General features: G+C 42.2%; 1 protein-coding gene across 2 annotated transcripts; it reads left to right on the top strand.

Annotated features, from left to right (window-relative positions):
* Positions 1-14,008: 14,008 nt before the first annotated feature.
* On the top strand, positions 14,009-51,111 carry LOC117467852 (uncharacterized protein C14orf132). 2 transcript variants are annotated; one of them, XM_034111739.2, is made up of 2 exons: positions 14,009-14,297; positions 48,826-51,110. In XM_034111739.2, the coding sequence occupies exons 1-2, from the start codon at positions 14,271-14,273 to the stop codon at positions 49,060-49,062; spliced, it is 264 nt and encodes an 87-aa protein (XP_033967630.1). In that variant the 5' UTR covers positions 14,009-14,270; the 3' UTR covers positions 49,063-51,110. The 2 variants fall into 2 exon arrangements, with proteins under 2 accessions (XP_033967630.1, XP_071063325.1); XM_071207224.1 differs by lacking the exon at positions 14,009-14,297 and adding an exon at positions 46,335-46,416 and having other exon boundaries at positions 48,826-51,111.
* Positions 51,112-72,089: the final 20,978 nt, after the last annotated feature.

The raw sequence follows: 72,089 nt of genomic DNA, 5'->3' as shown, positions 1-72,089 counted from the left end.
GATCATGTAGAAACAGAAAAATGTGTTCTGAGAAGCGGAAAAAGAAGCTGTGAAGTTAAATGAAATCCCCATCACTCGAGGGTTGAACTGCATATGCCTGCTCAGCGAAAAAGAAAACGGCAGAAGTCTTAACTGCTGATCCAGGAAATCTGCTTCGCCCCCTCAATGTCAGAGGTCATAGTGAGTTGTCAAAAGCACATCAAGCTAAGGTGGTTAACATAAACCGGGACTGTATCAGTATGTCTCCCCCTTACCCCAAGGACATCAGCTAAGTTGTTGCCAAATCACATTTTCTTTATTACATGTCACTTGTTAGACACTTTTATCCAAAGCGACTTAATACTGTGGGCAATCCCCACAGGAGCAATTTTGGGGTGAAGTGTCTTGCCCAGGGACACAACCACATGCTGACTGCTGTGGGGTTTGAACCTGTGACCCCCTGATCCGAACACCAACTCACAACCCACTGCACCACACGTTTATCCTTTAAAAGTTTAATAATATTACGTTTATTACTTTCTGAAGGGATAAACTTTGTGTTTATATTTGGGAATCACAATTTCAGAAGGGAAAAAATAGTCTGAAATATGTCTGTGTTACTTGACCCAAAGAAATTGCAAGTACAAGCTGTCTGACCGGCACTTTGAAATTACTTTCTATAGCCAAAGAATATATTTTAGTATTCACAGCGAAAGCCGGGTCACCACTAAATGAATCACTCGTCATACTGTAAGTAGAGCTTGTTAATTGGCTTTTTGAAGAGGCTCTCCAATGAATAATAGCAGCATCCTTTATTCTGCAGGCCTAGTTAATTCAAGAATGTGTTATTCGTTTTAGATCACAGGTTTTCAAGCCCGGGGCCAGGGACTGGAGCAGAACAACTCAAGTGCACAATCTTGAGATTCAATTTCCCATTACAAAACACACCTGTTGAGTTCCTGGTTGACTTGAGAGATGAAATAAAAAAAATTCTGCATTTTACAATACATTTGTTGAAGTCAGAAATATATTTTGGGTGATAAGCCCTCCTGCATTCAATGTCAGTTCATCCTATAAAAATACAGAAAGCTGATATCAAAATACCATAATGCACAAAAAGCATTGTATTATAAACAGGAGGAAGAGGTCTATTGTCCATACATACGTTCTGTGTTCTCATTCATAACACTCCGTTCGATGTCTCACTATGGGATGCGCCTCATCGCGGAGCAAACAGAAGCATCAATCTCATTACGCCAATCCTGATTGGCTGGTGATCTTGACGTCAGCGTCAGGGGAAATCACCCCCTATAAGTAGCTTGCGCCACAACGCATGCGTCATTCAAACACCTCTTCTCGTTTCAGAGCACATCTCTACAGTAGCCGGGCAAGCTTCACTGTCCACAGACTGAACCCAAAATACAATTTCGGCCGACGGGCGCTAGCCGGCTACTCCTTCTGCTTCGCAGGAAGACGGTAGTACTAACGCCGTTAGTACTTAAAATCGACCTCGCCCTTCTCTACGAGAAAGTAAGGTAGGTCCAATTTTTTCAAGCTAGCAGCACACCTGTTGCTAGCTCGCTCCCTCTCTACCGACACCACGGTAGCGAGGAAGTTTTTATTTTCTCTTCCTCACGGGGGGAAAAGGATTTAAAAGAGGAGCATACTGCCACACCAGTCAGTATTCTCTGGGATTAAAAGACCCACACCGTCCTTTTTTCTCCGGATTAAGGACAAGGTGGTAATACCTTTTTTCCCGTCCCACCTGTCGAGAGCGGGCCCTCTCCACGCCACGAGGCGACAAAGATGGACGCCCCTCTCCCTCACACCAGAGGAGTCAGGGACTCGGTGGCTCGACTCTGCGGCTGCGGGTTGAAGATCTCGGGCACAGATACACATCAGGTCTGTTCGTCCTGCCTAAGGCTGGAACACGCCCGAGGCGCTATCGACAACTCCGGCTCATGCGGACATTGTGTCCGCTTCACAGTCAAGAGCCTCCGCCGACGGCTAGCGAGACAAGCTAGCCTGTCGGAACAGGACCCCCCCCATGTCCATGGACCCGCCGGCCGGCAGTCAAGACACGGGGGCGTCCGCCACAGAGAGCGAACCCCTCTCCGTGTCGGTCTGGGGCTCACTATCAGCGAGGGCCTCAGAACCGGAATCCCGCGCCCTGGCAGGCCGGGACCCGGTGACGACAAGACACGCGGGAACGGATTCCCGCGCTTTACCAAGCTGGGGCTCCCGGTTAGACCTCACCATGGTCTCACCAGCGGAGGATGTCCTCGAGTTGGATTATGAGGAGGACGATGAGGAGGACGCCCTGGCGTTCCTCCTGTCCGAGTCAGATGAACAAGAAGAGGACACCTTCATGTCATCGGCCCAGGCTGCAAAGCCTGGAGCGAGGGCCACTCTCCCGGGCGACAGCACACCAGCTTCGCCCGGTCTGAGCATGGACCTGCAGGCCGTGTGCAAACGCACTGCGGTCAGACTCAATGTTCCGTGGCCTGAAATGGCCAAGGAGACCTCCAGGTCCCGCTACGAGGGGAAGCATCTTCCCCAAACAGCGGGCAAAGGGAGGCAACTCCTCCAGGTTTTTCCAGAAATGTTGGATGAAGTGTCGGTCTCGTGGAGAGACCGGCCCTTCAGCAACAAGGTCCAAATCCAGGGTGCCTCCTCCCTGGACTGCGATGGAATGGAGAGGCTCGGCCTGCTCCGCATACCGCCCATGGAACCGCTGGTGGCGGCCCACCTTCGGTAGAAGGTGGGCCCCTCACCGAGCAGGAACCCCACGCTGCCAGCAAAGGCTGACCGCTTTCAGTCCACAATGACTGAAAAGTCCTATAAAGCTGCAGCGCTGTCCGCCAGGGCCCTGAACGTGTCCTCGCTGCTAACCGCCTACCAAGCGGAGCTCTGCGAGGACCTGTCGGGTAGCCCGGGAGCAGCCACTCTGGACGAGATGGCAGCGGTCACGAACATTTGCCTCCGTGTCCAGCGCTGCGCCGTCCAGGCCACGGGCAAAGTAATGGGGATCATGGTGGTGCAGGAAAGAGCGAGATGGCTCAACCTCACCAACCTCCCTGACCGAGAAAGGGAAGATGTGCTGGATATGCCCATCGTTCCCGAGGGAATTTTCGGCTCCGCTCTCGCCTCCATGCAAAGGAGGTGTGAGACGAAGAAGAAGGAGGACGAGACACTCCACCTCTGCCTCCCTCGAAGGGTCCAGCCGCTGCCCTCGCAACAGCAGTCCTTCACCCAAGCGAACTCTGCCCGGTTTAAAGCACCGATCAAGCAGAGGTCGCAGCCCACCCCGAGTCCCCAGCCCAGGCTGGAGACAAGGGCAAGTTGGCCGAGAAAATCTCCGGTTCCGGCTGCAGCTCAGGCTCAGCCAACCCAGAATTCCGGCAAGCAGTCGAGGAAGAAGAAGCGAGCGGCGTGACAGCCCCTCCTTCTCCCCTCCGTGAATGTGTTCCCGCCGCCTCGAGAGATGCCTAAACACCATCCTCAAGTCCGCACAAACACATGTCACATGTTGATTGATTCCTCTGTCATAAAACATTTGCCGCTGACGCATCCAGGCCGAGGGCGCAGCTCAAAAAAATGAAAAGAAAATCAATAAAACCAATAAACAGCCCATCGATTCTTCCCCTTTTGAGAGCTGCTACGGCATCTCTCAAAAGGCGGATTATTGACGGGTCTGTGAAGGCACCACCGCTGGGGCTTTAAGGGCACCACCGCCACGCGCATGCGCAGTGCCGGGTGTGGTTGTGAAGGCACCACCGTCACGCGCATGCGCTGTGCCGGCTGGAGCTGTAAAGGCACCACCGTCACGCGCATGCGCAGTGCCGGCTGGAGCTGTAAGGGCACCACCGTCACGCGCATGCGCAGTGCCGGCTGGAGCAGTAAGCGTGACATCTCAGCTGGCTCGGAGCATACAGCAGGAGATACTCACGACATCTGCCTGGGCTTCTCAAAACAGTTACACTTTATCTGTTTTCACAAGCCCAGAGATGCGGCTTTCACACCAGCGCTTTTCAGTTTCTAGCTCCGAGCGGGAGCTTTTCTGGTTCAGCTCCGGTTTCCCTTTTCAGCTCCCGCTCTGTTCACACCGCCCACTGGCGCCCCAGAGCTGCCCCTGCTGCGTCATGACGTCACCGTTTATGTGCCTGCTTCATAAAATCCAAACCGCGCGGAAATCCCTCACATCGACAACAACAATGGCCGATTGTATTGAAGCGCTTTTCGCTTTGGTTATCCTCTTACGAAACCAAATGGAAGGCATTGGACGACTTTACAAACATCACATGCGAAATGCAAGACTTCTTTGTGGTCTTCAGCATCTACTTCAACGACGAATCCGTAGGAAAAAGAAGGTAAATATACGTCCTATTCGATGGCGTTAGAGCTAGCTGTTGTTAGCCTCTGCATGCGCCAAGCTCAAAATACCCAGCTTTGCAGCATTAATTACTATGGTATAACATTAAAACGGATTCTCAATGTTATTTCCACAGATCATGTTGAAATGGCGGAGGTCGCGTGTTATTTGGACACAACCCCTTTACACCCCTTTCCAGAGAACGGTAGACAAGAAGGAGCTGATGTTCGATCTGCATTGATGGAGTATTTCAACATGGGGGACCACTAATATTACTGCAGTTAAACCTGATCTATTTTGTATCATGCCTCTTACAATAAAATCACTGGATCAGACTTGAATTGTGTTTTATTTTGTATACAAATCACAGAATGTAGATAAACAGGTATGAACAATATTCTTATAAAAATAGTGCATACCCAAAAGGTTTAGACCAGGGGTCTCCAACCTTTCTTCACCTGAGAGCTACATTTATTCACATAGCACTCATCGGTTGAATTAAGCTACTTTTGTAAACTTGTGAAATTGCAATACCCAAAGCTTATCAAAATAAAATGTGAGTGTGTGCTGTCACCTGAGCTGCTGTGCTGTGTGTGCAGAGACAGCTGTGCTAAACATTCATCAGATACCGCTCCTCACTGTGGCATCCTTCCATTTCTGAAGAGCTGAGAATAGCTTCCACCATGCCATATTCCTCATAGAGTCCATCCATGTCAATGTCTTTCAGGCTGCAGGCTTGGACTGCATCACTGTATTCTCCATAGGACACAGCAGTTGTGAGGCCAAGCTTTGACACTTTACTATGAAAGCTGTTCTCAGAGAAGTCATACCTTTCACTCACGTATTTCTTGGCTCTTTCATAGAAAACAAGAAAATCAGCCTCACATTTCTTTGCCAGATCAGGGGTTAGCTGCTTGAGTTTGTTGTTCATAGCAAAGCCAACAAATGTGTCCTTTAACCTTCTCTCAAGTTTCCCTTTCAGTTCAGTCATTACCTTAAACACAGAGGTTATGCTGAATGATTTGGCCTCAAGTGCTTCAATGCAGTCTGAAAACACTTTCAGAATGTGACTGAGGAAGAGAAAATACATCTCAGATACTTCGTTACTCCTAACCATAACAGGCCAAAGCATTTCCACAACATCTTGGAGCATTCCTCCTCACCTAGACTCTGAAAGTAGCTGGTCAGGGCCCTCAGGGGTCTCCAACACTTCAGAATTCTGTCAATAGATGGCAGCAGAGACAACCATCTCGTGACAACGTGCCGCAGCAGATTGCATTCCTCCACTTCCACAAACTCGCAGAATTCCTTCAACTGCGCCGTTCTGCTAGCTGAGATGCTAAAATGGCTATACACCTTAAGCACAACATTTTCAATGTCAATATCCAAGTTGCTTGCTGCATATCTTGTTGCATTGTGCAGAATATGGGCTAAACAGTTTGCAGCGAGCATGTCTTTTTGAGCCAGTTTCCGTTTCTGATAAACACTGTTGTGTTTTCCATAGTTAACGCTGGCGTTGTCTGCTGCATATGCTGACATTTTTTTCACATCTAGTCCAGACATCTCCAGTTTAGATAGCAGCTGATTTGTTATAGCTTCTGACTTTTCGTTGCTATCACTGTAAACATCCAACAGTGCATGTTTCACGCCCTCCTCAAAGTGAAAATATCTCAGTACAATGGGGAAACACTTGATCGTACCTTTGTTTGATGCATCACTTGCCACTGAATAATGCAGTTCTTTTTCTTTTAATCCACATGCGTCTGGACATTTTCGCACAAAGCTTTGGCCTTTGTTTTTCCACAGGTCATCCCTTTTGCTATTGATGAGTCGTTGTAGATTGTGCGATCAACTTTTATTCCACAGTCTACACTCCTGTATAATTAACTGGTGATGCTTGACGGCATGATACACTTTACAAAGTTCTGCAGCAGAGATTTTGTCATCTTGAGGGGATGAAGCTTCGCGGAAAAACGATAAAAGTGAAGAGGCACCTCCGCTTTGATCGTTGCTTTTGTGCTTATCTGTGTTAGCATGTCTGTCGACGGCACCTGTTCCTTTGCTGCTTATGTCCACATCGCAACGACACAACGTGCAAAAAGCATGGAAGTCGTCCTTTCGGCTTTTTGTGAGGAATCCATGCTCTTTCGACCATTCAGGATTAAATGAAGTCTTTCGTTTCGGCATTTCTGCGGTTTAACCCTACCGCTAACTAGGTGGAGTTGGCTCATGAGCTAGTCGGCTAGCGCTAACGTCACTCTGTGCCACAGTGCCCTGCCGTGAACGTGACGTCAAGAAGCACATGGCTAATTGTTTACGTTTATGAACCAATGAAATACAAGATATTTATTTGACATCGCATTCAGCCAATAATTTGTAAGACCACAAGTCTTACGGGGGTATATACTTACACATAACTTATTATTTGTATTTCTTTGTATAATTGTCTATTTTTTTTATACCCTAAAAGTATAAAATAGGGATGAGCTCAAAAGGAGGACAAATGAGCGTCCGGCTCAAGGCTGCGCTGGCAGACGGACACAGACATTAGGCTTGTTTGAGACACATTGCGGGTCGCCTCGAAAGTAGACGAGAGTAGCCGATCGCAGCCGGGGGAGGTGTCAAAAAGCTCGCCTGAAGTCGGACAGCTCCGAGTCGGCTTCTTCTTCTTCATCTTCTTCTTCGCATTCTTCTTCTTCTTCTCTCGGTTTTTTGGCGGATTGCAAACAACTTTAAGGTGCATACCGCCAACTCCGGAGTCGGCTTGACTCGGTTTGCATTTATAAAGAATGCACACATGTGTTTAATCGTTAATGTCAGATATGTACTAAGTAAATACATTTGTTCCTGCTCAAGATTAGATTCAACTTTATTGTTATTGCACAGATTACAGGTACTGAGACAACGAAATGCAGTTTAGCTTCTAACCAGGTGCAACAAGCAGTAAAGTTAAAAGTAATGTACACAATCTACAGAATAAAATATAGAATGAATTGAATGATGAATAAACAGTGAGGGGTATGAATACACTAGATATCAGCAGTATGAACAGTGTGTATGAATATGCTAAGATATATAAAGTATGAAAACGGTAAGCAGTATAGTATAAAATATATAGATATTAATTTCGTAATGATAAACATTGTGGAACAATGATGAAAAATGGGAATGGATGTGGCGACGTAAAACTGACACAAAACAACAACACACTTTTGCCAGCCAATTGGAGAGTTTCATCAGCAGCACGTGGTAAACACCACCAATAAGCGCTCAGCTGGAGATACCAGCGAGCCGTTTCCCATCAAGCATTTCGCTTCCGCAGCTCGTGGAGAGCAAGTGCGCCAACTCGCCTCGCCTCGCTCTCAAGGCTGCGGGCGTCTTTGTCCCGCGAGATTTCAAAGTCTCATGTGGGCGAGCCTCCAGAGCAAGTCGGACAAAATGACTAACCATCATGCAACGCACGAGCAAGACGTTGATCGCAACTGCGCAGGTCTGCGCAGGTCTTACTTGTCTCAAACAAGCCTATTGAAAACCGGACTGTCCGCCCTAAAACCGGACGTATGGCCACCCTAGACACAGTACACTCCAAACGAGATATGTCTGTAAACACAATATAAACACAATGAACAAAAGTAGCCCTTCAACAAATCATACATCGTTAGTGAGAAGAAAGAACATACATTGGAGGCGTTCGCTGTCTATGCCATGGGGATACCTTTGTTTATTATTGTTAGCATTAGCATGCTAGCGCATGGGTGCCCACCCGGTAGCTGTAGTAGGTACACTTTAGCTATTATTGCCAGGTCTGTCGATAGCTACATGGTTTAGTTTATGTTGTAAAACAAAAAGGCACAAATAACACAAATCAGTAATGCATAACTCACCAGCATTAAATGACTTGTCCTCCAACCCAATTGACGAGAGAGAAAGCGAATTCACCGTGGATCCCAAACCACTCGTCGGTCTGTCTCCGAGGACCGAGTCTAGCAAGTCAAAATGTGGACTTGTTTTTGGACGACCGCTGCCACTCCGTCCGAGCTCTTTCTTTTGGTCCCGATAATCCTTCTTTATTTTTTTCAATTTGTTGCAAATCTGTATAATGCTACGGTCATAACCAGCGGTTGCCATCTCTCGCTGCAATTGTTGCAGAATAGCTTTGGACCGCGTGCTCCCATCCAGCTTCCTCTGTACCTCTTCGGAAGACCAGATTGCCACGAGGCAGCTGGTCTCTTCAGTGGACCACTGCTGCTTATTCAGTTTGAGGTTTTCCATCGCTGTGTACTAACTGGATAAAACGCAGGCATTTTGTTGTTGTTCAGGAAGTTGATCCCGCCCATGGCCCTGCCCCCGCCTCGACGTAAGCGACGCCGCCTCTTAGCTCCAAAGCTCTTGCCTCTGGACCGACAATTTTTTGGAGCTGGAAGTGAACCCGATTCCGGAGCTAAGAGCCGGCACCGCTGCGGTGTGAACAGGAAAAACCGGCGCTTTTCAGGCTCCGAGCCGGAGCTGGAAAAGCGCTGGTGTGAAAGGGGCAAAAGAGTCAACCCATATTCTGGAGAGAGAGGTTCTCTCTCTCCTAGAAAGAAGGGTTTTATCTATAATGCCCGCCGAGCAGAGTCAGATTACGCAGACAAATGTCCTCGTAAAGCACCCGCTCAACATGGGTCTCATAATAAAACTGAACCCCGCGCGCCACGGCGTGCGGAGAGTATTGGTTATTATGTAATGCGTAGTGGCACTACACCCGACTTTTCTAGTGCGGGACGCGCCTACGGGTGCTGTCCTTTCACGGAAGGTGGTCACCACGGACGCATGTCAGACAGGCTGATAGGGTATTTACGAAGGTCGCCCGGTGAGAGGCCTCTAGAGCAGAGACCTCCAGCGGGCGCACGTAAATTACCCAGAGCTTTCAGCTGTGTTCCCCACCCTAAAACGCTTCCTGCCTTCTCTCAGAGGACACCATGTCCTCGTGAGGACAGACAACACGATATCGTGTATGAACCGCCAGGGGAGGTTGCGTTGTCTCCAGTCACACACACTGGCACACAAACTGATCCCTTGGAGCGGCAGACGTCTCCTCTCTCTGAGAGCGACACAGGTACCGGGAGTGGTGCACCTCTGGACAGAACTACTGTCCAGAGGTGCACCACTCTATGCAGACTGGACTCCACATCCAAGGATCGTGAGTCCGCTGTGGGTGCGTTACGGCGGAGCCGCGTTAAATCTGTTCGCATAAAGAAAAAATGCTCAATGACAGCTGTTCTCTTTAATGCACGATTTAAACGCACTGTTAGGCGGGGACGCACTCGTACACGATTGACCTCCGGGTCCTCTGTCCGCATTCCCACCCCTGGCTCTGTTACCCCCAACTCTGGCCAGAGTGAAGGAGCAACGCCACACACTCACAGCCCCTACACACGGCGGCGTGCGTTGCCGCTTCAACGCTTCTGCCCATTCACTTTGAATGGGGTGACGTCACGATTCGCCGAACTGCATTGTGGGAGCAAAGCGTAGCTTCTCTCGAGGTGCTCGCTGCAAAAGTAGAGCAATGTTCTACTTTTGCCGCCTCGACGGAGGCGTCAGCCAATCAAATCCCTCGTATGTAAATCTGACAGTACAAGCACTAGCCAATCAAACCGGGTGTATGTTGGGAGAGCCAGACCGCAGTTATTTCCCATATGTCAAGAAAAGGAAGAGAAAATTATCGTGGCGGTAGGGAATCACCCGGTACTCTATGACCAGTCCCTCTTTACATACAGGGATACAAACCGGAGGAGCCAGGCATGGGGGGAGGTGGCAAAGACAGTGGGGGAAACTGGTAGGTTTTCGCTTGTTTGGGGAGTTTATATCCAGTGTACTTCGTTTGAATGGACAGCTAGCAAGCATAGACAGTATATTTAGCCAGCATGGATGTAGCATGAATGCTTTGCTTTGTATGTCCGGGGCGGGACATTCATGTGGTTGGTTGTTGGTCGGGTTGCTCGCGTTGACTCCCCAAGCTCAAGACACGCCCACCGCCAAGAGGCAATGCACGCCGCCGTGTGTAGGGGCCGGTACTCTGATGTTTCCGCCCTAGCCCGCAACGTACGGGCTGGCGGAGATATATCAGCTGTTGTGCGGGCAGCCATGGCAGCCCCCACCACGCAGGGACAGATTGTCTCAGGCGGGGGGGGCGATCCTTCACCCACGCCCAGAGCACGGGGCACTATGGGCCTGACCCGTGAGTGGTACAATCTGAATACAGTGGGACTCCCTCAGAAGGTGATAAACACTATTCAGAGTGCGAGAGCTTCCTCCACCAGGTCTCTTTACGACTGTAAGTGGAGGGTGTTTGAGGAGTGGTGCCTTCAAGAAGGACACATCTCTTTTCAATGTCCTGTCGGGGTGATTTTATCATTTCTACAGGACTTGATCGATAAACACAGAGCTTTCTCCACGATCAAGGTGTACCTGGCTGCTATTGCTGCATGTCACGTAGGCTTTGAGGGTAAGACGGCTAGCCAACATCCTTTGGTTTGCCGTTTTATGAAGGGAGCTCGCAGGCTCCTCCCTGTCTCCAGGTCGCTGGTGCCCTTATGGGACCTGGCAGTGGTTTTAAATGGGCTCAGAATGACCCCATTTGAACCCCTGGAAGGAGCTGACATGAAACATCTGTCACTCAAGACAGTGCTGTTACTGGCCCTGGCATCCGCCAAGCGGGTCAGCGATATCCATGCACCAGAGATGGAGTACTCGAGTCCTGGACTCGGACTCGAGTCGGACTTGAGTGCCGATTTTCGGGACTCGTGACTTGACTCGGACTCGCGCACTGATTGACGCGACTCGGACTTGGACTCGTGAATTCTCGCACAGGATGACTTGGACTCGGACTCGTGAATTCCCCCCCCCCACGATGACTCGGACTCGACTCGTACATTGACGCTCCGACTTGGACTCGGACTCGAGCACATTTTCTCTGGAGTCTGATGTCCTCTATCCTGTATGGCGAGTTCACGTACTGGGCCCCGCTATTCCAGTCTAGAGATGTCTACAGACACACCCCGCATCGTGCTGGATGCTTTCACACATTCTGCTTCCACATCGGAAAAGAGCAAAATGCTCGTTATGTGGAAACAATATAGAAGAGAAGGCTCCGTAACACATTACTCTAAGGATCGAGTTCAGACATATAGGCTGTCTTGAACACTATCATCAGAGTAACGTGATCTAATCAATAAATAAAGATTCAGCCGATAACACGAAAGCACATGGCTACTTAACATGCATAATGACATCATTTTGCATGCTAATTAGCCATGTGCTTTCTGGGGCTAAATCTTTATCAGTAAACTGATTTAACCCGTAAAAGTTCCTTCAACATAAGAGTCCCGATCTTATTACTATCAAAATAAAAGTGCAAAACGAAAAAACTTTACCATAGGAAAATATTGGCATACAAATATAATCACTTCTCTAAAAAGGTAACTCATTTTAAATATAGTTTATTTATATATAATAATAATATGAATATTAGAAATAAGCTTTATATTTGTATAGCACCTATTACAAGAATTGTAGCCAAACTGGCTTCACAGCAGTTCAATAGACAGGATAACAGCAATGTAGAGGAGCAGCTACATTTCAAAACATATATCCACGAAGATTAATACATGAAGACTTGTGACTCGGACTTGACTTGGACTCTTCTTAAGTGACTCGGACTTGACTTGGACTCGAACACAGGTAATGATGACTCGGACTCGGACTCGACTTGGACACTCCTTGGGTGACTCGGACTTGGACTCGGACTCGACTACGACTCTCCCTTGGTGACTCGGACTTGGACTCGGACTCGAAGAGTGGTGACTCGAGGGTGACTTGGACTCGTGAATTGGTGACTTGACTACAACACTGCCATGCACTGTCTGTACATCCCTCATGCACTCAGTTCGCCCCAGGGCAAACGAGAGTGTTGTTGAAGCCCAACCCTGCCTTTACACTAAAGGTGGTTGGTTCGTGTACCCCAATTGACATTGAGGCATTTCCTCCGCCGCTGGTTTCCTCCGGGGAGCAGCAGCAGGATCTGTTGTGTCCAGTCCGGGCTTTACACACATATATGCACAGATCAAAGGAGCTTCGTCTTAATGACCAACTCTTCGTGTCCTGGGCTAACCCTCACAAGAGCAAGCCTGTTACTAAGCAACGGCTCTCACACTGGATTGTGGAGGCAATTGCTTTGGCCTATACGAGTCAGAATTTGCAAGCACCTTCGGGTCTGTGGGCTCACTCGACTCGGGGCCTGGCTACATCCTGGGCTTTGTTCAAGGGTGTTTCCATCCAAGACATCTGTGCAGCGGCGAGCTGGTCCTCGCCGCTCACTTTTGTCCGCTTTTACAGGCTAGACGTCTCTGCTCCTAGCGTGGCCCGAGCAGTGCTGGGCACCTTGTTGAGTCGGGACTCTACCTTTTTTTTTTTTTTTTCGAGATATGCTCGTCTGGCAATACGGGAGCTACAATATCCCATAGTGAGACATCGAACGGAGTGTTATGAATGAGAACTATAGGTTACTTACGTAACCGCAGGGCTCAGAGTAACTTGAAGTGAGATGTCTCACCAGACGGCCCTCCTTGCTATGGTGAAGCGAGAAGAGGTGCTTATTTTGAATGACGCATGCGTTGTGGCGCAAGCTACTTATAGGGGGTGATTTCCCCTGACGCTGACGTCAAGATCACCAGCCAATCAGGATTGGCGTAATGAGATTGATGCTTCTGTTTGCTCCGCGATGAGGCGCATCCCATAGTGAGACATCTCACTTCATGTTACTCTGATACCTGGGGTTACGTAAGTAACCTATAGTTTTATTATTGGCAAGCAAAAAAACAACAAAACAAACTTTGGCTCCTTTGAGCTTTCCAGGTACATGCTGGCCCTATACTGTATCTGCCTTTCTACCAACAGAATAGTAAACCAGATGTGCCTATATTGTTGTTCGATTCTTACAAAATAATACGAAGCCGCAGATAAATAAATAAATCTTTAAAATAAATAATAAATGGCAGGGGCTTTGCTCAAACATTTCTAACCATCTTGATGATCTTATGATGGAAGCCGGTAACGACATAGACCCATACTCAATAAGGATGATGTGAACCAACATTAAATCGTTCTAATGAGTTATAAATACTGGTGTTACTTTCTATCCTTTATATATATTCTTAACTATATATGTTGTGTCATACAAACAGGTATATGTTTTCCTAAATACATACATATAAATAAATGTTCTGAGATTTGAATAGAAACAAGAGATTTCAAAAAAGGCCTAAGTCGAAAGAAAACAATAGTTGGCCAAATGGACATGTGTGTTTGAAGGCACATACACGTTTCAATTAGTGGATATTTCAATGACAATATTGTAGACACATTTCTTTGCATAAAAGACTGAATGGAAATCTAATACTAGACAAATTAAGAAAGAGAGAGAGAGAGAGAGAGAGAGAGAGAGAGAGAGTGTGTGTGTGTGTGTGTGTGTGTGTGTGTGTGTGTGTGTGTGTGTGTGTGTGTGTGTGAGAAAGAGAAAGACAAAGACTTGCACCTCCTTCGTTACATGTGCCAGTCTAGCTCCCCCTCTGCCTCCCCCCTCCCTTCCTCCTGCCTCACGCTCATGCCGTCTCGCGCGCGTCTACATCTCTTCATTTCTCCGTCTGCTCAGCTTCTTTCTGATACATCCTCCTCATTTCCCCCCGGTTCTTCTTTCTCGTTTTTTTTCTTTCTTATCTGCATCTTCGACATGCCCACGTGAAGTCCGCCAACTTGCAGAACACTGTGGATGCCGAGTTAAAAATAAAAAAGAAGGCAAATGCTCTATCGGGGAATAATAGAAACAACTACGCACGTTTGCATCTTTCGTTGAGTGCCTTGGCTTGAACGCAGCAACAGGATGGATCTGTCCTTCATTGCTGCGCAGGTGAGATATATGTTCTCTCATTTGCACAAAGAGGTTAATCAGGTTCTAACTTTTGTACATTTATCTATTGATTTCATGGGCGTGGCCGGTCAACAAGTCCATGCACTTTATCAATTTTACATGTTCTGTAGTCTGAACACCATTTATCAAGCCGTTTAGCATAAATTGGTTCCCTTAACTGGAAAATCAATATCCGTAATATAGCTAATGGGACTTTATGGCACTTAGTACTCCCCTTCTATATGGTCATTCTTGTAGAGGTATTTTAGTAATTAGTTTATATTGTTATCCTTTATATTTTAATTACATTTTATTGTTTTGTTTTTGCAGTGAAATTACAACAGTTTGATTTGACCAAGACCCTGTGGTCTATTGTGTTGAGGAATATGGCTGTTTTAATTGATTTTGGATGAATGGAGAACATGTGTTATTGTGCATCTTTTTGGGCATGTCGTTTGTTTCCATAGGAGCTGATTGGCTATTACTATTATTATCCTCTCCTCTCTCAGTGTCTGCCTGCGTATGGTTTGTACTGTGCCATTTTCTGTGCAACTGCTATTAAAAGACTTTACAGCATCATATTTGCTGCCAATGGCTGTTGTGCAGGACCGAAATGCCCCCAAATCTTTATAAATCATAAACCCCTGAATTAAATGTCATTGGAGCATGGAGCCATCCGAGAATAAATTGTTCTTCAACATGAGAGGTAGAGTGATAACATTGGAGAAAATGAAATCTTACATCCAAAAATAGTCAGCATTATTCATAATAATTATGCAAACTTTTGGTGAATGAAGTTATCAAAATCAGGGTTATAATTCACATTACTCTGGTGATCCATTGTCTTTAAGGACTCAATGTGCTCTTGTGATTTTAGAAGCTGTATACAGATAAGATAGACATGCACATGAACCATACTTAGAGCAGCTGACAGCATGGGAAAGGCAGGTCAGCCTATTTATGTTACTCATAATCACAACTGGGAATGGTTGAATACCACAGTGTTTGAACACACTCAGCTGGAGCCTGGGACTCTGCTGCCAAAGTAATATGTTTCTTCTGCCCTGGCGATGCATGAGGATGCACAGCTATGCAGAAAGCGCTCTCAGTAATGGTGCATGGCAGAAAATGAGCTGGCCTTAAAAGTCATTACAGAAAGCAATTTTAAAGAATGTGGAAACCATATTGCACAACACATTTGGTGAGAGCATTTTATTAACTTTTATTAAAAAAAGAGCAAATGTATTCTCAAAATGGATAAGCAAGAGGGAAACAAAATTATCAGCAGTTTAACATTACTGCAACATGTGTGAAGAATGTATGCTTAATGATGGCTGCAACTAAAAATCATAATAATCCCTGCAAATACAAGTACCAAAAACAAGCAGTATTAGCAGAAGGTTCAAATTGTCTCTTTATTGCTCCAGACATATACAGTGGGGCAAAAAAGTATTTAGTCAGCCACCAATTGTGCAAGTTCTCCCACTTAAAAAGATGAGAGAGGCCTGTAATTTTCATCCTAGGTACACTTCAACTATAAGAGACAGAATGGGGGGAAAGAATACAGGAAATCACATTGTAGGATTTTTAATGAATTAATTGGTAAATTCCTCGGTAAAATAAGCATTTGGTCACCTACAAACAAACAAGATTTCTGGCTCTCACAGACCTGTAACTTCTTCTTTAAGAGCCTCCTCTGTTCTCCACTCGTTAACTGTATTAATGGTACCTCTTTGAACTCGTTATCAGTATAAAAGACACCTGTCCACAACCTCAAACAGTCACACTCCAAACTCCAAAGAGCTGTCAAAGGACACCAGAAACAAAATTGTAGACCTGCACCAGGCTGGGAAGACTGAATCTGCAAAAGGTAAGCAGCTTGGTGTGAAGAAATCAACTGTGGGAGCAATTATTAGAAAATGGAAGGCATACAAGACCACTGATAATCTCCCTCGATCTGGGGCAAGATCTCACCCCGTGGGGTCAAAATGATCACAAGAACGGTGAGCAAAAATCCCAGAACCACACGGGGGGACCTAGTCAATGACCTGCAGAGAGCTGGGACCAAAGTAACAAAGGCTACCATCAGTAACACACTACGCCGCCAGGGACTCAAATCCTGCAGTGCCAGACGTGTCCCCCTGCTTAAGCCAGTACATGTCCAGGCCCGTCTGAAGTTTCCTAGAGAGCATTTAGATGATCCAGAAGAGGATTGGGAGAATGTCATATGGTCAGATGAAACCAAAATAGAACTTTTTGGTAAAAACTCAACTAGACGTGTTTGGAGGAGAAAGAATGCTGAGTTGCATCCAAAGAACACCATACCTACTGTGAAACATGGGGGTGGAAACATCATGCTTTGGGGCTGTCTTTCTGCAAAGGGACCAGGACGACTGATCCGTGTAAAGGAAAGAATGAATGGGGCCATGTATCGTGAGATTTTGAGTGACAACCTCCTTCCATCAGCAAGGGCATTGAAGATGAAACGTGGCTGGGTCTTTCAACATGACAATGATCCCAAACACACCGCCCGGGCAACGAAGGAGTGGCTTCGTAAGAAGCATTTCAAGGTCCTGGAGTGGCCTAGCCAGTCTCCAGATCTCAACCCCATGGAAAATCTTTGGAGGGATTTCAAAGTCCGTGTTGCCCAGCGACAGCCCCAAAACATCACTGCTCTGGAGAAGATCTGCATGGAGGAATGGGCCAAAATACCAGCAACAGTGTGTGAAAACCTTGTGAAGACTTACAGAAAACGTTTGACCTCTGTCATTGCCAACAAAGGGTATATAACAAAGTATTGAGATGAACTTTTGTTATTGACCAAATACTTATTTTCCACCATAATTTGCAAATAAATTGTGATGATTGTGATGATTTTTCTCATTTTTCTCATTTTGTCTCTCATAGTTGAAGTGTACCTAGGATGAAAATTACAGGCCTCTCTCATATTTTTAAGTGGGAGAACTTGCACAATTGGTGGCTGACTAAATACTTTTTTGCCCCACTGTATCTGTTTTATCGTTCCTCAAATTAATGAGGCAATACCATTTTCTACAATGTTTTAAAACTGAATGAGGTATGGATTATCACTCAATTTATTACGCCGTCCTGTGGCGGCCTCTTCTTCTGCAACGGTATAATTGTCTTCAAGTTTTGGTGCCACCTGCTGCTTGTCTTGCAAATTTCGTTTTGCCATTTATTTGTAAACATTTGCCTACATTTGCTTTACATTTGTATGTATAATGTCAGTTAAAATGTATATGCTATGGGCCAGTTGTGTTAAGAGTTAAAATGCGAAGAGTCATGGTAGAAGGTGACAACTATTTAGTGCCAGGAGTCATGGCCTTGCTTAAATAAGGCTCTGCTTCCAGTTCCCCATGACCCCATCTCATCAAACTTGTTTCCTACAGCTCATCCAGTTAACCTTTTCTCGGAGCATTCATACACCTCGACCTCCAGACTGCAGACCCATCAGAAGGCTAATGGCTAATTTTACTGAGGTGAAAATCCTCCCATTGCCTTGATTCATTCACTAATGGTGACTGTGAATTAAGTCAGGAAATTGTCCCTGGAGTTTTGAAGATTGACTTCACAATGGATGGTTCTTTTGACCATCCATCTCAGCATAGCTCTGCCGCCTGCAAATCACTGAACCTTTGCCATCACTTTGACTCTTGAAGATGACTGATGCTGCCATAACTTTTCTCTCATAAAAACAGGGAAAGTTTTAAAGGGGTCTAACTTAGAGGACCTGGCTGGGTGTTTTCTCCCTGTAGCAGACGATCAAGAATAAGTAATTCAGAAGATCTACTAGTCAGTGTATTTAAAGAGAACCCATTAAGTTCATTAGTGGTATAGATCTTTCATAATCTAATTTCCCGAGAAAACTAAGTCTGGCATGCAACAAAAACACATTCTCCAAGACAAGAGCATGCATCATATGTTTACCACAGAATACCACTTCAGACTGGCAACATAATTGGCAATTTGTTCACTGTTCTTTTGTTTAAATGATATTGTACGATATCACAGAAACATGCTAAATAGGTCTCTGCAGAACAATGGGTGCGCTTTGTGTTTGGTGAATCATTTGCATTTGGCAGCAATGCCTCACTGGTTCGAAATGAAAAAGTGCGTACTTCATTAGGCTGAAAGTGGTGGCATCCTCAAGCATAGCAAAACATGGATTAATAGGTGACAATCACAGTTAAGCTTTGAATACTAAGGTGGAGTGCAATTTATTTTTTATCTTTTCAAATAGACTGAATTGTTTCAGATAACTTCCCTCAGCTCCTTATTAAGATCTATTTTGAAGGTGCCTTACTTTTTGCTACATGTATTTTTCAAGACCAACTGCACCTTTGCACTTTGTGATTATTGCGATGGCAGATGTTAAGGCATAACAAATAAGCCGGTGTGTTCCCTGGTCACTAACTGATGTTGAGGTCAAGTTTAAAGTATAGTAGACGGGCTTCCTGGGCATTTTCCATTCTCAGCCTTGCTCCAGCTGACATATCTGCCACACAGGACGGCAAAACCCTTAAGGCTGTGTCTATTCAGTGCACAGTGACCCACTGGCCTTGGCCTTTTACTCATTTATGCATGTGCACATGGATAGCATACACACAGAAACCCTTTTAAAAAAGTACTATTGTGGCATTTTTTTATCCCCATGTGTAAAAAAAGGAAAATCTACATGTATTTCCTTTCCATTACTGTCTAAAGAGTTAGGTATTGACCATCTTGAGTTCCCTGTGGGCAAGGACTTGTCAGATGGCAAGGTCAAGCGGTGAACATATTCTAAATGTGGCTTGCTCTTAACTGATATTCATTTATTTGGACCGATCTGTCTTTTAGGTAAAAGAAAAATATATTTATCCAAACTAGGCGTGTGCCAACCACAATCTACTAATACCATGACGATGGATACCTTATACAACCCCACTTCAAACAATCCAAGCTATGCCTTACAATGAGACGCTTAAGGTCTGTTTCCATTCTCTTCATTTTAGATATTTTGTCTTTTCATGACAGGCCATCAGCCGTTCTCATTATTCAATTACTTATTCAGTGAAGCTGTGGCTCTGAGTCATTCTACCTGACAGGGTCGTATATATCTGCCCGTGTTAGAGAGGATAGATGTGAATGAAAGGATGGGGATGGAAGGAGCAGTTTAGAGGCTCTACACAAACAGAGACATGTGTTAACCCAAAGCAACAAGAGCAGACAGGACTGGAAAATAGACCTTGTTATAATAATAGACCAAAAGATCTAGAAAGTCAACACAAACAGATTAGATTATTATACGATGAAAATGATGGTAGATATGGTAAATTGTTTAAATACATTGACCTGATGCCGCATTTATTTGCAGTTTTGAGAATTATTTGCCAAGTTACTTAGATTATAATAACCATTGAAGCAAATTAACTGTCATAATTATCATGGCTGGAGACATACAGTAGTGAGGAGATTTGTTTGCGCACCTCTACCACTGATATGAAGCCAGAAATGGTAATGAAAGATGAATAGTTCACAGATGAGATTATTTTCCTATTAAACACACTTTGCAAAATAGCAGCCGCCACAAGGGCTATATCGAGACCATCTTTGTTCTAAATTGCATAAAAAATTCAATTACATAATCATATTATCTCCCCGTGGATTCTTCATGCACAGACTGTCCCTTTTAAAGAATACATATCCTGGTCTCTATAGTAGAGGCTTATTTGAAGTGTGTCATAATGGTACACAAGCCTTTTCATTTATTGGACTTCCTTTCCCCTCCGGTGTTTTGTCTGCCTTTTCCTCAATTGGTTTTTATATAAAAGCTATATTCTTGAGATAGGGAAAAAACTCCCAAAGACCTTTCCCAGACCTCTTCCACTTTTATGGTGGTTGTAAATAGGTTGAGAACACAACATTAACCTTAAATCAATTAGATGGAGCTGTATGGTCTAAGATAACCAATGAATGATTTAAATAGATGAAAAGCCGCTCTTTGTTAGATCTGGTTTCTTTATTTAGCGGTTGTCCCGGGTAGAACTGTCTAAGGGGTTTTAATGTACTTGCACATTTCATCCCTTCATGTCTATGCCTCCATTGTAGATATAAATACAACTTAAATTGATAGAATAACGTTAAACACCAAAGTGAGTGAGATTTGTTGTGTTTCGTTGTGAACAATATATGAAAGTGTTTGATGTGAAAGCCAGCAGAAGGGTTAAAGACATTACTACGCTGCAACCGACCAGGATGCCATGTTAAAAAGTAGGTCCTTTAAATGAGGAAAATGTACCGGAAGCCACAAAGTGATGAAGATGTAACCCTGCTTTTCACAGCAGGGCCACTTTGTGGTTTACTTTCACTTGATGGATGTACTGCATGAGAGGGAACATAAAATACACTGGGGCCAGAAACATTAAGAACAAACACATTGAGCAGCATTTTGTTGGGGATTTGCTTTGGATGACTGATTTTTACGTCATACTCCCCACAATCAAACAAAACCTCATTAAAAAATAATGGTGTAGGTTTTTGTAACTGTTGCTTTTTGGGGAGAGTTGCTTCAGCTGCAGGTGGTCGGGTTAAACTATACTGTAGCAACATCGGTCTCTTGCTGTTGAAGTGAGAAATCTTAATGCTCTCACTGGGAGCTATTTATGGGCTCAGAACAGTCTCATAATACACACATGCGCACAGAAGGATTCACACTTGTATTTCATGATCCGCAAAAGGATCCACACTTGTATTTCCGGATCCACACTTGTGTTTTTCAATGCACACACACATGTATTCCGTTTCATATACATGTAAATAAAATCCAAATACAGAAACAAGTTTTACATGTGTATTTTTGATCCTCACATATTTGTTTTCCGTTTAAATCCCCTGAACCTGCAAACACAAACAGCTTTCTGTGCACGGATCGCTGTGCATTCGTGTGTGGGTTTTTTGAGACTGCCCTGACGGTCAGCCGATTCGTATTGTAATTATTTCTATCTATAGCCAATCAGATGTCTCCTCAATTCTAAGCCAATCACATGAGCGCGCCCCCACGAGGGTAGATTTATTGCGTTCATGACGTAGCGATTCATGTACGCATTTTGCGCAGTCCGGAGCTGACAGCTCCATGGAGCCTGCCTGCAGGCGCTAATGTCAGGACACCCTCCACTCTCAGTACAGCGCCACTTTCCGAACAGGAAATGCACGCAAATACAAGCCTTTATATTATTAAGGTACAGCGCCACTTTCCAAACCATTGATGAATGCTTGTGTACACAAAAACGGAAGGCAAAACCGTTTTAAATGTGTGTTTCCTGTATGGCGAATACAGCTGCTTTATTTATGTCTGCATGAAGTTGTTGTGAATGTGGAGGGAGCAGCTACAGGCTAGCTTAGCCTAATCGATCAGTGCACTACGAAGCCAGTGCTAGACAGTGACCTGTTAACGGGGGGAGCCCCGCCGGTCATTATCGGCCGATATTCATTCTTAATAGTTTGTTCGGTGCTCTCTATAAAGGCCGATCAGGAGAGCTGGATCTGATCGATATGGACATAAACGCGAGTGAAGTATAACCGGACGCGAGAGAGAGATCAGATCAGCTGCTGAGTCTGATGGAGACAAGCTGCTCTGCATGATCACCTGATGCTCCGCCCTCTGTTTAGCGAGCTGACCGGACTGCGCAAAATGCGTATATGAAGTAATCTTACCCTCGTGGGGGCTAGCTCATGTGATTGGCTTAGAATGAAGGAGACATCTGATTGGCTATAGATAGACAAAATTACAAGTACGAATCGGCTGACCGTCAGGGGAGTCTCAAAAAACCCACACACGAATGCAAAGCGATCGGTGCACAGAAAGCTGTTTGTGTTTGCAGGTTCAGGGGATTTAAAGCGGAAAACTAATAAGCGAGGATCAAAAATACATTATGTAAAACTTTTTTCTGTATTTGGATTTTATTTACATGTATATGAAACGGAATACATTTGTGTGTGCATTGAAAAACACAGGTATGGATCCGGAAATACAAGTTTGAATCCTTCTGTGTGCATGTGTGTATTATGAGACTGTTCTGAGCCAAAAGCTATTGACTTAGCACCAGGAAGCTGCAGGTCTCTATTTTTGGCTCTGATAAGGTTGAAGCAGGCGCCAAACAGCATGTAAACAGATTTGCTTAACCCTTTCCCCTTAGCAGCAATTGTCCAATCATTACTTAGCAACCGTTACTAGGCACAGCAGGCCTGTCAAGGTTTGGTATTCACAAAAAGTTGAAATTCTTATAAATAATTTGCGTTATTGTAGGGCTGCTCAATTTATTGTATTTTAATAGCGATTACGATTATGGCTTGCAACGATTACGAAAACAACGTAATCGAAATAAAACGATTTTTAAAAAAAAATTATTATTACTTTTTTTTGTTTTGGTTTTTCAGTTGAATTCTACTTAAAGTTCAGGGTAATCCACTGTTAAAAACATACTGTTCACATTTTTTTTCTCCAATAAATGGATGTTTTCAAAGTCAATGAATAATCGGATTTAATAATCGCAATTACAATTATTGACCCAAATAATCGAGATTATGATTTTTGCCATAATCGAGCAGCCCTACGTTATTGTTTTTTAAACTGTTTCATTACAGACCAAAACCAAAATAAAAGAGGAAAAGTGTGATCCAAGATTGTTTGACCAATCCTTACATGGGACATTGCATACTATTATTCTGTGGGGTTCAGCTAAAATAGCTATAAATGATTCATTTGTTGTGAATTTAGCCTGATGTATTTATGGTAGCTTCTTTGAAATAGGAAGCCAAATTACCATCCTTTTCAAAATGAGCTTTTGAGGAGTCAATCTGCAACCAATATCATTGTAAACAGCCATGAAGGAAAAGGAAACTTGACAGAATCAACCATAACTAAGGGCTTACAGAGGCGTTAGTTACTGGTTAAATAATTCGGTTCTCTCTGATTGATGAATATAATGCGACTCAGCTGCCACAATACTGCACGTAATTTCCCAGTGTCTCCATGTTATCTCAGTTTACGATATGTTTGCACTGTAGATGCAAACATATCCCAGCTGTTTTTAACCTGAAATGAATGATTGCATATTGAAAAAAGTCCTGGGGAGAATGAAAGGGAGATTTAATGGACTGTGACAGCCAAGTATGAAGTAATAACATATTTCCCTGATAGACCTAACCCCCCTAACTGCATGATGCTTCCTATATAACTGTGCCTCTGATATTCAGCTGGTATGAACTATGGAATCAGCTTTATCCCCTGTATTGTAATGTTGGCTGAAACTTATGATTATTGACTCAATTTAAGAATAATACAAGAAAAAAAGCTCTATGCACATAAACTTGAAATTCAGCTCATGATCAGTTCTTTTAATTAAAGGGAACTCTGGATGTATTTATGGAAGTTAAACAATGCATGGTTTGGTTTTTGTGAAGGCTCGCAAAATGGTGAGTGACAGATAACAAACCATCAAGGAGGAAGCTGAGATGTATTATGATTGTCGTTAAATAGATCACCACAGATGCTGAAATTCATCATTACTTTGAGTTTTATTCATTAGTATCATGCAGAACAGAACATTTAGTAATTTTGTGTTTGGAGTCTACTCTCCAGCACAGCTTTTTTCTAGTTTGCCAAGAGTTGTAAATTATAATGTTCTGTTCCCTGGGTTTAATTTCAGTAAATCTCCCCTGTATACACAAAGAGAAAAACGTGTTTTCTTGGAGCTTTTTTTCATTTTTTAGACAACAGAATTTCTGGTGCAGCTTTTCAGCAATTTAAGTCAGTTCTCACCCCAAGCTTTAATACTCTAGTGACTTCAAACAATGCTTCTATATTAACACCAACAGCAAAACCTGCTTTTGATTTGATCTGTTTCGCTGGGCCTTACTCTTTGAGTCTGACCTTGGGCTTTGTTCAAAGGATGCTGCCCTGAAACTAATGACATACAGTAGTATTCAGACGTGCCTCTCTCTCCGCCCTTCCCGCTCACTCACTCATGTTCAATCTGCAAAGAAGCTGAGGTTATATCGCACATAATATACCTGCAGAAACACTGTTGCCCTAAGAGAAAGTTAAAGTTTCACTGACAGTCTCAGTATGTAGCCACGGCTCAGGCACAGTCTGTAAAGAACCCACAGTATCCACACACCATCTCATTATCCTGGATTATATAACACCCGTCCTATTATAATAACTCAATTACCATATTTCAGTCTTATAGCTAATTTGTGTCATATGCATCTGATCATTATACCACAAATGGAATAGTTTCAATTTCCCTGCTGATGAACTTCCCAAAAGGTAAATTACACCCGTCATCTGGGCATTACTTCAATGTGTTGTTGCTGATATTTTACATCAGATTTATTACAGCTATTTTTGTCGTACAATGCTAGCCTCGTTTTATATTAAGCAAATCCGACCTTCTCATTTCGGGTGCATGCAACTTTAATGCTCCGATGATGAATCAGGCACTGTACAGTCAGTTGTATTACGTATGGATATAATTTGGAATGCCCGCTGGTATGCATGGAGAAGTACACTAACTTGGATTTTTCTTAAAATGTTGAATTCTTCATGGTTCTTACAAGGAGTTTTTAATCAATTCAACGCTAGAGCTCCAAGCTTTTTTTCCCAGATGCTTTTATGTGTTTGAGCTAAATACCATAATGTAGTAAACACAGTATCAGTCCTAACAATGCATCACTCTCAGTAGTGTGTGGCTCTTTGGTCTGTTGTGTTTCACTGTTTTACCCTTGAGCTATTTGCAACATATTACCTTATGAGGTTTCTCTGTGATCTCAGGCATTTTTCTCCAGTGAAAATGGCTCATTGAGTATTGAGCTTCACCTTGTAGTGCAACACAACACTGCATTATGTACGTGACACATCCATTTTGGCTTATAGCTACTCTGTTGTCTTTACACAACACCTACAGGTCAATGAAATGTAGGATCACTATTTACTCACCCATGTGTAAACAATAAAACATTCAAACAATTGTAACATTTAGAAGACATTATTTTTGTTTAGTGCTGCAATTGCTGATCAGAGAGTGTGAACACGGTGTAATTGATTAATTTCACACCTGAGACTCTTTTATGGGATGCTACCAGCTTACACACAAACACACGCCTGCTGTTCAGACAAGGCTCTGTGTCCTGACACCCGCCTCGATGCTCAATGTGATATATTTCCATCAGAGTAGGAATACAAAAATCCATTTATTTGTAGCTGTTATTTATGGACAGTAGGTACGTAACAATAAATGCAGCGCTTTAAAGTGCAAGTGGTGTGTGTGTGTGTGTGTGTGTGTGTGTGTGTGTGTGTGTGTGTGTGTGTGTGTGTGTGTGTGTGTGTGTGTGTGTGTGAGAGTAAGTGTGTTTTAATGCATGTAATAAGATGAATAAGTATAAGGAATAATTCACATGATTTGGCTGATGCATACATGTGTTTTGTCACATTATCCATGAACTAACAAACATTCCTGACACTGTAAGTGCTCACACTAACATAAATACAAGGACACACACATACTGTAAACATCATATTAATTCAAGACTGAGGGCATGCAGAGTAAGGCAGCACCGTTGAACTGTTACAGTATCTGAAATCACTGTAACTAGGCCAAAATGGCACTCGCGTGACAAATGTATAACACCCCCAGCAACCCCCTCCTCCCACAGGGGAAATACATACAGCGACCATTCATAAATGCGTATGCCAACCTGCAGCGGTATATGCTGCGCTGTAGCAGCTACACCAGTACATGCGGTAAAATGCTAACTTCATATTACAGCATTTGTGTTGTTACGCTGAAGGCAATTTACACACTGAAGAAAGATTAGATTCAACCATGGCTTTATTATGACATTGGGCCTAATGCAAGAACATTTTCCACTTCTTTAACTCAACCCTTCTTACTTTTTTTTAGGTTTGTGTGAGATGTAGATGTAATCTAGAAATAGATTGTGGGTCCCTTATAACATGTTGTACACAGTGGAAATAAACATTCTGGTTACCTCAACATCAGGGATCTTATACATTAAACTCCTTCTGAATCAAACCGTCACGGTAGCCTTACCTTACTGATCCCTCTTAAACTAGAAGAAAACACGTTATTTTACCAGCAGAGAGAAAATGGATTATTAAATTATTAATGTGACTAATAAAAAGCAGTTTAATTATTAAGTATTATTCTGTTGATCGATGTCATTTGGTGAAAAGCACATAAGGACTTGTTTAAGACTCGTTTTGTCAAAGTTTAGGACTTGGACTTGACTTGAATTTGCCCATCCTGACTTGAGACTTGACTCGGACTTTCAAAACAAGGACTTGGTCCCACCTCTGACTGATACTCTCTTGTAGGTGTACTTAAATGTCTGCTCTGTTGATCTGAATTTCATCACTTAAACCATGTAAAATACACTAAACAGAATAGGCTAAAAAGGAAATGATGTCGACCTACAATTTGTATGTTTACTTCAATGCAAACTGTATGTGTGAGTCAGAGGAAGAGAAATTCCTCCCATCTGGCTTTCGTTCCTGAGTAACTTCTGCTACCTCTCAGTCTCATGTCCCGGTGGAGTTCTCTTACAGTACAGAAAGACACAGCACTACAATGTAAGTCGCTGTAGATAAGAGCATCTGTCACATGCTGTAAATGTAAATGCTAATTGCATGGTATGTGGGGGTCATGAAGATCACTTTTGCTGTATGCAGAATCAGAGAGGATATAAAAGGATACAAAAAGGCCATGGAAAACAAAAGCTAAAATGATTGAATGATTAACAATAATTGTAGAACTCTAATTGTAAAAATTAAATGCAAGTCATTCGATAACAATCAGTGGATTAAACTTTCCTTTTTAAAAACATTCTTTATCCTCAAATGTTGCCTGGAATTTGAATGATGATGCCGTTTAAAGTGGACCTATCATGCTATATTTTAAACATATATTGTAGGGCCATACCTATATAAAACATGTCTGTGAAGTTTTTTTTTCAAAATACCAAACAGATCATGCATTTTAGCCATGCCTCATTTCGCTCTATTTGCTCTTTTCCAGCCCTGTTTTTGCAAGGGCTGATTCTGCTTTTGTGGCAAACCACAGCGCCACTTACAGGCCTGGCATATGTACTACAGCATCTCCAGCGCTTTCGAGCGTTCTCTCATTCCCCTGATAGGTGGAGAGTTGCCCATATAGGCGGAGCACCCTTTTTCTGACGTCAGAAAAATTCAAATAATAATCAACTCCGTTGCAGCCCCGTTTTTAGAGATTTGGGTATGGAGGAAAAGAGAGAGGGTTGTGTTTTCTGACACTTGGTGAGTTCCCTGACACACCGGGACACATATTCATGTATAAACAACGTACAAAAGTGCATTTTGCATGATAGGTCCGGTCCCCTTTAATAGAAAACATGAAGATGGTTGAGCTAAAATGAGAGCTTTTCATCTCCCATTGGGGTGTTTCTGCTTGCTCTGTATATTAAGTCTCACAGTCTTGGTTCACCCTCAGCAGAGTCTTACATGAGTGGAGATTCAATTAAGGGCTACCATCTTTCCGCCTGAAATGTCTCTGTACTGCACAATGAGCAGGCATGGATGGAGCCGTAGGGGCGTCTGACGCCAGCAACAGATACAGAGGGTGGTGATCTTTTTTCACCTACTCAGACAGTTTTCTGATTGCTGCTGAGATACACAACATATACCTCAGGTTGGATAATGACTTTGACTGTGCTTTTATCAGAACAAATCTTCTGCAGTAAAAATATTTAATTTACTATTTTATTTGAGCCATTCTTTAATCAAACACATTGTTTTTACATTTTTGACAATCTACAGTAAGACTTGTTTTCATCAATTCTCTCCTCATTGTTCCAAATGCAAATCAACGGAGCAACTGTTTCTACTTTTAACCAGATAAATATTTACATTTTAATAGCATTTGAACATTTGAATGGTTTTCAGTTTTGTTTTATACCTTTCTTTAAAACATATATATATATATAAGTTAGGTTTTTTTTACATGGCTTAGTCATACAGTAGACCTTTTTTCTTAAAGAGGAGATATTATGCATTTTCAGGTTCATATTTGTATTTTGTGCCTCCACTGTGACATGTTTACATGGTTTAATGTTCAAAAAGTGCTCTTACTGCCTGTGCTGCAACACCCCATTTACCATTCACATTCACAACAATCTATATAATACACTACAGGAAATGGAAAACCCCAAAAAGCATAATAGGGCCCCTTTAAGAATGGGAAATGATACAAAATGTGTATACTCTATTCCGTGTGATCAAACAACCTAAAAACAAATTAACATAAAAGAGTGTGAGCCAGGAGACAAGCAGAGGCAGACTGATGGTAACAAGCTTTTATAGCAGGCATGGGCAAACTATGGCCCGCGGGCCATATACGGCCCGTTGGGGTTTTGAATCCGGCCCGCCGAATATTGGTACAAAATTGTCCAAATTATAGTAAAGACCGCATTAATTTTGCCTTTTTCCTGCAATACCCAGCATTTTAGTTGATTCCACTAGATGGCGCACTCTAGACACAATTTACCTTTGCTGGAGTCTGGGTTGCGGTCGGATAATCCAAAAATCAGCTCCTAACGTCTAACCCAGGGGTGCCCAACCTTTTTTGAACCGAGAGCTACTTTTAAAGTTGCCAGTCTGCAGAGATATACCAGTCCAAATAGAGAGGCGTAGCCATTACTGACAGCCTACTACCAGGTAAATACACACTTCTACTTGTATAAAACTGACCTTTGTACGATTAATACTTCATAAAATACTGCAGATTCTTTATTTTACCTCTTTCTAATCTACACACATACAAGTATTTAACTGAAGTTACACAACAGTGTTGTTGATACAGAGTTGGAGTTTATTCACACGTCACATACTACAATGGGTAATGTTTTCAAGAAACATTGAACAGTGCTGCCACATATGACACAGGAAAAAAAGAAAAGACTCTGAACCCTTTCTTTGCCATTATATAAAAACAGTGTTGCTACAAAAGTATACATTCGGCTTACTAATAAGACAACTCAGATCTGAAGCAACACAGGAATCTGCTGCCAAAGTGCAATAAAAAAGACAACATTAATAGAATCAAACTCTTTTTTGTTGCATTTTAGTAGAGTATAAAGATAAATGCCATTTAAAATAGGATGCAAGCAACACTAGTTTCTTAACCTGAATTGATAATAGACTATAATCAATTTAAACACAACATATCTTAATGTTGGCATTCTTATACCATTTTGTACAATAATTATAATGAATGAGTTCAAACAAACTAAAACTTACAGTTGATTAATAACGGTATCTAACTTGAGTTTTTATTATATCAACAACCTGTTGAAATGCTACTGTTATTTTTACTGTCCCCCAAAAGCGTGTCGGCAGCCTCCAGGAATGCTTCTTTCACAACTTCCCCATCTTTGAAAGACTTTATGTGTTTCGCAAGAACGTGACTGACACGATAAGATGCTATGGTAGCAGCCTTGCTCTTGTTGTTGGGCCTGGTGAAAATGGACTGCTGTGCATTTAGCTGTCCTTTCAGGCCCCTCCCCTTTTGGGAGCGTAGGGCAGAATTAGGAGGGAATTCCGTCTCGTAGCGTTTGTGCACTGTTTTGAAATGCCGCTCCTAAATTACCCTTCTTCGCTAAAGCCACTCTCGCATTGCAGATGAGACAGATTGGAATAGATACGAAAATAATCATCCTCCCACTCGGAGTGAAAATTATATAGTTAGGGCTTTTTTGCTTCTGCCATAATTGCGGTCTTGTGTGTGTGCGGACTGTCACTCCTGTTAACACGGACAACAACGTCAGCGAAATAGTGCCCACTGCCCACCAGCCACGCCCCGACACATGGGGTCACGCCGGCCAATCACAAAGCTTTGATGCGTTCAAGTGCATTATTCTGGCACAGAAACATTATGTTACAGGACATTAACGATAAAACAGAATGTTGTTGTTCTATTTTTAGACACATCTCGCGATCGACTGGGAATCTCCTCGCGATCGACCGGTCGATCACGAGGAGATTCCCAGTCGATCGCGAGCAGAAGTTTGACTCAGGTGTGAGCAGAAGTTTCACTTTCCTTTTGTATTTCAATTCCAACTTTGGTCCTGAAGAATATGTTTCTCTGTTGTCCACGTTCATAAAGCAAAGCAGCAGCATCAGAGCACGGTGCAGTCAGAGTCTCTAGATGAGTTCACAGTAGTCCCTCGTTCTTATTAAACATCCATGTTGTAGTCCGCTGTATAGACAACTGTGGTTTCCATGGTTTCCCCACAGCAGCAGACGCACACAATGACGTCTGCTGGCGCATCATAAACACGTCGGATAGTGAAAGTGCAGTCGGATTCTCTAAAGTACCACAGTCTCTTCTCCTAAATCCTTTTGAATTCTCCTATCCACTATTCCTTAACCCTGTGACGTTTCACTCAGAGGTCAAGGAATAGACGATAGGGTTAGAACTTAGGAGCTGATTTTTAAACTATCCGACTGCAGCCCTGGTCTAACCCTATCGTCTATTCCTTGACCTCTGAGTGAAACGTCACAGGGTTAAGGAATAGTGGATAGGAGAATTCAAAAGGATTTAGGAGAAGAGACTGTGGTACTTTAGAGAATCCGACTGCACTTTCACTATCCGACGTGTTTATGATGCGCCAGCGGACGTCATGAATGTGCGTCTGCTGCTGTGGGGAAACTATGGAAACTACAGTTTTCTATACAGCGGACTACATGGATGTATAATAAGAACGACGGACTACTGTAAACTCATCTAGAGACTCTGCACCGTGCTCTGATGCTATTGTTTTATACTTTATGAACGTGGACAACAGAGAAACATATTCTTCATGACCAAAGTTGGAATTTAAATAAAAAAGGAAAGTGAAACTTATGCTCGTCACCCTCTCCCTCCGGTCCACATTAATACAAATGATCCCAATACGTATGATTGTATGAACTATGAAAATATCTTAAAATCAATACAGATGTATTTATTATAAACGTAAGTCCTTAACATCTATCAGTGTGTATATCACCATTCAAACATCTTTTAAAAGTTGAACAAACCCCACACAGCTCAGTAAAGACTGTGAAATGCTGACTTTATTTGATCATTTCAGTCAAAACTAACGTTCATATTTCTCTTTGATTATAATACTGATGAACGTTCAAAACAAAGCACTTTGGCAACTTACCACATACGTTTTAAAATGCTTAATAAGCACCGTAACTTTCATGATATCATTTATCGGTAATAATCGGTTGTTTTCGTGACCGGCCGACTGTTGTGTGACGGCAAATGCTGCGGCCGCAAGGCATTGTGGGGCAGCATTTTCTCCTCTCCTTTCATCAAGGGAGGTCCAGTCGTTCCTACTCTAAAGGAGGTTATAAAGAGAGTTTGAAACCTCTTTTCCTATCATCTTTAGAGAATTCGAACGGCACTTGATCATGGCTGCCACTGAGGGACTTCCGGGTAATTTCACTCCGTTAGGAAGGTTCCTAAGCTAAATGGACTATTCGACTTCAGCCCCGGTCTATTCTCTCAGCTGGCCCCACTCGGCAACCCGGCAAGATCGGCGAATACAAGTTGTAACAAGCAGTAGCGCTGAGCAAAGTGACTAGAACGCGACCACACACTTGTAAAAACACTTATATAAAGTCAGGCAACACTAACCAGGCTTAGTGTAATTCTGTTTATTTTACCTTACTTTAATAACCATCCGTTCACTGTTATTGACCATTGTGAAGAGGCAGACGTTTTCAATCAATGTTTATTTATATAGCCCATTATCACAAATGTTACATTTGTCTCAGTGGACTTCACAGTTTGTACAGAATATCAGTATGACTATTCAACACCCTCGGTCCTTAGACCCTCACATCGTACAAGGAAAAACTTCCGGAGAAAACCCACAGTTTAAAGGGAAAAATGGGAGAAACCTCAGGGAGAGCAACAGAGTGTCACGATTCTATCACGATTCTCATGTTATGTCACGTTTGTAGTTTTGTCTGTGTTGGTGTTTTTCTTGTCCTTGGATTTTATTGTGTAAAGTGTTCACCCCCGTTTCCTGCCTGCTTTCTGTCTGTTTCCCTCCCTGATTACCCGATTGTGTTCACCTGTCGTCCTTGTGTTTCTCCTCCCCTGCCCAGCTGTGTCTTGTTCTGTGATTACCCTTCTGTGTATTTAGTCTAGTCTTCCCCTGTGTTCCATGTCGGTTCATTGTTTCCCCTCCATGTTATTCCACGGTCTGTGTTCCTTGTGCTGCTTTGGATATTTTGGCTTCTGCCTTGTTTTTGCCACAGCTTTATTATTTAATAAAGCTCGCTTTTCGTTATTCTGCATTTGAGTCCTACCTGCTTCACCCATTCGTAACAGAATGAACCGACCACATTTGGACTCAGCAGATTTTAATGTTTTGGCCCCACAGGCGGAATGTCTTGGGTACTCTCTGGAGTACATTTTTTACACCTGGAAGAACGCCTCATCTAGACGGGGTAAAGAGGCTGCTTTGAAGGAGGCACGCCGGGAGGTTGCTCGCAAGCCCTGGCTCAGGAGCTTGTTGCCTGAGTGGCTACAAACCTTTACAAGTAGCCCTGAAGAAATGTCACAAGCTTATAACCCTTTCCTGGGATCCGACTACTGTCCTGTTGAAGGTCCACAGAGTCTCCAAAAAGCCTCTAGGAGACGCAGGGCCAGGATTCCAGCCCGTGCTCCAACAGCCATGATCCCGGCTTCAGTTCCGGTTTCCACAGCCATGGATCCATGCACCAGTACCGGCCCGCAGAGCTATGTTTCCTTGCTCGATTACCTGGCCCACACAGCCATGGTCCAGGCCTCTGTTCCGGTTCCAGCGGCTCCAGTTCCAACCTCAGACCTTTTCTCAGGAACCCGTCTGGCGTTTGGAGGTCCACGGAGCCTCCAAAAGGTCTCTGGAAGATGCAAGGCCAGGATTCCAGCCAGGATTCCAGCCCGTACTCCAGCGGCTCCGGCTCCAGTGCCGGTCCCAGCAGCCATGGTTCCGGCCCCAGTTCTGGCCCCAGCGGCCATGGTTCCGGCCCTGGTTCCGGCCTCAGCAACCATGGTTACAGCCCCAGTTCTGGCCCCAGCAGCCATGGTTCCGGCCCCAGTCCTGGTCCCAGCTGCCATAGTCCCTCCTCTAGTCCCTCCTCAGGTCACTTTCCTAGTCCCTTCTCTAGTCCATTCTCCAGTCCCACCTCTAGTCACTTCTCTAGTCCCTACTCAAGTCCCTTCCCAAGTCCCTTCCCAAGTCCCTTCCCGAGTCCCTTCCCAAGTCCCTTCTCTAGTCCCATCTCCAGTTCCCTCTCGAGTCCCCTCTCCAGTCCCCTCTCGAGTCACCTCTCGAGTTCCATCTCTAGTCCCTACTCAAGTCCCGCCTCTAGTCAATTCCCTAGTCCCATCTCTAGTCCCTCCTCTAGTCACTTCTCCAGTCCCCTCTCGAGGTCCCTCCTCTAGTCCCCTCTCTAGTCCCTCCTCTAGTCCCCTCTCTAGTCCCTCCTCGAGTCCCCTCTCTAGTTCCCCTCTCAAGTCCCCTCTCGAGTTCCCTCCTCTAGTTCCTCCTCTAGTCCCTCCTCTTGTTCCTCCTCTAGTCTCTCCTCTAGTCCCCTCTGGAGTTCCGTCTCTAGTTCCCCTCTCGAGTCACGTCTCAAGTCCCTACCCAATGTCCTGGTCTGTTGGAGGTTCTGCCGGGGGTCCTACCAATCGTATGTCTGTCCCGTTGGAGGTCCCGCCGTCTACTCTCCTGCCAGGGGTCCTGCCAGCTTCTTGTCCTGTCTCGTTGGATGTCCCGCCGTCTACTCTCCTGCCGGGGGTCCTGCCAATCCTATGTCCTGTGCCGTTGGAGGCCCCGCCGACTACTCTCCTGCCGGGGGTCCTGCCAAACCTTTGTCCCGTCCCGTTGGAGGTCCCGCCGTCTGCTCTCCTGCCGGGGGTCCAGCCAGCTCCTTGTCCCATCTCGTTGGAGGTCCCACCGACTGCTCTCCTGCCGGGGGTCCTGCCAACCCTTTGTCCTGTGCCGTTGGAGTCCCCGCCGACTGCTCTTCTGCCGGGGGTCCTGCCAACCCTATGTCCTGTTCCTCTGGGGGTCCCGCCGACCACTCTTCTGCCGGGGGTCCTGCCAACCCCTTGTCCTGTTCCGTTGGAGGCCCCACCATCACCTGTCTCACCGGGGGTCCTGCCAACTACTGGTCCTCTTCCGTGGGGGATCCTGCCGAAGCCTGTCCCACTGGCTCCGGTTCCTGTTCGGCCGACACCGGGTCCTGCCCGGCCTCCGGAGCTGTCTGGTCTTCGCCCTCGAGCCCGGCCCCCTGAGAGCCGCGGTCTTCTCCCTCGAGCCCGGCCCCCTGAGTGCCGCGGTCTTCGTCCTCGGGCCCGGCCCCCTGACTCTTCCTGCCGCTGCTTTTGCCCTCATGCACGGCCCCCTGAGTTTGGCCGCTGTGGCCTTCGCCCCTTTTTGAACTTTGCCTTGCCCCCAGGCCGTCCACCGGAGACCCCCTCCTTGGTCTCTGCCTTGCCCCCGGGCCTTCCGCCCGAGACCCCGTCCTTGGTCTCTGCCTTGCCCCTGGGCCTTCCGCCCGAGACCCCCTCCTTGGTCTCTGCCTTTCCCCCGGGCCGTCCGCCCGAGACCAGTCCTCCAGACCCCCTCCACCCACCCTTTCTTGGCCCTAGTTATGTGTCCTCCCTCCGGTCCCCCTCCACCCACCCTGCTGGACTTCTTTTTTTTTTTTTTTTTTTGGGACGTCTGGGATCCGTCCCTTGAGGGGGGGGGTTCTGTCACAATTCTATCACGATTCTCATGTTATGTCACGTTTGTAGTTTTGTCTGTGTTGGTGTTTTTCTTGTCCTTGGGTTTTATTGTGTAAAGTGTTCACCCCCGTTTCCTGCCTGCTTTCTGTCTGTTTCCCTCCCTGATTACCCGATTGTGTTCACCTGTCGTCCTTGTGTTTCTCCTCCCCTGCCCAGCTGTGTCTTGTTCTGTGATTACCCTTCTGTGTATTTAGTCTAGTCTTCCCCTGTGTTCCATGTCGGTTCATTGTTTCCCCACCATGTTATTCTACGGTCTGTGTTCCTTGTGCTGCTTTGGATATTTTGGATTCTGCCTTGTTTTTGCCACAGCTTTATTATTTAATAAAGCTCGCTTTTCGTTATTCTGCATTTGAGTCCTACCTGCTTCACCCATTCGTAAGACAGAGGAGAGATCCCTCTCCCAGGACGGACAGACGTGCAATAGATGCCGTGTGTAAATTGAAAAGATAATACATTTGCAACATAGGTAGTCCAAATGTTTGGAAATGCATGTGTGTATAATAGGAAGATGAATCCACAAGGATCAGGACCACAGCCACAACTCAAGATCCAGGACACAGGACCGCAGCAACAGGATCATCCATGACTCTGGATCCCGGTGTGTGTAGACACCAAAAAGAAAGACATTTGGGGAAGCTAGGTTAATCGGAACATGAGAGTACACAGGTATAGACAGAGAGAAGGAAGAAGTAAGATGTCCCCCGACAAACTAAGCCGATATCAGCAAAACTAGGGGCTGAATCTAATCAGCCCTAACGATAAGCTTTATCAAAAAGGAAGGTCTTAAGCGCACTCTTAAAAACGGATAGGGTGTCTGCCGCCCGAACACAAACTGGAAGCTGATTCCACAAATGTGGAGCTTGATAAGAAAAGGCTCTGGCTCCCATTGTACTTTTAGAGACTCTGGGAACAACCAACAACCCTGCATTCTTGGAACGCAATGCCCTAGTAGGACAGTAGGGTATAATGAGTTCTTTAAGGTAAGATGGCGCCTGCCCATTAAGGGCTTTGTAGGCGAGAAGAAGAATTTTAAATTCTATCTTATAGGGAGCCCGTGTAAGGCAGCCAGAACAGGAGTAATGTGGTCCCTTTTCCTAACTCTGGTTAGTACACGTGCTGCAGCATTTTGAATCAGTTGAAGCGACTTAACTGACTTTTTGGTACACCCTGATAATAAAGAGTTACAATAATCCAGCCTTGAAGTAACACGTGGGTTTGCTATCCTGGCTCTAAAATGGTGGAATGAGCTCCCCATTGACATCAGGACAGCAGATAGCTTACACACCTTCCGGTGCAGACTGAAAACTCATCTCTTTCGACTCCACTTCGAGCGATAGAACTATTAACAAAGCACTTATATACTAATAAAGGACTGGCTTACCTAAAGCCAGTTGAGTTGCACTTGAAATGTTTTTGCTCTATGAAACCTGATGTACTTATATGATTCTGTTTTCTTCAAGTTTGTATTTTGTTGGTCGAACGCACTTATTGTAAGTCGCTTTGGATAAAAGCGTCAGCTAAATGCAATGTAATGTAATGTAATGTAAAAGTAACAAATGCATGGACTAGTTTCTCTGCATCGTTTTGAGGCAAGATATGCCTGATTTTTGCAATGTTACGTAGATGGAAGTAGGCGGTCCTTGAAATTGATTTTATGTGGGCGTTAAAGGAGAAATCCTGATCAAACATAACACCAAGATTCCTTACAGTCTCACTGGAGGCCAAATTAATGCCATCCATAGTTAGTATATCTCTAGATAATTTGTTTCGTAGATTCTTCGGGCCAAGTACAATAACTTCAGTTTTGGTCGTGTTTAACATCAAAAAGTTTAAGGTCATCCACGTTTTTAAGTCCTTGAGGCAGTCTTGATTGATAAATATAGTTGAGTATCATCCGCATAACAATGAAAATGTACAGAATGATTCCTTATAATATTGCCTAACGGAAGCATATATAATATGAACAAAATAGGTCCGAGCACTGAGCCCTGTGGCACTCCATGGCTAACTTTGGTTTGTGTGGAAGATTCATCGTTGACACATACAAACTGAGAGCGTTCAGATAGATAGGACCTAAACCAGCCTAAAGCAGTTCCCTGTATGCCAACTGTAAGAGTTGGTGAGGGCTGATAATTTATTCCGGGAAATTACTCAGACCTACTAATTGACCTAACCGAAGTTATTGAGTCTATGTAAGTTTACTGCTTGGATCAGATCCACCAACGTCAGCAATATCTCACCTCTATTAACTCCCCGAAGAACCAGGTTCAATTAACTGCCGTTTCAATTTAGACAACTCTCTTAAATCTGTTTAAGCGATCCCGAAGGATTTTGATATCAGTAAATGAGGTGTGGCCCTACCTAAGTGTGAGTGTGGCAGGGTGCAATCTTACCTTTGAAGCAGGAGAGGAGAGCGCAGATGTCTTTTAAGTTGTCCCAATCCAAAAGGGAGAATCAGTTTATTTGAAGAAGAATAGGTCCAAACTAATACAGGGTTTTTACCTTCTCTCTTTACAACATTATAATCATACTAAACCTATTATGCTGTGATCATGTTCTAATATGAAACATTAATTCACAGTTTTACATTTATTACCAAAATTGTAATTTCAACTGCCCAATTCAGTTTGTGATTTTTAAATCTCCTGATAGAATTTAGAGGCATTTCCTCTTAACCTGTTAAACCCCGAGCCTGTTTTTCAGGTTTCAGGCTCGAAAATGACATGCCCAGAACAAATGACTGTAACTTCACTTCTAAAAGGTTTATATGAATAATCTTTGTTATCAAAGCAAGGTTACATCTGTGAGTTGGATGTAGAAGTGTCAGAATCAATATAGATGTTTCTGTGTCAGAGTAAATTCAGATGGAACATAGCAAAAAAATGTAAATTCCTGTCTCCGCCTAAAGAAAACCCATTACTTATAGTGAAGACCAACCTTGAATGATGGGTTAGTAGCCTAAAAGCTTTAGGAATCCAAATTATAACATATAATAAGTACCCTGTATCAAGATTGAGGCAAAACAAATGACATTTGACCTTTTTAGAGAGGTTTATGAAAATAAAGTCCAGGCGGAATAAGCTTTGGGCACATTTGGGCCCATTTGGGCCCATCAGTGCCATTTGACATTTTTCAGATACCAGACTATAAAAATCATTGTATTACATTGAATAATCACTATAGGTATTCATTCCATTAAAAAAAAAAAAATTAAAAAAATGTATATAAAAAAAAAGATTCTTAAAAAAATATTAAAAATATTTGTGTGAGTGTGTATAAAAAAAATCAGGGTCCCCGTCGGCGGGGACCTTCGGGCTTAACAGGTTAAAAGACCGGTGTTAATAAAAAGCACATTCTCATACTTTCATTTTCACCAAATCAATTCACATCAATTCCATACCTTTTTTCCGACACAGATGGCGGGTACTAACATTAAAAAAAAGTAAAACAAGAATAACGTTTAAAAAGGTGATTTGTAAAATATCCATAAAGAAAAAGTAAATCTGTTTACAGTTCGGTTTCATATGGGTGTTGAGAGATGTATCCATAGATCTCTTCATTTTGCTCTCAAACTGCACCAGATTGATGCATTTAACTTTAATATTTAAAGATAAATCTTCCCGGGGGAGCATGCCCCCAGACCCCCCTATGTGAGGTCCACACACCACCTATAAAAATAGCACTTTACCCCTGCTTACCGTGAGCTTATTATCAAGCCTTCATTGTAACTGTTGCGGGTACATTGTGTATTTGCGTGGGGAATGTTGCAGTAGAAAATTCCACTGTAGCAACCGGTACATTAATGGGAAACCCTAAATGTTTGAGCACCCTCTATGGAACGTCAAGCTACCCCACAGCACCCCCAAAAGAAGTCTCTGGCGCCGCCACTGAGCCTGACTATTTGTGTTAGGGGGGGCCCGACTTTTTTTTTTCTCCAAAGGGGGGGCCTGACAGAAAAAGTTTGAGAACCACTGCAGTAGTACGTGCATGGGTTTGAAAGTATAACGTGCTAGCCTGCTGTAATACATCGTATAGTTAGGCACAAATGTATGAGATTTAATTTAATTTCTGAATGCTGCGACGCAGCACCTGAGATTACTTCCAAAAAGTTGTTCACGTTCTCAATTTTTTCTGGCTTCGTATAATTAAAAACTACCCGACGCAGTCCTCTATTGATGTTGTTGTGAGCGGTGTTGCGGAGAAAATCAGCGACGTAAAACGCTGTGTGGGTCATAAGAAGGCACGTAAACGGTTACGTCATGACGCAAACGATGACGCAATGACGCAATAATTCACCTTTGAACCTAATTCACCTTTGAACCTGCATCTGTAACAATGAGTGGACCAAAGAAATGAAAAGTCAACATTGAGTGCCGAGTGTATAATGAGGAGTGGACAGCTAAATATTTGTTTACTGATCTGCTACTGGCCCGGCCCGTCTGTCAAATTTAAAACTCATAGTGGCCCCCGAGCCAAAAAGTTTGCCCACCCCTGTTTTATAGTATATTGTGTAATCAGCACAGGTGAGCTGATCCTCATGATAAGCACCAACTCTCGCCTCAGGCTGCTGCACAGAGAGGCTCTCCACATCGAGGGGGTGCGTACCAATTACCTTAATTGCATCCACATTTTGCACCAATGCTGATAGCACATAAGCGATTTATTTTTGCCAGAATGTGTTTTACTGTTAATCTTTTTGTCAATTCATGACTAAATACGGTTTATGATGTGAATTATGTATTACTTTAAGAAATTATTTATTTGCTTAAGTTTTTTGTAGTTTAACTTATTACATTGGTATTCCTATTAGTCTGTTGCCTTCATGTACTATAATAAAACTGCAGCAATGTTGTGATGTAGTTTCAGATCAGCACATAGACTTGATTTGCCATGAATGCAATCTGTCTGCTTAACAGCCATAAACATGCAAGAGGCAACATCTGACTCAACTGGGTGTGTTTCAATTAAAATTGCACATAATGTAAAATACATGTGCCCTGCATGGAGATTTTGAAGTGGTGTGCAACATTGCACAGTAAGAAATCTCTGTAACTATAGCATGCTGTGTTATTTGGTGTAAACTGTACCATAAAACACATGCTGCACATAATCCAGTTTATGCATATTTAAAATATCTGCTCCTTTAAATAATATATGGCCCGAGGCTTCAGTGAAAAAGCATTTTTCTGTAGATATTGAGACATATCTGAAAAAATTGAGGTGTGAATAGTTCATGAATCAAGTTGATATAGGCCAAAATATAACAGGGATGTATTTATGTGCAGAGATTTGGCGGTTCGTAAGAAGCATTTTCATAAGTTGAACTATTTTTCTTCTAACAATAAAGACTTTAAGGAAAGTGTGTTATATACTCTATATCGTTGACACTCTTGTCATTAATCTATATTTAGGTGAAAACCTTATGTTGATAAGTCTAAAATGTAGATCCTAAATGATTGTCCCACTAAGACAGTTTAACGCATTTTCAATTCAAAATATAATAATTGTATTATCTTTAGTTTTCTAATCACAAAAACTAAACAAACATAGTTTATATGCCGCATATCACCAGGTAGCCAATCAATATAAATATATTGATCCTAATGTCTAGTTGGGTCAATAATACTGTAAATAAAGCATAAGCAGAATTGTAGTAGTGTAATCTAGAGTTATCACCGATAATAACAATCAAAACTGAATAGATTGAGTGGTGCATCGTCTCTGATCTGAGATTCATTATCAGGAGAAAAATGGGTGCAGTCAGTGCTTCTTCTGCAAGATAAGGGGTATATTTTTTGTCTTGTTATCAACATGTAGAAGTCTTTCAACTTTCATGCTCAAATATTCCTCCTCCCGTTGGCATGTGTTGTGTTTTAGACGATGCTGACAGTTGTCATGTTTGATTTTAGGGTATCTGTCTTTATATTCCTGTGTGAACTGAGTCTCTGCAGCAAGCGATGTCACAGACAAATGCAGTACAAACATTCACATGTCAAGTCAGACAGTATGACAAAAGAAACACTCTCACACACACACACACACACACACACACACACACACACACACACACACACAAACACACACACCGCCTCTGTCTCTTTCACTCTTTCTCGTCACTTTAAATTCTTGTTCATCTGGCACTGCTTCTCTGTTCTCATCTGGCGAGAATAAGAAATCACTCTTTCTTTGTGGTGGATTTTAATGTTTAATAGCTGCAGAGTTAAGTTTCATCTCAAATGTCATCATGCAACTGCAAATTAGCAGCACATTTCACTGAGTAACAACTCCAGATGTGAACATGCATTATGAGGGAAGATTACGCAAATGAAGCCGCTGACGTCACTTCTTCTTCTTCTGCTTTGGGTTTACTGGCAGGCCACTTCACGGCGTATACTGCCACCCGAAGTTCCCGGCCGGAAGTCCCCGGAGTTGGGGACTGGCTTCAGTAAAATGGGGGTAAAAGTTCTCGGAACTAAGTACGGTACTCTTTTTGGTGTGAACGCAAAATTCCAGGCACTATCGGAACTAAACGGGAAACGCGCCTATTCATACCTAATAGTCCGCTTCTCTGGTGCGCACCAGACGACAGTTTGTTACATTGTTTCATTTTTCAGAAGGTTTGGTTTGGGTTCACACAGGCAAAATTCAAACGGACTATACACTTTAAACACAAATCAAATGCTGTTCAACAATTGGTCAGACATTAAGGGGGTAAAAACGCAAATCCCGGCAATTTCTACCGGAGCCTCCGCCATGGACATCGGCAGGTTATTTTCATGGTGTTGTTAATCTGGAGAGCATATCAACAGCAATGGCGCATATGATTATATAATCAGACAATGTGCGATACAAAATATTATAACACATATAATGAGAGACGTTCTGCAGTAAGGAGGGGGTTTCACCGACGGCAGGTGGCACTGACTTTTATGTATAGTTTTTAGTTTGATAGTTGTTTTTACTTTACACGACACTGTTCAACACTTCATTCTGCTTCACTCTTTCGCTAACGATTTTGAAGACACCCGCGTTCTTGTGACTAAATACTAAGCTTCCTATGTTTTGGTGCGGACTGCGTTCACACCAGCGATGACACCACCACTCCAGAGTTCACTAGCAAGCGGTCCGAGACCACCTATTTTAGTGGACCAGAGTCCGGTTGTTTAGTTCACTTAAGAGGTCTGGCACTGTGTGCACACCAACCCAAATTAACCGCACCAAGCAGCTAAACGCACCAGGGTTCGATTCAACCGGACTATACAAGGCTGGTGTGAATGCAACCGAGTAAGGAGACTTTATGCCCCTGGCCTGATATGGTGCCGTGGGAAGTGTGATTCCATTGCAAGATGGTCTTTAGCTGTGATTGTAGATAATAGACCAGCAAATCAATCAAATTGATGTTAACTACTCTATTGATAAAGGAAACATGAAGGTGAGACATGTATTATTCATAATATCAAAGAAGTGTAATAAACGTTCCCTTGTGCTGCACAATGTTTCCCTTGAGCTGACAGATTGACCAGGGTGTCAAGCAAGGATCACTTGCTCCACTTGTTCTTTTGAATGATAAGATTTATTGTTAAACGCTGCTGGGCTGCGTAGACATTGAAAATCAATGAGAGCACAGCTGTACATCTGACCAGCAGGAACCAGACCTGAAACTACAGGTCTCGCCACTTCTGTGCGGGTGAACAAGCCTCCTTAAAACCCCTTTAAAGCTTCCGTCAGATTTATGTCAAAACTAGCTGTGTCGTATGGTACAGACCAAATCTATTGTTTTGCCTTAGTAGCTGCTTTTGGCTACTTTTTACTGCTACCCCTATTTGTTTTTAATACTCTAATCCGATTTATGTACATCTCTGATCATAGGTGCCCTGAGCTGTATGTACAGTAGGTTATAGATAACCTCACCTGTCAAAAAACTGTCCTCATTTTCATCTTATCTTTGGGACATTGTAGGCTTTGAGGAACTGTGTACAGCTGTAAAAAAAAACTAAGACAAAGTAAACATTGTATTAAGTTTTACTATAAATAATATAGTTTTTCTGAAATGGCTCTTTATTTACAGGATGTCAATACTTTCTGTCTGTTATTTGATATCAGTGTCTGACTTCTGAGTGAGGATGACTAATTTAAAACCCTAAACATTTTGATGAAAAATAACATTGTTTTATCTTTGTATGATTGTATTGGGGGTTCAAAAGCTGCATGTAATGCTTAATATAATGTAAACTGACTATTAGGGATTATGTTGGGCAGTAAAAAGACAAGTGTCAACCAACAGCCATGCATGCATTTTTCAAAAAGCAGTGCTTACCTAACTCCCAAGTCCACACACAAATTAAACATTAAATATATTTTGTTCAGTGATTTCCAAAAACACCACTGTGCCACAGTGCTTTGGAGATAACACGAGGAGTTCTCTGAAGTTGATAAATACTCCCTACCTGACCCATGTGACAGGTAAACGTTTATAAAGTGGAATAAAGCCAAAAACCATCTGATTGTGGATTACCATTTAGAAGCCCCAAGTCATAACGGAGTCATAACTGACCATATTTGGACATAAAGGATGAACAGAAACAGCTCAAGGTGTATGACATTGATACTACCTGTCCTACAGGGAGAACTCTCTCTGAACAGTGCTATTACTGTCTTGAAAAATGCATATTCAAGTTTGTTAAATAAAAGCTGTGAGATTTGGTTACATCAAACCTTGCAGTAGCTACATCGCTGTTTCTGCTTGTGTATTACGGTAATATGTAATCTGTAAAATCTGAATGTACTGTGATCTCAATACAAAAGTCAGATATAAATAAAAAATAAGGGAGAAAATGGAAAAGGCCTACAATAACACCTGTCACACCTGTCCAGCAGTAACGTAGTCAATAGAGCAGAGATGGTTGTGACAGATGGCTAAATCGTTTTCATTGATTGTGCGTGTGATGTCCAGCACAAAGTCCATTCTTTGCACAGCAGGGGTCCGCCTCTGTGCCTTTCTTCACCGATTCAGTTTGTTCTCTCGAGTGCACCTTCAAGTTTGTTATCCACAAGGACACAAGTATCGACCTTTCCATTTGACCGCGTTTCATCCCTGAGGGCAGAAAACCAGTTTGTTCTCTCTGATTTCGCTTCTTAAAAGCCAATGCTTGAGTGCTTTTGTGGTTAGGTATATGTTTCGTCCTTCCCATTACCCAAAGACATTTATTTGGGTTTTGCTTGTTTGTTCCAAAGGCATTTCACTGAGCTCTTACTGGTGGCAGCATCCAATCCCACAGGAGGCCATTACAGTCCATTCTATTTCACAATTACTGTGATCACCAGTGTAGGATGGCACAGCTCGAGGAACAGCTGGGAAGGATAAATCAAAGCTGTGAGAGCAGAGCAGGTGGAATTGTACAGCAAATGGAGCTTCACTGTATCGTCTACCATAGATTGGGGTTTTCCTGTGTGTAATATTGCACAGGTGTAGTCATCACTCAGAACCAAGGAGGTGTGAAATATGCAAGCCAGGAGATTTTCTGTTGTTGGCTAATGGGGGGGGGAGTTTTTTTTCTCAATAACGACACACAAGCTCTCCTCCGAAGCTCTCGAAAAGCAGTCTTGATACTCATTTTACCCTTTTCTTTTACAAAGTCTATACAAGGTTACAACAAATGTTTACAACAAATGCTTATATAATTACATGACATTCACACATTTTCACTCAGTCACTTTATTCTTCTTGGGTGGATCAGAAAAGCTATTGGATAAATGTAAATGCGTATTCTGTTGTTTTTAGCAGTGAACAAACAGGTTCATTATATCCAGCCGACAACCCTCATTTGCATGTCGCTCATGAAAACCAAGGAAGATTGTCATTAGAGGTGTGGTCTGGTCAACAGAGACTCATATACAGTATGTGTCTGCGCGTGATGAAAGTGCATATAACATCATCTGGATTTTATCAGGAAATGTAATCCTTAAAATGACAAAGGTAAATGGGGCCTATATATAATAAGGTATCTCTATTACCAATCATTCTAACATAACCAGACTACCATACTAATTAAGATAAAGTGATCAAAATAAGCTAGAATGGTCTGTTTTAAATTAGAGGACATCAAAAGACAACATTTGGGACATCTAAAATGTTTGCTCTTATCTCAATTCTGTCTGTTGCGTTTTAATAAAACGAAACAAGTTAACATTATTTATTTGAGCACATTCTCCTGAGGCTTACATTTGCTGCATCTTGTATCATACGTAATGCTGAAGAGTAACACTCTTGAAGCCAAAGTGATATCTTCGAGGGTTTGCACACTAGAGAAGAAATGTATTGTAGAATAACCAAGACACACATTTTCACACAGTTTGAGTGTGAATCAGTTCACTTTACTCTAAAGGTTAAAGGAAAGACTACTTCATAAGACGTGAAATAAACCCACTTTCCATTTGCCAGGGGAATACTTGTGGAGTGTTTCAGCTGTGTGTTCAGGAAGCTCAGTCCCAACACACTTAGCTTTCTGTGGGGATGTACTTGTTAAAGCCATTCTGCCATTGGTTTAATGTTAAGCTGGAGAAGTGAGTGTGTATGGTCTCCAGGAAATGTTGGTCAGTGTAGTTTAACTTTATTACTCAAAACATCCTTATATCTTTTCACGGAATGGTTTCCTGGCAGTAATGCTTGGGGCATGACCTTCATTCCCCACATTAAGTGCTCAGATGCTTATAGGATGCTCCTCCTCGGGGTCTCTATTTCCCTCGTTTCCATTAGTGCTTAACCGCTTGCACAACAACCTTAGTTGTGGGCTTGGATGAATGGATAGAGGAGCAGGTCCCTTGAAAAATGACGATATAGTGACAAGTAATCGAAATGGCTTTCTACATCTACTGCATATATATATATATATATATATATATAGGCACAACATCTCCAAAAATAGTCAGCAATCAAATATTTAAAAATCAGGCTTACTGACGGGATATGTTTGCGCACACTCCGAGTATCCACTTCATTTTATCCGGTACACTTACTGATTTATGCAAACAGCTCACGCCTGTAGACAATGAGTTACTTATAAATAAAACACAAATATAAAGAATGCAGACAGGGCTGAGAGCTTCGGTGATGGTCCGACTGAACGTTGGATTAGATTGGATGTGGCTTTGAATGAAGGATAAGGTTTTTGACAGTGTGGTTGGATTTAAAAAAAATAAGATAAATCAGCAGCTATTTGATGATAGAGGTGAAACTTTCATACATATTATTGTTCTGGTCTGATATTTAATGCTATTAATACATGGTAAAGCTTCAAAGACAATTACTTTATTTTTCCATTATTGTTTGGTTTGAAGGTGACTATATCAGCAGCACTACAGCTAAGTATGGTGATTATTATGTATTTTAAAATGCTACAACTCGAACAAATATCTATAAAACATTTCAATTATATTTAGATTTCTGTTCATTTATGTGTAGTTTTGTTATAGCTTCTTTTCAATAGTTGTCCAAACCGTCTCGATAATGCATGTATGTTGAAAGAAAACTCTGATGTACTGTATGTGTGTACAATTATTTATTGTTTTATATGTTTTAGTTTTTCTTCTTTGCTTGTTGTCATTGTGTATGTCTTGAAATGTTTTATTAGTAGCTGTTGGGATGTAACTTGTAGGGGAGGTGGGATGGTTAACCACACCTGCTCTCATAGGCCAGTAGCATAAAAATAGATGTGATCTATTTTAATTATGAAGATCCAACAGAAATCCTAATATTGTCCTTTTCAATACGTTCATGGTTTTCAATCACTATGCCAGAGGAACATATTACTCTTTTGATATGAATCTTTTCATAACAGAAGACGAAATGTTGTACAAAAGTGAATGAAAGGTCTTGATGACATGTTGTAGTAGAAGGAATCCACAGTGACTGAGTGGTGTGTGTGTGTGTGTGTGTGTGTGTGTGTGTGTGTGTGTGTGTGTGTGTGTGTGTGTGTGTGTGTGTGTGTGTGTGTGTGTGTGTGTGTGTGTGTGGTGTGTGTGTGTGTGTGTGTGTGTGTGTGTGTGTGTGTGTGTGTGTGTGTGTGTGTGTGTGTGTGCGTGTGTGGGGGGGGGGGGGGGGGGACCCAGGTTGCTGGCCTTCGTGCATGGCTGTCTGCCTCCATCATGCTCATGGGAACAGCAGTTGCTCCACGGCTTGTGTCATGTCTTTATTCTCCACCAGGGGCCAATGTACGTAGAGCAACAGAATGCTTTCTAAACAGTGTTTACCCCTCACAAAGACTGTCTTTGTACTTTCGCCTGTGTGTACATGAGAGAGAGAGAGAGAGAGAGAGAGAGAGAGAGAGAGGAGAGAGAGAGAGAGAGAGAGAGAGAGAGAGAGAGAGAGAGAGGGGGGGGGGGGGGGGGAGTGTGAGAAGGACTGAAGGTGAGCAAATGAGCGAGCAAGAGAAAGTTCCTGTGTATGTGAGCGCTCAACATTCCTCCGAGGTATTTTTAGCATTGTTTTTCAACATCTTCAGCAGAGTCTGTTTTCTAGTTGAGCGTGGTACGGGTCTCTCATGCATTTCACAATCATATCCCCTGCTTTCAAGACATAGACACACCCACACCCACACACACAAACACAAATAATACTTTCTCACAAACACATGAAAGCATCTCGTTGCTTTCTGCTTTAGTGGCCAACATTAACAGAGAACTGATTGTCCAAGCAATAAATCATTTTCACTTCATAATCAAGCACTGCTCCTAAATACAAACACACACTCAGCGGGGTGTGAGATTAGAGTAGGACCCTGGCCTGCACGCCTTGTAGCCATTTGCTAATGATGTCGTGATGCTGCTACCTCTCATTTCTTTTAATATAGCACTCACACTTTCTAATGCGTGACCAATAGGCAAACAATCTGGCGTGCAATGATTGGTGGAAAAGCCAAGATTTGCACTAGGACTGTTAAGTGGTTTGTTTTTATCGGGTTTAAATGACTTCTCATCTTTTAGCAATTCAACACTGTGAAAACATCATCACTATGCAAGCGGGTATGTGAGGCTACAACATGCTACACTGAACAATAACCTAAAAATAAATACACATATTCTTTGGCCTCAAATAAGTCAGTTTTAAAGGAGACACTTTGCCCATTTTCAGGTTCGTATTTTGGGGTGCTCCGATTGGTTTAAAGAAAGCATGGCGCTCCTTTGCAAGGGTAGTTCTTGAGGGTCGGAAAAGAGATAGGGAGCAATATATTCTAATAAGATGTACCTGACATACAGTAGGAAAATATGAATGGCTTGTTGTTTTCTGACAGGCACTGACTGGGTTGTCTTTTTATTTTGGGTTCTTTGGCAGTCCAAATACCAAAATGTCTGCACACAAGCACTACAACAAATAAATGATAATGTCCCCTACAAATGATTGGAAGTAGGATCAGTAACACGTAAAAAGTGCAATTTTAACATGTAACTAGGTTGCAGTGTACATTAGGTCATAGCCACATCCTTAGTAGCCAATGATGGATAAAGCAACACCTGAAATAAACACCAGATTTGAAATGTCTCACTTGTCTCCACATAGCATCTTTTCAAATGCAGCTTGACTAAAAGTGCAGAAATTTAAATGTATTCAAACTTTTCTACTTTTCCTCATCCCTTCTTAGATCCCAGTGATGACGGGGGCCTTCATGGACTCCTCGCCCAATGACGACTACAGCGGCGAGCATTCACTCTTCAACTCCTCGGCCAGCGTGCATGCCGCAGCCTCCGCCGCCTCGGTACACGGCCAGCAGGACGAGTCGCAGTCCATGTCCAGCGATGCCATCTGGCTGTGGATTGCCATCATCGCCACCATCGGAAACATTGTGGTGGTTGGCGTTGTCTATGCCTTCACTTTCTGATGAACATATGCTAAGAAAGACAAACACGCACACAAACACATCCTGCTTTCTCCAGATCTCTGGACCACCTGAGCGGAGCCTCTCTTCATGTCTCTCTCTCTCTCTTTCTCTTTTTCTCTCTGCTCCTGCACTTGGTTTTTGGATCAGTTTAAGCCCCTGAGGGTGAGGAAATTGTGACACTAGACAATGACATATACACTACTATATTTCTTTTTCAGAGAGAAAGATGGGACTTGGCTGCAATCGTCGCAACCAAGCAATTTTGGATGCTACAACTTGAGAAGAAGCTTTTGTGTTCAACAGCTCTTCAGTTAAAAACAAGAAACATCAACCTGTGCTCTCAACAAAAAATCAAAGCAATGTGGGTTTTTTCTTTGCCTAAGTTTGTTTCCATGTTTCTCCTCAGACAGCACCCTCATTTAAAATGCAGAGATGAGAATGGAGATATGGGGCTTAAGATGCAGGTTGATCCAGGCCATCTTAAACATCCTCCAGATAGTTGCTTTGCAATTCAGGCCAGTGCTGTTAAATTATGCGGCTGAGCAGAGATACTGAATGTTGAAACATTTAAAAGTGCTTGGATTATTTTCATTCAGACAGCCCAGGACATAAGAGCTCCTATAAGGACTAATTTGTAGATGGTGTGGACAATACTCATCAGTGTATATAGTATCTAAACACTTTTACTGACAGGAAACAAAGAAAAACACACATTTAAAATCCCATCATCATCTCTAAATGGCTAACTCTATATATACAATGAATCATTACTTTATGATAATGGGCGTATTGTCAAATACTTACAGGATTAATCACTAGGGAATATTAGGACATCTAATTGTATTGTCATGGTCTGTTCAGTCATGTTTAGATATTATCTACAGATGATAATGAAATACAATTTAAAGCACAAATTGAATCGCAAGATGATGTAGCCTACTAAACTTATTGCACCTTATTATTTTTGTGTAGTTGTTTTTACAGTAAAGTACAGCTTATAAAGGTATTTCTTATCTATCAGAAGTAATACTGTCAACAGGGCAGATGTGAATAATTGGTAAATGTATTTATTCAGAATCAATTTAACACTGAACAGATCTGTAGTGAACTCTGTGATTTATATATGCTAACGTGAGTAGGGAAAGGATGTGTCAATTGGAAATCAAATGTTGTCACGAATTAAGCTACACCTATAAATTTGTCCAGTGAATCAAATGTCTCTATGGCAACTAATACACCAACAACTTTACTCTGAGACTATCAAGTATTAACCTGCAGGCACAGATGCAATTTATTCTGCTTATTCTGAGAATGTGTGCTTAGTTTTCACTGTTTTATTTCAATTTTTTAAGAAAGTAAGCTACATTAGGAGAACTGATCAAAAAAGTTAAAGTTAATTTTGTTTTTCCAAATGTGAATTTAAAGTCAGTTAGTAGTTTTCTTTTTGACAAAGAGAGAGAAATAGAAAGAGAGCACTCTCTATTTTTCAGTAAACTTATATTACTTCTGGGATTTATGGAATAACATCAATATGCTTTATATGAAACAATACAAACTTATCCTGTGAACACCATAATGTTCAAATGTTCATACACTGCGATTACATATAGCTTACTCTGTATCAACTGTACCAATGTAAGGAGACATTCAGACACACTCTGTTATTATGAGTATACTTCTACAATGTTCAGAGAAGGACTTTTCAAGCCTGTTATTTTTAATAAATGGTTGATGTAGAAATGTATTTAGACATGTTGTAAACCACGTACACAATGCTCCTTTTGTAAAGATATATGCTATTATTAAAGTTTCTCTAATAATGCCCTTTATTTTTACTCTGTCAACAAAAGATGCATTCCCCTTGACCTTAACGGCCCGTCTACACTACAGCGTCGAAAGCTCCAAGCTGCTCCAAGCTGCCCATTCACTTTCAATGGGGTGACGTCACGTAGCCGCGCTTTTTCGCCGAACTGAATTGTGGGTAGCAGAGCGAGGCGTCCCAGGCCATAGATATATATAAACACTAGATGGCTCACACGCGCTGCTGGCCAATGGAGACCGACGTTGCCACTTGGCCGCCATCTTGCTACAGGCAGTGCTCTCATTCATAACATTATGGTTTACTATTTAAATAACCATAGCTTGCTCAATTTTCAACCGATTTTCAAACGGTTTGGTTTTTTATAAACATCAAAGATGTAGTTATGATACTGCATACTTATAATCATGGACTTTCATATGAAAATAACATTAATCAGATAAAGCAATAGCTATACACACACACAAGGTATTTATATTAAATATTTGCCGGTGTATATATTTCCATTTATTTTATTATATTGTCAATATTTAAAATAAATTATAAATAAATTATAAAATTAAAATACATTTATATTTTATATATAAAAATCGGTCTCATGTTACCACTCTGTAAACCAAGAGTTGTTAATTGAGCAATGCCTTAGCTTGAAGAACAGGGACACAACTAATGACAATAGCATATGTTGGTATATTATTTAGATATTCACACCTTTATCAGAAGAACCAAACCAACATAAAATGTGCTCACAGACAGGCCAGTTCTGTCTAATTTATCACAATTATTTTTGACATGAGATCTTCATATCATCCTAGTTTTGTATTTAGTTTCTAGATTTGTAAACAAATCCAGAACCTTTGAAATATATTGAAAAAAGACCAAGAATAATATAAACTGTACCATATGTCCTTCTGTAGTCCATTTGTGGTTTGTCTTGACTCACCCCGGCTGATATATCACAAAATCCACTGTTTAAATTGTTCCCTATATTGCCCCTATGCCCCTGTAAGGTGTCCTTGGGTGTTATGAAAGGCGGCCCCCCAACATAAATGTATTATTATTATTAAGAAGAACAACTTGGTGTGGTGTGGAGGGGATGTAGGGAGCAGGAGCAGGTGGGGAGAGATGGGGCTTCAAGGTTCAAGGTTATTTGTTTTAAATGTGTCTTGCACACAATAAAATAAAATACAGTATACCACAAAACCAATAAGACACACAGTGACACATGGCACACTAACAATCAATCATCGTCCAGCCTCAGCTTTGGTATTCTTTCACAACCATGTTATGGGTTTATTAGACTGAGCAAACATAAACATATGTGGTGATCCCACGGGTTCTTGTTTGCAGACAGCGGCGATTGGAGCATCCGTAGGCTGCACAAAAGTCCGGCATAGTCAGGTACTTCTGTAAACACAAAGCCAGCAAATTCCTGTATCATAATGCAAGATGTTTTTAACAAGCCAAACCACATGGAAGAAATCATGTGTAACTTAAGTTATGTTGAAAAGAAAGAGCAGTTCTGCCTCTCCCACTGGTGTAAAGTTGCTGGGTGAACTTTGTAATACTAGGTCTCACTGACAGCCTCTTGTTATTAGCCAGCTAATAAATACAACCACATACACAAAGAAAAGCTGCAATTTCAACATGTCCAAGCATCCTGTATCATAGCCATGCTAATAATGTTTATAATAAACCAAACCGTTTGTAAATCAGTCAAGATTTCAGTAAGTTAAGAGTATTTTTGTGCAGATCACTCACCTTACAACAGCTACCATAACGCGAATCAGAGTAACTGTTGACTGTAGCAAGATGGGGGCCAGTCAGCTACGCTGGAAAATCTCCCATGAGCCATCTAGTGTTTATATATATCTATGGTGGGGGCCACATCATTGATGTACTGGCCACCAGGGGGCCGCAGATTCACTTGGAACACACACGCACACAAATTCCATGTGTTGTATGTAATTATTAACAAATATACTAAGTCTGACATCTTCATTGACATTTTACAATCAAAGGGAACATCCCCAAAAAATGGGAACATCTAATAAGCCACTAAACAAATATCAGTTCACAGAAATGTTATTTCATTTTTACAAGTGGCATGTTTGTATTGAACAGGTTATTAAACAGTGGAATAAAACTATTTTAAACTATTGGAAAGCACGGAAAATGTGTGTGTATTGAGATGAACCATTAGATGACATACACATCAAGTCATGAACACTAACCCTGACATTAGTTGTCTAACTTGAACCTAAACCACTTGTAGCCTGTCTCTGCATTCCCCTTATTCCACAATAAGGGGAATGTCCACACAGACACCTGTCAGACTGCTGTTCCTCAGCACCACTCCCCCTCCCTCCTGCTGAAATTATGAATGAAAAGCGTAGTAATCATAGATAACACGGCAGGGTCCGTTACAGTTCGTTTTCATCTGATTTCAAATAAACAAAGTCTTGGTTTTAAGAATATTAAACTTATTTCGCCAAATTCAGATGATAAAAACAACTTTGAAGCTTGTAAACGCATAATTACAAGAGCCAATTTAACGTCACAGCAGGCATAACTACAGCCGGTGTTTCTTGTGAGGGTTTCCCCAGGAAACAAACACAATACACACAAATGCGTCACAGATTATTTCGCGGTATTTGAAATCATCTACGCAGCTCGCGACGTAACTAGGAGTCTAGTGGACGGTATCAGTACTACAAGTAAAAAAAAAAAAAATAATAATTAAAAGTAATTAAAATATTAATTACGTTGTTTATAAATTAATCTGAGGGCCGCAAAAAGAGGAGGTGGGGGCCGCCATTTGCCCATCCCTGCCGTAGCGAATCACCCGGTTTTGTATGACCAGACCCTCTTCACCTACCGGGATACAAACCGGAGGAACCAGGCATGGAGGGAGGTGGCAGAGACAGTGGGGGAAACTGGTAGGTTTTCGCCTGTTTGGGGAGTTTATATATATATTGCTCCCATACAATCCCCGGGGGTTTTTGCTTTGTATGTTGGGGGCGGGAGATTCATGTGATTGGTTGTTGGCCGTGTTGCTTGAATAGACAGGCGAAGTCACGCCCATCTACTTCCGGCCCATGGGACCCCGGAAGCGAAAAATTAACATTGAATTCAATGGAGAGAGAAAACGTATCTTTTGATCCCGTTTGAATTGTGCCACGAACTACACATATGATGTTTGTCAATCTTAAACAATAAGTTCCATGTCAAAAAAGTCACATTTTGTCGTAAAACTGTTGAAATATAAGACTATGAAAAATACGCGACTACAAAGACTACAAATCCCAAATCCCATTCTGGCTCGCGTAAGTGATGTCACAGGCGATAATGCTCCAAGTGGTTGCGACTCGTAATTAAAGCGAAGAAGAAGATCTCATAACTGATTTATTCCCTCCAATAAATAAGAGATTGCTAAAAATAAATTCACTTTTACAAGATGCCTGTGTGCTTTGTACCAGGTTGTAATCACATAAGTGATCATACTTATAGATCATAGCTCGTTATATCGCTTCCCGTCTGATGAAAGGACCAGGAGTCGTTGGACAAAACATATCAGGTAATACACATGTTGTGCATGGAACACAGTCAAGCTAGCTACATAGCTAGTAGCGAGCACGTTAGTTAGCATCACATTACTTAGCCTTGTCATTTGTATTAGCCTTAACATGAAGTGAACCCAAATGTTAAACAGTAAGAGTAGTCATGATGTTAAGTATTTTGTGAAACATTTGAAGAGGAGCCTATCACCCCCTCCACCAGGTGCTAAGGGGGCGGGAGGTAGGCTAACGGCAGATTAGCATCTGCGATCTTTTCTACTTAATGCTATCTGCTCAAATGGTTAACATTGAACATTAAAAGATCAGGCAGTTCAGGGAGAGTCGAAGGAAGGAAGGCAGGCAGGCAGCTTTGCATGACATGTATTTATTTATAGAAGGACCATGCATACAAAAACATTAATCTCAGCAAAGAGAAGAGATGCAATATGCCAGATTATAGCTAATAGCTAATTTCCATCTGTGGTCCATTCTTCTGGACGTGTTTCATTGTGATGATAGTGAGTCAATCTGTTTGTTGGAAAGACAGTAGTTGAGTGATTACTGATAGAACATTATTAAAAGAGATAATTATTCAAAGTGTTGTTACTGACCTTTTTCTCTTTTATTTTCTTTACCTCACCTGTAACTGCTGAGACCCTGAGGAACATGCACACTGGACTGACCTGCTCTGGCAACCTGATTTCCACTGTACGTAATAGTATTTGGTTATGGTATATTATTTATATACATCAAAGGCACAATGCACCCCCCAGAGACACACATGTATTGAGTGTGATATTTTGCATAGGTCAAGTGAAATCATCTTTACATACTAGAAAACTGTAGGAGCGGCAACTTCTTTTGAAATTGAATTTTTAATATCCGATAATGAAGTTGATCTGTTTTCTTTATTCTTCTCTCTTCCCAGCTCCATCCATCACCGTGCTCTGTTCCTGCAGGTCCTGCTTGCTAATCAATGCTTTATTTTTTTACACAATTACAAATATAGTCAATGTATTGTATGACATGAAGTTGTGCTTCTTTGGAGTCAATAATAAATTCATTCTGCCTTCAACTGCACAATGATTGTGGACTGCACCGACATCCATGTAGCTGCCCCCCAGTAAGATGAACCAAGCAAAGAGGGTCAACATCATGCCTAAGGACATCCCGCTGCATCCGCGAGAGAGGGCTGAGACTGACCTGAGACCAGCACACCCAAATACAACGGCTCTTTTAAGAACCACCTACAGTTTCAAAGAGTTGCAATCCTACGTTATTATAATGATTAAACTGGTTCATGTGTCACTTAGTTTACTGAACCGTGATGAATGAAAGAAATTAGTGAGGTAGTGGTTTAAATAAGTTACAAAGACATTAATATATGAGTAACAGGTCAGTGTAAACACAAGCTTCTGTCAATTATGGATCATTCAAACTATGTATATAAAAATATGTAATAAAGTTCTAAAACAAGTATTAGGTATATTCCTTGATAGCTTTTGGAGAAGGTTGTTTTTAAGTTTACTAAAATCTATCGTTTCAACTGTTTCACTTTATAAAAAGGAACAGGTGAGTAGAGCATTATTTAGTTTCTTATTCTGTCAGTAAATTATCCAAATGAAATGTTTATCATTATTTTATTCAACCCTAAACAAATTGATTGTACCTTTTTAATAATGACCTTACATGGTTAAGTTAAATTAACTTCAGAAAATCAAATCTGTTCTGAGAAAAAACTAATAAATGTTTAAAGATAGGAACTTGCCATCCCACTGAAAAACAGTCCGTAGAGATTTAAAGGCGTAGTTGTAGTTCAGTCCAACGTTTCATTTGGATTCATTTCTCCAACAGTCAACTATTTTCATAAAGAATATATATATTTTTCAAAGTCAACTTTATTGTCAATCTTACTCAGTTTGTGTTTATAGACAGAGATCAAAAATACTTTTAAATCAAATAAAATTATACAATTTACAGATATGTAAACAAATATATATATATATATATATATATCCTATATAATGATGGTGGACACTTCACCTCCAGCAGGGCAGATGGCTGCACAAGTCCATCGGGGGATGCTCCCAAAACACCGACTCACTCACAAAGAGACCAGACTCGAACACTGTCTCCTGATAGGCCTGCACAAAAGCCTTCACCCCTTCGGCCTCGTTTACAACCCCCCAGTTGACAGCCATGACTCCGTCCAAGTTGTACCCCCCGAGCACCCTCTTCATGAGGGACGCGCATGGAGTGGATGAAAGTCCCGACCGCAGCACAGAACCAAACTTGCTGGCTGTCAACCTGCCACGCCTGTGTAACTGCCACTTTGTCCGCTGTCCTCCGGTGGCTGTCTGGATGGCAGCTTGCTGGTCTCTGCTCAGTCGCATTGAGGCAAGAATTGCCTCAAGCCCCCGACCCCCTTCACCAGCTCCGGCACGGTGACAATGGCCTGATGTTGAGGCCGCGGCTCTGGCTCAGGTGACAAAAGCCATGCCATGCCACACTGTGCGCCCCTCAGTGCAGACCTGAACCAGTCTACATCCTGAGTGGCGATGTCTCTGGCCAGTGGGTTGTATGTCTCCTCTCACTGTTGGTAAAGTTGAGACACCGGCTGGACTACTTTGGAAGTGCCAGGCTTCCTCCACTGGCACTCAACATCTGTGGAGCTGATCTGCCACATGGCACATATTGCCAATGCTGCAGCGTGGCTGCATTTGTACATCCCCCGTGCACAATCACAGACAGCGCTCTGCATCGCGCCATCGTCTCCCATGCAGATCTGTACAAATAAAGAAAGTACCATGTTTGTTAGCATGCTATAATAGATTGAATGAGCAATAATACAAGGATGGTCCGGATCTGGGGGTGGGAGGGGTTATTTTTCCATAGTTTTGTCTGATTGATGTTATTGTTTGTTTTTTCTGTATTTTTTGTAATGTGTGTTGTACTGGTTGTGATTGTACATTGTATTTTTCTAAATGTGTATGAATACATTTTTGAAAAACATTTGATCAACAATAAAAAAGGATTTGGTCAGGATCTAGACTCAGTGTGTAGTTTATTAATTAATCAATGCTCTCTTCATTAGGAAAACACATACCAGTGTACCCGAGGGAGTCACGCACAGCTGTGCCTGGATAACCAAACAAATTGACAAGATAACCAAAACCCTTGAATCTACACACAGCAAATAAACTCAAATGACACAACGAGATGTAAAAGGAGATCACACATACAGTATAGTCGATATAAAACTGGCCGTTTCAATCTGAAGAGCAACTAAAACAAAACACGGGAGTTTACCTTGTTCTTGTGAACACTAATGTTATCCACAGCACACACAGACCACGAAGTTCTAAAGGAGAGCACTAGTTACTGAAACAAAACACGTTAGTGTACCTTGTTAGCTAATGTTAGCTAGCTGACATTAACGTTACACATTGCACTCATATTACTCACCAACATCTTGTAAAGCCGGTCCCGCTGCTCTTACAGAACCGAATAACTCCCCTTTCGTGTATGTACAGCTCTCAACGTGTCCAGACTTGTAGTCACCTCGTTTTATACTTTTATTCTCAATCTGAAAGAAACAGGTGAAATTTGCTAACGTGACGGCCATCTTTGTGATGGTGACGCGTATTGTGCGAGACCAAGAGACCTGTAGTTCACTCAGCGGTTTCACACAAAAAAATGTGTAACTTCACAGTTTTACGACACATTTTAATTTTTTTGACTTGCAAAATATTCTTTTTAATTGACAAACATCATATGTGTCATTCGTGGCACAATTCAAACGGGATCAAAAGATAACCTTTCTCTCTCCATTGACTTCAATGTATAATTTTACGCTTCCGGGGTCCCATGGAGGCTCCCGGAAAGGGAGGGACTTCGCCTCTCTATAAAATCCCCAAACTCCAGACACGCCCAGCTCCAAGCTATTTTTGGAGCTGTAGTGTGGACGCTCCGTAAGTGTCAAGTGAAGAATGATTCACTGGAAACATTGGATAAATACAAACCTGTGGCTTTGTGCACATGCTTGATCGTGCGAGAAGGTGTTTTAGGTCCATCTTTTCTCCGCTTGAATCTGCTGGCATTGTTCCCGGTGAAGCTAACACACTGACAGACATCAGCAGTCGATGCTGAGTCATCAGGTTATATTGATGCTTAGCGAAGATGGTGCCATCTGTCATTTTGACGCAGGCACATATTTTTTGGAAACCACTGCCCTGCTGCACCCCTCCATCTCTCTTCATACTCTTATTTCTGAACCAACAGACTCTGTGGGACACTTACAAACAAATCATACAATATTAAAAGAAAGGTTATGTGCAAAAATAAATGCTACAGGGGTTTTCTAAATGCAGTTAATATCCTACCGTTTGAAATCCTTATAGCTAAAATGACTTTACTTGATGAAGTGAGCTAACCATCTTACTGCAACAACAAAACAGAAAAAGAGTCTGCCATGTCCGTGGCTTTATGAGTCTTTACTTGCATGCTAACATTTGGTAAGTAGTAAACACAAAGTATAGGTTGATGATGGGATTGCCATTCTTTCAGGTGTGTGGTCATTTATTCATTATTATTCATTCGTGATCAAATTTGACTTAATGGATAAAGGCTATGGGAACAACAGAGTTGTGCAACACAGTTTCTAAGAATTCAGGATGTACATGTTGAGATGTTTCACAGAATTAACCCAGATTCCACCGGGTCCGTCTGCGGCGCGTTACGGCCGCGTACGGCTGCGCCGCTGCGTCCGCAAGGATCGCGGCCACGGGCTAAACTATGAGATGTGATGTGTGCCAAAGAACGAACTCACTGAGCAACCAATCGTGTCGATCGTCGCCTACCATGCCGTGAACTATGCCGCGAGAGAAGTAACGTGACACTCTCGTCGCCACCCCTCTCGTCTGAGAAGCTACGTGACGTCTGCGTCTGAAGTTACTTTACTTTGGTAGTTATCACCAAATAACCCAGTAATGTTACAGCTACTTAGTTGCTGTTCAAGCTAGACTCTATTTCAATGTAGTGTTGGTATTCAAATAATGTTACACCTCTTGTATGCCCTGAACGCAAAAACAACCACAGACAAGAATATATATTTTTAATTATCAAAATGATAACAAAGGCTGAAAAAACAGGAGAAGCCTGTCTTCCCTTGGTCTCAGGAGAAAACGCCACTGTATATCACCAAGTTTTCATATAGTTTTGTGTGTAAAATAGATCGCTGCAATGAACACGACTTTATGTATTTGTTTATGGTTTATTTCATAGTGAGGGATGCAGTATACATAGAAGTTCAGAGAAGAAGCAACCCCTATATGACTATTGTTTATTTTTATTTCATTTCATTTTGGCACCATGGCAGAGGCAAATATAGAGTTAATGTGCGGAGATTATAATGTCCTGTTTACTAAAATATGTATTGTTTTATGATGTTTAGTTGAGAAAATCACTGAGCTACATTTTGCTGCACTCAAGCATACATCTGAAGACAAGAGTTGTGTCCCCCTTTGGCCACAAAGGGGAGTATATATATTTATATTTTGTATAGATGTTGCAACTATACAGAGCTTTGGCAATACTATATGTAACTGAGGTCATGCTAATAAAGCTATTGAATTGAATTGAGTATACCTTTAAGTGAGCTGTCAGGAAGAAACAAAGGTTCGCCAACACATTACTCTACTGCTGAGAAACAGGGGCGCCGCCAGGGATTTTGGGCCCCATGAAAATATATCACATTGGGCCCCACCACCAGGCACAGGTCATGCCAACCAAGCACAATTGCTGTAACCACACCTCCAGAACCCAACCCACTCATTTATGCTTTAAATAACTCTACCTGTACAGGCTTGCATCTATCTTGTAGTCCAATACTAACTGCACAATATTTACTGACACTGAGCGGTGAAAATATAACACTGTGCAGACTGCAACATTCTGCTGCAGTAGAATTCACTATTTGATATAACACTAACATTCCTGACAATATATCTCAATAGTAATCTTTTATGGTGTACATGCCTTTTTTAATAACATTTTTGAATGGAACATATTTATTTATTTAAAATAAAGTGAACATTAACACCAATATTATAATTTATAAAATGCTATAACAAAAAAAATAACATAAGCAGCAGATTTTTTAATTAAATATACATACTGTGAGAGAAACTTCTTTTCAGCAATGTTGATGGAAGAAATGGAGGCTGGAGTCCGCTTTATATCAAAACACTGAGTTTAATTGAGAGTCACGGCCGTGAGTGAGTCCAAGGCATTTCCACAACGTGCATTGAGAAATCCCGAGTCAACACTGAGGAATACACAGAAAACCCAGGCAATTCTACCAGAGGATCCAGGAGGAGCCTCTGTTTGCGCCCTTTCTAATCATAATTAAATAAAGGATCTTCAGAGACAAAGAAAGTCTGTTTAAAAGTCATCTGCCTAGTTGGCCACACTTCCTCCAACAGGAAGGCAGGACCTTTGACCTGTGCCCTGCTCTAAGTTGCAGGCAGACACATGTGAAACACTAAAATGCTCCCCTATACACAGACAACAGGAGAATATTCTCTAACACATACCAACTACAAAATAAGCGGGCATTAAATTGTAAACGGACAACAAAACGGAAATGGAAATGAAATGGCCGGATGGTGGTGCTAAATCAGAGCCTATCACCTGTTCTCAGTCTTTTTCTCATCATGCATCTTCTGTGGATCCAATATCGTTACCATAGCCTTGCCCTTTAACAGTTATTACGAGCCCTTGCTCAGCCTTACTCACCAAGAGCCCAGCGCCTAGCCTTCTTACAGGCAAAGTCACTGATCAAGTCCTTGAAGTCCAGCTTTCTAGCCAACTGGCTTTCAATTGACAGCATGGCAAGACTGAAAAGCCTTATGGGGGGTCAGGGCTGCGGAGCCTAAAGATGGATCTGTTGGTCCTGGCACCAGGGGGAGGGACAACTGATTTAGTATGAATAGCTGCTAAAAATGTACCTGCATTTATTAAATGTCAGCTAAAAGAGGAGTGAAATGAAAAACCTCTGAATTTTCTGTGAAGATATTAACAGTACTTAATGTCAGCAAAACATTACAATTATTGTTTACAATGGATTAAAGTGCCAGTGAAGTGCATGTTTTTGCGCCAAAATGAAATGGCAGTTTCATTCCTTACATATCATTGTGCCTGTTCATGGCTAAAATAATTTTAATTATTGATTAATTAATTATGAAAAATTAAAAAATATTTTTTAATAATAACGGCCGTCTGAGCCTACCGGAAGTTGCAGACGATAGCGGCGGTCACGTCACAAGATGGGCCCAGTTGTGATTGTAAACATGGCGGAGACTTTGGAAAGTGATACAAGTGTGAGAGAAATTATTGATTTTGACAGTTTTTCTCGATTTAATTCCATTTCCTGCCTTTCTACAAATATATTAGGGACTATAGTGTTAACAAATCCAAGAAAAATGTGTAATGTACATAATGAGTGTGCACACTTATCTAGTATCCTATCCATGTGAACCTGTTTTATTTGTGATGACCTCACACCCTCACCCGGGAAGATGTTTTTCTTTAAATTGAAGTTAAAGGCATCAATCTGGTGCACTTTGAGGGCAACATTAAGAGATTTATGGATACAGCTCTCAACACTCATATCAAACATATATTTCAATAATCAAAAAACATTGGAAGGATTTCTTAACCTATTTTATACAACTAACATAGATGGAAATATTTGTTTACATAGATGACCAAACCAACTGAGATAACTTAGGCTAAAGTTTACAATCTAATCACTCAGAGTCCTTTACCTCCCTGAGCTGACATTATCTCTCTCAGTCCAACAGGAGAGGACTCTCCCTCTTGAAACAGCTAATCTCCGTTAGCTCCGAGCTAGCACTAGATGCTAACAACAACCCTGTAACTCTCTCAGTCTCTCTTTCTCTCTCTCTCGAATCGACCAGTGGCCTTTATTTGTCATGAACAATCAACGAATCTACGAAACAATGACACCAGCCAGACTCACCTTCATCTTTTGGGAACAGAAACATCGCCACTTCGGCAGACTTGACATTACTACAGCCAGCGGCAATGCATCGCTTCCCGTGTGTTTTTCCTCCCTTTTTCTTCACTGTCGCCTCCATTGTCAGGTTTTCTCGATTGGCAATCACTTCCAGTCGACTCCGACACACTTTCCAGTAAAATACTCGCTCAAAAACTTTGATAAATTCGACTTTGAAACAGAGAAACAATACACTGTGATGAATGTAAACACTTCGGAGGCGACCATCTTGTGACGTCACGCAGTAGCTCGCAAGCCACGCCCACGAAGGCGGAGGTCAACTGCGGATTTCACGGCAGCAAATTCAAAACTCATCAAATTAGTTGCTATTCCAACATCTTTTGATATGGGTTTCAATGGACAATTTTGGTCATTACTATATGTATTAGCATAACAGATCATGCACAGGCGCACACTTCACGGGGTCTTTAAGTTTAGCTAACAGACTAATTTCCACCACTCATAGACCACACCCACCTTTTCTTTTGAAAAACTGGGTGACATACTGTCGCCCTTTAGTCCCTCTCTCTTGTCTTTCTCTCCTTTCTTTTCTTCCATGAAAGCCTGACTTTGTTAGTCGTTGAGACATCGTACACACGTAAGTACCAAGTACTAGCATCCCTCCTCACATGCTCTCACTCTCTGCTGCTAGAAAGTGCGGTGCCGCACAACGTTTGGAGGCAGGACCAAACCATTACATGTAAATAGATGGGGGTGTTCGATGCTTTGGATAATTAACTTTTGAAAGAAAATAAGTTAAATGAATTGTACATTTAGTGAGTACATCATCAATATGACATTATATTAATGTTAATTATTGATGATTGATGAAAGGTTACTTACATTTTTTTTCTTAATGTTCTAAAAATATTTGGGGCCCCTGTCAGTCACGGGCCCTTAGAATCGTCCTAACTTTTCACCCCCTTACGGCGCCCCTGTCCGTATTGGAAATGCAGCTATTACACGCAGGAGACTGTTGCACAACATGACAATTTTGTTAGAAGTCTACACTGAAACTTCCTTTAGAGCCGGAAACATAATGGACTTAATCAAAATCGCGGGATCCGTGAATCCAGGACAATGATCGAGAGAGACCAGTAGCCTACGAGTTAGTCAGCGGAACTTCACAGACTCAGATTCGCAAATCCTGACTCACTGTGCAAAACACAGCAGACTCGTGCGGACTCAGAGCCGTAACCGTATAGCAGCAGATCCAGAGATCCAGCAGACTCGTCGTCATGCACGAGTCAACAGCAGACTGAGATTCGCAAAATCGCAAAATGACCCGTTTTTTTTGTGATCAACATTTTTTATTAAAGCAAAATACACTGTGTAGCGGAGGTTAATATAACGTCACTTTAATATGCTGGTGAAATGCAACAAGTTTTCGGTTTCACCGGTAGGATTTCTACGCTCTTGGTGATGCTGACTCATATGACTCAAATGACTTGTATGATCCGGATCTCTTCAATGACTGACTCAGAAGACCCTGGCCCTTTCTCATTTCATCAAATCCCCCTCCTCGACTCCTCGGTCCTCCGGTAGTGACCCGGAAATGAATTTTAGCGCGCCATGTTGAAGGACATCTCATTTCTCTAAATGCACTTCGAGGACCGAGGACCGAGCGTCGAGGAGGCTCTCTGGAGGAGCTATAACCGAGGATACACTGATGGGCCCTCCATGGTCCTCCACGGCTCCTTCATGGATGCATTTCCGGCAACAGAGATGTTTCAAAGAGTCGTGACGCACGGCCGGACTTATCTCAGCCAATGACAGCTCTGCATGCATCCCCTGGATATTATTTTATTAACTGCTTTCATCGCGACGCGATGTTTACAGAGAGAACAGCTGTGAGGTCGTGCAGAAAGCAGAGCAGTGTGTATAATATATATATCACTCAGTATAACAGGCCTACATTACTCTCTGTATTTGCTGTAGTTTAGTAGATATCTACAAACAAAGAGTCGATATTTTTCTAAAACCATTTAGTGCTTCACAATAAAATACACAACGGCTGTAGCCTGTTTTAGGAACTGTATGTGCGTGTGTGTGCGTGGTGTAGGTGTGTGTGGTACAGTGTGTGCATAGATGCAGCGGACAGACAGGTCTCAGTTGGTTTGGTGTCCTCTGCTTACTTTTAATACTTGTAAATACAACTTTTGGCCCGTAATTTATTTTCCTCATTGTAGCGACCAGAGAGAGGGGGGGGGGGGGGGGATATATCCAGTCTCTGATAGTGTTACGTTATTATGCAACACACTCTCACTCCCTAAGCGTCCAATAGCGACGTTTGGTCAGTGTCCGTGGCGTCCAATTGTGACGATCCTAGGCTCCTTCAGCGTCATAAAGGGACGCAAATAGCTTTCAACTGATTGCAATGTATTCCCATCTGCGTCGGGATTTGACGCTCATGGAAGCACGGCATTCGTTTATGTCGGCTGCCCTTAAAGGTAATGTGAGCGTCCATTCCCAGGAGTAAAGGATGGCAGAAGACACTACACTACCCAGAATCCCCAGCTATCGTTTGGACTACACCATGTGCTCTTGACAAACCCCGTGATAGTCCTCAAGCTCTGTGATTGGAGAGTGTGCTCCGAGGGTTAAGCCGATTCTCGAACAGCACTTGAAATGGGATGGAACCACGGCAGACTGTCCAAAACTGGATTTGAACGGGTCCACCGCGTCCCCCCTCCCCCACCCCGTCCCCAGAACTACACATGCTGGCTATTCTGTTTCGCAACATGTTCTCTCTGGCACGTCTCTACTGGGAGTTGTAGTTTTAAAAGACGTTTTCGTATTTCCCATAATAAGAAGTTGCCAGTATTAAACTGTGTACATCCCTGGAGGTTTAGGGGACAGGAAACACTCACATTTAAAACATATAATTAATAAATGGGTGAAAATTGCTTGTGCCCAATATGGGCAGTATTAATATACCCACATGTCAGCTAAGGTCAGAAGAGCTTTATTTAACAGCTGGTCTTATGTGTGTGACCCCTGTGATAACATTACATTACATTAATTGATAAGCCTGAAACATGCACTTGTCAAGGTTCAGAGGCACATTTTGCAAATATGGCAGTAGCCATCGATCAGCTTAAGATAAGATATACTTTATTCATCCCAAGTTGGAACATTTGCGTTACATCAGCATGTGTAACAGTTAAATATGCAGTTGTGTTTATTTGAAAATCATTTAGTATAATCACATAAATTCTGTGTTTTATATTCAACAATTCTGTGTTCTTTATTTATTGATTGTTCAATACCTGACAAGGCCGGAGATGAAATATCTACATACATCTTATAAGAGTAATACATTATGTATAATATCAGTTAAAATAAGTGCTTCAACATAGTTAACATTGCTGGAGGTATGCACACATATTGATAGATGTCTTGTAATGCACTATTGAGGAACCTGCAACCCAAGTTTTTCATTCAGTGCAGAACTACACCACAGTTGTGTTGGCCTATATGATGTCAATAAACCTTAGAAAATCATGAAATCTTGAACGGGATGTGCAAACTAGTCATTACATACAGTCTTTAATTAACAATTAGTAGAGAATAACGAGTAATGAATATACTTTATAGGGATCGTATTAATATCTAATAATAAAAATATTGAAATTCAATAACATGCTTTAACCACCAGGTGTCCCTTGATATCAGCTGTGCACCTTTATGGTGTAAATACAGCCTATCTACCAATTGGATCAAATATAAAAGTGAGCCGAATTAGTGTTGAGACTGCAAGGAGACGTATTGTGTGAAAAGAAATGTAAGATGTTGTTTAATGGCTGATATATTTATGATCCACGTCACGTTTTCAGTTCCTCATGTTTGTCTTCTCATCAGGGCTCTATAAATACAGAACTACGGCAGATATGTAATAGTAATGCAGCCGAACCGTGTATTACAATGCCGTTATGTGATGACTTTCAAAGAGAAAAGCAAGCACACTCGGAATAAGGTATTATTATTATTTTGGTCTGTTTCCGGTATTTATTAATGACGATGTGCTCTGAGATGTGAGACTGGAATTGCACAGGGGGGAAATAACGTAGGCTATCTTTAGATGCGGATTTTGTTAAACTAATATGTTTAGGCTGTGGACCAACACTATACATTGACGGGGAAGGGGGTAGCAATAAAGATAACACCATTAAACAGTTACACAACATAACAGAAATAATATCGATAGCAGCGTCCCTAGCAACCACCTTGGTAACAATGAAAACGTCGCGATTTCCTGAAGTAATCTTCGTAATAACTAGCAAACTAAAGATCATGTACATCCACTGCACACATAATCTGAAATAACAACTCATATTTCTCGCATCAAATGACATCAAAACGCATTTTAATGGCCAAACTAATTTTAAACTAGGCATTTTCCACGAGAATAAAACGAATTTCGGCCATGTTTTCTTTTTCTGCAGGGAGAAATTTGAAGATCATGTGACATAGACGCCAGCCATCGGAATGAATGGTGAAAAAAACGGGGTTTGTCAAACAGAGCACATGGTGTAGGCCAAACGATAGCTGGGGATTCTGGGTAGTGTAGTGTCTTCTGCCATCCTTTACTCAGAAAACATATTTGTTTCTCCGAATCGAAGGGGAAAAATACAAAAGCATTGCACACAATTTAAACCAATCAATGTTGTGTAATTAACAAGGATAATCTGGTGTTTTTTAGTCGATGAGTAGTGCAGATATCACTGTAAAATCAATCGACAGTAAGGGGAGTACTTACTTCCGGGTGTAAAATTCTCCGTTATCCAATGGGAATGGATGCTCACATTGCCTTTAAGGGCAGCCGGCATAAACGAATGGCGTGCTTCCATGAGCGTCAAATCCCGACGCAGATGGGAATACATTGCAATCAGTTGAAAGCTATTTGCGTCCCTTTATGACGCTGAAGGAGACTAGGAGCGTCAAAATTGGACGCCACGGACACTGACCAAACGTCGCTATTGGACGCTTAGGGAGTGAGAGTGTGTTGTATTATGAGAGTGCTCTGTTTGATTCTGAAATTGTATATATTTATATACATACATATATATATATGTGTGTGTGTGTGTGTGTGTGTGTGTGTGTGTGTGTGTGTGTGTGTGTGTGTGTGTGTGTGTGTGTGTGTGTGTGTGTGTGTGTGTGTGTGTGTGTGTGTGTGTGTGTGTGTCCGCATCTGTAGCCTGTTATTGTCTCATTACACCGCACTGTGAATGAATCAAAGTAAATATATTGTCGTCATGAACAGATCTGTCCATCAGACAGATGATCAGACAGAGGGCTGCTGCGCCTCCTGTCATCATTAATGGACGTCTCTTTAAAATGACCGCTCAGAGGAGAGGAGTTCTCATTTCTCTAACCGCCTGCTGCTTCCCCTCCTCTCTCCTCGGTTCCCCTCCTCGGCTCCTCCGCTCGCATCTCCTGTGGGCGGGACTAAGTATCGAGGATCGGAGTCGAGGAGGGGAGTTCGAGAAATGAGAAAGGGCCCCTGAGTCCGTAAAAGGATCCGGATTTGCCATCTCTACTAAACTAACCTGTTGCTGCTCCGTCCACACTCACAACAACGTCACACAGACATAAATAAAGCAGCGACTGTATTCGCCATGACATAGACAGTCTGTGGTTTGTACATGTTTAACTTTTGTCCAGTTTCTGAACAGATATGATGAGCTGTGAGCTCTGAGTGTGTGCTAACGGCTGATGTGTTGGGACCATAGACTGTATATATAAAGGTTGGGACATATTTCGCTGTCGGGTGTTGACCAATCACGAAGCGTCATTTCTTGACTGGCAGCAAAAACAACCAATCACAGCAGTGCTTCTCTGGCTGGCTCTGTCCAATCACAAACAAGAAGTGTTCTCCCTAAAGGAATACCCTTTCCGTCCAATGTGAAATGCTGTTGCGTTTTCTGAAATACTGCGTCGTTTTCTGAAATACTGCGGCGTTTTCTGAAATGCTGTAGCGTATTGTGAAATGCTGTGGTGTTTTCTGAAATGCTGTAGTGTTTTGTGAAATGCTGTGGTGTCTTGCACTTCAGGGCCACCGTACTACATATATACACACACACACAAACAAACTAATTTTGAAGATCCTATCCCTCCGTAGTATTTCAAGTCGGAGGAGAAATGCCAGCGTTCTCCTCCGGTTTACAGGCACTGTGTCAATTATATATATAGAATAATGATGAATGCATTTTTTTACCACTAAAATACAGCAACACATCTTTTATTCATGTCGTTTATAACTGGAATATTACAAGTATTATTAACTTTGTCTGTACAAAGTAGCCTGTCCAGGAAATATGCTCAAAGCAACAAAAACTGCGAGCCAGCAGGCAAGTCAGCGATTGCAAATGTCACCCCAGGGAGAAGTCATGTCAAAAACATTTAGAAAGCTCATTCCCTTAAACTGTACTGCTTAACCTTTTACATCACCTTACAGACTGAATCAGCCCTTTCAACACTGAAAAAAAGGCAGCTTAGTTTTATAAGTGGATCAGCCCCAAATTTTCATCTTCCATTTTGATCCTCCCCGCAGACGAGATATAGCTGCAGGAAGCAACTCGACACGATCATCAAACAACGTTTACATTGTTTTTGCTTTACTTGTTTCTTTCCTCATAATTCGATCATGGGACTCAATTGGGAGAAGAATATAAAAGTCACCAGGGCCTTGCCACAGTCCCCAACTCCTTCAGTAATGGGGAAAAGAAAGATGAAATATAACGATTGACCTTGCCTTGGCTAATCTATGCTAATGCATGGTAATTATTAGACTTCATTTATAAGGTCTGCACGAGATGAAGCCAGGTTTGCCTGTGAATAATAGATAGTGTCATTCATTTAAAGCCAGGAAGAGATTCATTGATCCGAAAAGTATGAAGAGATGAGGGGTAGGGAACAGGAGAATGTAAGGAAATGTTGTCTCTCCTCCTCTGTTGCCCTCGAGTCTCGCGGATCTAACACTTCAGCCCAAGTCCTGTCCAGCTGAGAGTGACAGCTTGGTGATGAGGTGCAGGGTATTCTAATGCTAAGCCGCTTAGACACATCTTGTCAAACTGTTACTACAAAGACACATGAGAATGTACAGTATGGTTCTATACTTATCCTGTTCAATGACAAAGGCTTCACATTAACATATACAGTATATAATGTGTCACATAAATATGCCCATAATAGCACTTTGCTGTTTGTGACAAAGCGCTGCAACAGTAAATTGAGAGGGAGGAGAAGATGTGTGTTATAGCGTGCAAGCTCACAGTCTGTGGGTGTGTGAGGGAGTGAGTAATACTGGAGTTTCTCAGTATCAGGTATCAGGACACAAACGTCTCCATTAATAAGACCGCATCATGCAGGAAAATATAAAAATACACAATATTATTTTTACTTTTTCTACTTTTTTTGTACAACCAACTTTTTGAGACAATTCATAACTCAACTATCAATTGAACCTAATCATCATTAATTCAGAACACCAGACCTTAGAGCAGCTCTTTGACTAAATGGTTGGTTACATTTGAATAGATTTATTGATTAGTAATCATAGACACAATTGTAAAACACAGTTATGTCTTCAGGACATATCAACCAATAAACATTCAAAAAATATACTTATATGTGCTTTAACTATAGAGTGGTGTGTACCATGATTAAATGTCTGAACAGTGTTTATAAATGCTAAATGATGGGTTAGGTTAAAGTCAATTGTTGTTTTGAGAAGGTGTTACTCATAGTCTCAATTTCTGACCAAGCAAGGGAAGTTTTTCCTCCTGAATTTGGGAATGCTACAAACTTTATTCAACGTTCTTATATATCGTTTCAGCATGGGCACCTGACAGTTACTTACAGTGCAGTTTCAAAAGTTTAAAAACTGGACCAAACTCTGGAAAGTTGGCGCAGTATCCCCAGTATGGGATTGGTTGAGCAACAGGGACCTGAGGTCAAAGGTTGAATGGCTGTCCAAGGCTAGTGAGCTCATTGCAGCAGACCACAACAGAGGGAGGATAATGGAGATTAGTTTGCTTCAAGTTAATTAATTTAGTTTTCTGACTCATGGGATTGGGTAATCGGAATCACTAATGGGCTTTTGCTCACTGTGTTTCTTGTTTGAGATTACTTTCCAAGAATAGGAAAGATCAACAGCATCCCACCTCTCTACGATACAACCTCTGATCAAAAGAGGCACTGGTTTGGCACAAGGTATCAGAGCGTAACATGAATTATGCTGTGTATGCATCATGTGTATCGACTCCGACGTTGCAATGATAGATGTTTTTGATGGTAACTGCTTGAGCGCACAAGCAGGATGGAGTTTCATTCCCTGATCCGATCCAATGAAGACTTGAGGTACTGACAGCTGTCATCACACTAAAAAAGATAGTTAGAGACATTGCCAGCTGGCATTGTGTGCCTCGTGGTAACATACGAGAGGGAGAGCGGATGGTGATACAATTATTTTAGGTGGGCTGCTACCATGGCAACAGCAGGCTATAATGGATTTGTACAGCACCTTTGGCTTGTGGCAGCCATTCCTGGTCCTTAATTCAGCTTGTGTGTTTCTTGGGTTTTTCTTCTTTCAACCTGTTATTTGTCACACACAAAGACACCCTCTAATGTTGCTGGTTATTACAGATGCTTGTCAATACAGTTTCCTTCCTTTTGATGAGGGGCTCACCTTCAGCTCTGATATGCAGAACGATTGAACAAGATAATAAATCCTGTGAGTTGTTAACCGATGATGTGCATCCTCAATATGAATTAATTTGTTAAAGGAATGGTATGCTCACGACACTCATTTTTTAAAAATTATCATCCGATAAAACAGACCAGTCTCTGCCAGTCTCTCTCTCTCTTTTTTTTTTTTTAATCCGATGACATTATCAGTGATTTTAAACTGATTATATACCGAAATAACATCAACACTGTGGGCGCCGCCATTTCCCGGACGTGACGTAATCCATGCGTTTGGTTTTCGAAGACACGTTGATCTCCATGTTATTTACTGTAGTTTCTCTCTTCAAATATGCCTCACTGTTTCACGAAATATTGCCATAATTCGGATAGGAACAATCCACGGAATGTTCGGTTCCATCTGTTGCCAAAAGGTAAGCATAAGAAGTACATTCGGAGGCAGTGGCTAGCGAAATGTGGCCGGCCCGAACCGAGAGATTTACAGGCTCATGTATGCAGCGAACATTTCACATTTCCGGACGACTACTCTGAGAGTATGATCAAACATAACATGGGATTTAAAGAACAACCATTACTCAATGAAGATGCAGTACCATCGGTCTTTCTGGTGTCATCACCGACCAGGACACCAGTTCGGCCAGTTGAGAAATCGCCCTCTGCAAGTGTGAAGCGACGGAGGAGCAGAAGTAGTGCTCGGAGTAAGAATAAGGTATGTTATAGCGCATTTCCATTGCAGCGGCTAGCCCCGTTTTAACGTCCAGGCCAGGACAGTTTTCGGTGGCCTTTCCATATAGCGTAGTACCGGCTAGTGTGTATTTCCCCCCAGTTTTTCCGGCCCCATAAAATCGTGATTCTATGGCCAGGGACA

Source organism: Pseudochaenichthys georgianus, chromosome 22, assembly GCF_902827115.2.
Source record: "Pseudochaenichthys georgianus chromosome 22, fPseGeo1.2, whole genome shotgun sequence".
In the NCBI taxonomy this organism is placed as follows: Eukaryota; Metazoa; Chordata; class Actinopteri; order Perciformes; family Channichthyidae; genus Pseudochaenichthys; species Pseudochaenichthys georgianus.
Note: the sequence above shows the minus strand (reverse complement) of the source record. Positions and strands in the feature narration are given on the sequence as shown.

Excerpts from the sequence above, each read along its gene's own strand:
- LOC117467852 (XM_034111739.2), top strand. The coding sequence starts at position 14,271 with ATGGATCTGTCCTTCATTGCTGCGCAG. Across the intron at positions 14,298-48,825 it reads TGTCCTTCATTGCTGCGCAG|ATCCCAGTGATGACGGGGGC; the intron begins GTGAGATATATG and ends ATCCCTTCTTAG.